Source organism: Oncorhynchus tshawytscha, linkage group LG11 (assembly GCF_018296145.1).
Source record: "Oncorhynchus tshawytscha isolate Ot180627B linkage group LG11, Otsh_v2.0, whole genome shotgun sequence".
Taxonomy (NCBI): Eukaryota; Metazoa; Chordata; class Actinopteri; order Salmoniformes; family Salmonidae; genus Oncorhynchus; species Oncorhynchus tshawytscha.
Genome location: NC_056439.1, coordinates 44,224,708 through 44,296,032, shown reverse-complemented (window position 1 = coordinate 44,296,032; position 71,325 = coordinate 44,224,708). Strand labels below are relative to the sequence as shown.

General features: G+C 41.9%; 5 protein-coding genes and 1 pseudogene across 7 annotated transcripts; 2 read left to right on the top strand and 4 right to left on the bottom strand.

Annotated features, from left to right (window-relative positions):
• Positions 1-11,306: 11,306 nt before the first annotated feature.
• LOC112262339 (cannabinoid receptor type 1A-like) lies at positions 11,307-14,335 on the top strand. Its single transcript, XM_024438012.1, has 2 exons — positions 11,307-11,521; positions 12,664-14,335. Exon 2 carries the CDS (start codon positions 12,708-12,710, stop codon positions 14,103-14,105), a length of 1,398 nt encoding a protein of 465 aa, XP_024293780.1. The 5' UTR covers positions 11,307-11,521; positions 12,664-12,707; the 3' UTR covers positions 14,106-14,335.
• Positions 14,336-18,318: 3,983 nt separating this feature from the next.
• On the top strand, positions 18,319-21,030 carry LOC112262043 (akirin-2). 3 transcript variants are annotated; one of them, XM_024437716.2, is made up of 6 exons: positions 18,319-18,473; positions 18,792-18,990; positions 19,495-19,629; positions 19,922-20,071; positions 20,172-20,243; positions 20,409-21,030. In XM_024437716.2, the coding sequence occupies exons 2-6, from the start codon at positions 18,816-18,818 to the stop codon at positions 20,417-20,419; spliced, it is 543 nt and encodes a 180-aa protein (XP_024293484.1). In that variant the 5' UTR covers positions 18,319-18,473; positions 18,792-18,815; the 3' UTR covers positions 20,420-21,030. The 3 variants fall into 3 exon arrangements, with proteins under 3 accessions (XP_024293484.1, XP_024293483.1, XP_024293482.1); XM_024437715.2 differs by having other exon boundaries at positions 18,330-18,549; XM_024437714.2 differs by having other exon boundaries at positions 18,330-18,671.
• Positions 21,031-28,225: 7,195 nt separating this feature from the next.
• Positions 28,226-37,185, bottom strand: orc3 (origin recognition complex, subunit 3). The gene is made up of 20 exons (XM_024437713.2): positions 37,028-37,185; positions 36,764-36,818; positions 36,540-36,637; positions 36,126-36,270; positions 35,776-35,880; positions 35,500-35,660; positions 35,206-35,345; positions 34,698-34,857; positions 34,324-34,437; positions 33,988-34,121; positions 33,806-33,869; positions 33,584-33,700; positions 33,390-33,469; positions 33,099-33,232; positions 32,921-33,006; positions 32,674-32,771; positions 32,386-32,527; positions 32,026-32,142; positions 29,794-29,873; positions 28,226-28,371 (listed from the first exon to the last, which is right to left on the bottom strand). Exons 1-20 carry the CDS (start codon positions 37,046-37,048, stop codon positions 28,266-28,268), a joined length of 2,157 nt encoding a protein of 718 aa, XP_024293481.1. The 5' UTR covers positions 37,049-37,185; the 3' UTR covers positions 28,226-28,265.
• A 694-nt stretch (positions 37,186-37,879) lies between these two features.
• Positions 37,880-50,227, bottom strand: LOC112262041 (zinc finger protein 292-like). Its single transcript, XM_024437712.2, has 8 exons — positions 49,928-50,227; positions 46,675-46,829; positions 46,280-46,358; positions 45,885-46,020; positions 45,551-45,753; positions 45,027-45,163; positions 44,537-44,678; positions 37,880-44,436 (listed from the first exon to the last, which is right to left on the bottom strand). Exons 1-8 carry the CDS (start codon positions 50,075-50,077, stop codon positions 38,332-38,334), a joined length of 7,107 nt encoding a protein of 2,368 aa, XP_024293480.1. The 5' UTR covers positions 50,078-50,227; the 3' UTR covers positions 37,880-38,331.
• Positions 50,228-56,688: 6,461 nt separating this feature from the next.
• LOC112262040 (glycoprotein hormones alpha chain 1) lies at positions 56,689-58,198 on the bottom strand. Its single transcript, XM_024437711.2, has 4 exons — positions 58,089-58,198; positions 57,847-57,959; positions 57,421-57,608; positions 56,689-57,218 (listed from the first exon to the last, which is right to left on the bottom strand). Exons 2-4 carry the CDS (start codon positions 57,938-57,940, stop codon positions 57,144-57,146), a joined length of 357 nt encoding a protein of 118 aa, XP_024293479.1. The 5' UTR covers positions 57,941-57,959; positions 58,089-58,198; the 3' UTR covers positions 56,689-57,143.
• Positions 58,199-60,384: 2,186 nt separating this feature from the next.
• LOC112262215 lies at positions 60,385-61,488 on the bottom strand (annotated as a pseudogene).
• Positions 61,489-71,325: the final 9,837 nt, after the last annotated feature.

The following is a 71,325-nucleotide window of genomic DNA, read 5'->3' as shown; positions in this document are numbered from 1 at the left end:
GACCTCGCCTTCTGGATGACAGCGGGGTGAACAGGCAGTGGCTCGGGTGGTTGATGTCCTTGATGATCTTTATGGCCTTCCTGTAGCATCGGGTGGTGTAGGTGTCCTGGAGGGCAGGTAGTTTGCCCCCGGTGATGCGTTGTGCAGACCTCACTGCCTCTGGAGAGCCTTACGGTTGAGGGCGGTGCAGTTGCCATACCAGGCGGTGATACAGCCCGCCAGGATGCTCTCGATTGTGCATCTGTAGAAGTTTGTGAGTGCTTTTGGTGACAAGCCGAATTTCTTCAGCCTCCTGAGGTTGAAGAGGCGCTGCTGCGCCTTCCTCACGATGCTGTCTGTGTGAGTGGACCAATTCAGTTTGTCTGTGATGTGTATGCCGAGGAACTTAAAACTTGCTACCCTCTCCACTACTGTTCCATCGATGTGGATGGGGGGTGTTCCCTCTGCTGTTTCCTGAAGTCCACAATCATCTCCTTAGTTTTGTTGACGTTGAGTGTGAGGTTATTTTCCTGACACCACACTCCGAGGGCCCTCACCTCCTCCCTGTAGGCCGTCTCGTCGTTGTTGGTAATCAAGCCTACCACTGTTGTGTCGTCCGCAAACTTGATGATTGAGTTGGAGGCGTGCATGGCCACGCAGTCGTGGGTGAACAGGGAGTACAGGGGGGGCTCAGAACGCACCCTTGTGGGGCCCCAGTGTTGAGGATCAGCGGGGAGGAGATGTTGTTGCCTACCCTCACCACCTGGGGGCAGGAAGTCCAGTACCCAGTTGCACAGGGTTCGAGACCCAGGGTCTCGAGCTTGATGACGAGCTTGGAGGGTACTATGGTGTTGAATGCCGAGCTGTAGTCGATGAACAGCATTCTCACATAGGTATTCCTCTTGTCCAGATGGGTTAGGGCAGTGTGCAGTGTGGTTGAGATTGCATCGTCTGTGGACCTACTGTGCAAATTGGAGTGGGTCAAGGGTGTCAGGTAGGGTGGAGGTGATATGGTCCTTGACTAGTCTCTCAAAGCACTTCATGATGACGGATGTGAGTGCTACGGGGGGTAGTCGTTTAGCTCAGTTACCTTAGCTTTCTTGGGAACAGGAACAATGGTGGCCCTCTTGAAGCATGTGGGAACAGCAGACTGGTATAGGGGTTGGTTGAATATGTCCGTAAACACACCGGCCAGCTGGTCTGCGCATGCTCTGAGGGCGCGGCTGGGGATGCCTTCTGGGCCTGCAGCCTTGCGAGGGTTAACACGTTTAAATGTCTTACTCACTTCGGCTGCAGTGAAGGAGAGACCGCATGATTCCGATCATTTATCACTCCAGTGTTATTAATCTGCAAAATTGTAATTATTCGCCTACCTCCTCATGCCTTTTGCACACAATGTATATAGACTCCCCTTTTTTTCTACTGTGTTATTGACTTGTTAATTGTTTACTCCATGTGTAACTCTGTGTTGTCTGTTCACACTGCTATGCTTTATCTTGGCCAGGTCGCAGTTGTAAATGAGAACTTGTTCTCAACTAGCCTACCTGGTTAAATAAAGGTAAAAGAAAAAAATAATTTAAAAAAAATGAATCAATAAGGCAAACATTTCTATGGACTGTTCCAGCCCCAGAGAATAAGAAACGTGTGGGGCTTTGTGGAGTCTTCAGCGGACTGTGGAGTGAAGAAATCTAAGTCAAGAATGTCTGGAGACCCGAGATGACTAAAATGTCTGCTGCTGACCAAACCCGTTTCCATCTCTTTAACCCTCACCTCACCCAAACCCATCCGATCCCACTCCACCAAGTTTCACATGAACTCTTTGTAATAAACATAATCTACTAGGTAGAGGGCAAATTCACAAGTTGTTAGTTCAGATTAATTGAATATGTGGTTTTACTCCAAATCAAAGCAAATCAAAAAGCAAATCAAATTGTATTTGTCACATGCGCTGAATACAACAGGTGAAATGCTTACCGTGAAATGCTTACTTTACAAGCCCTTAATCAACAATGCAGTTTTAAGAAAAATAATAGTTTAGAAAAATATTTACTAAATAAACTAAAGTAAAAAATAAAAGTAACAATAACGAGGCTATGTACAGGGGGTACCGGTACAGAGTCAATGTGTGGGGGTACAGGTTAGTCAAGGTAATTGAGGTCATATGTACATGTAGGTAGGTGTGCATAGATAATAAACAGCAAGTTTATTGTCATCCAGTGATGAAAGGAGCGTTCATATAGAATAAGGAGATATTGCAATTGTTAGCCATCAACAATGTCTACAGGAAGTTGAAAAAAAAGTCCAGTTCTTTTGCTTTTCATTTAAATGTATAAAAAATCGACGTCTATTTTCAGGTGTTTGTATTGGTGGTTTTCAGAGACATGCCTGTCCTCCTAATCTAGTCGAATCTCTGTGTGATTCACTGCATCAGGTTTCATTATACGATGTGTCATAGCTGGAGCAGTCGCCTTATTAAAGAGCTCAGCAGGTGGTTCAGTCCCAGCATATATCGATGGTGTGGCGTTGCGCCACACTCCATGTCATCTTCCCCACTTTTTGGCAAAGTATCAGCCTGCCCACTAGTTTTATATTGTATCACATCAAGGAACATGTTTTTACACCCTCAAGCCTCCTTTGTCTGAGCTCCCCATGATGAACTGTATCAAGTGGGATCAAACAGCACTGTTTTACAGAGTGATGGCAGTGAATGTATTGATCGTTATGTAAGTCTAAAACTGCAGGGAGCACTTCAGACAGAAATTACTCCCACAAAATGTTCATGTGTGCATGTGATCACACATTGTAAGTGGGAGCAGTTTAGTCAGATGAAGTCTTCACTCGCTTCGTGTTACTATGGCATTGTCACGTTGCATTCATTTGCTTGTTTTTGTATGAAGATGGAAAGAGTATATTTCTGTTACACACTTGTTACCAGGGTTGGAATGAACGGATTGAAATGGAATTGACCCCAACTCAGCTTGTTACACATACTACCCACACTGTACAGTTATAACCTGTCAAAATGTTGTGATTTGGGGACACCTCATCATGACACGAGGTGATTTACACAACGATGCACATAGTAGATATCTGATGTTCTTCAGGGTATGTGCGATAGCAGTAATGCTGTACAGTATGACACTAATAACAGAATCACTTTCTCACTGCTGACATGTAACAACCTTTGTGTAATTTCTACCTCTCTGAGGCAAATGTGGCTTCTCCATTACTGAGGGACAAGAGAAATACACTACTAACCTATGTAGGAAAGGCAATGATCCTTTGGCTAATTATCTTAAATAGCAATAGTACTCTTCTGCTGGTATAGGAAAAGGGGATAAGGAAAAGGATGTACTGTCATGTCGCAGGGGGTTTGTACGGCACCCTCTGGGAGGCTCAGATTAATCCTAGGAATGACACGACTCTTAAGCATATCGTGGTGACTATACTGTCACTTCAGCCAAACTGTAGGGACAAGGAATACCCCATACCTATATGTTATGTCGAGTGAAACAACTGACAGAGAACTCCCTGTGATTTCAACTTTGTAATGCATTTATAGCTACTGACAACATCAACCAGGAATATTTAACCTTTATTTAACTAGGCAAGTCAGTTAAGAACAAATTCTTATTTACAATTACGGCCTTTATAGAACTATAGTTTGCACAAAGTCATGACTATTATCATAATGGCATTCATTTGATCAGACAAAGCTGGCTCTGAATGCTGCTCTGAGTGAAAAGCCAGAGTTGGTTGTTCAGTCCAGGGCCCACAGAAGTAGGTCACGGCTGACAAACACCTCTAATTAGCCTAATGAAGCCAGTGGCTCAGGTTGAGTCACATAATTGGTCTCTGAAGTGGATGATGAGACTGGATGGTCGATCATGCGTAGGTTTTAGGGCAGAAAAAATATATGAGTGCTAGCTGGATTCTTGAAATGAGCTCATTCAACCCATTGCTCATAATTATTGCATGATAGTTGTATTACCTCATAATCTAAAAAGCATGTTTTTCTTTAGGTCAAGGTCACAGAAAAAAAAACATTATTCCTCCTCTCCCTCCTTCCTCCCTCTTCCTCCTCCTCTCCTTCCTCTCCCCCTCAATCAATCAAATGTATTAATAAAGACCTTTTTACATCAGCCGATGTCACAAAGTGCTATGCCGAAACGCAGCCTAAAACCCCAAACAGAAAGCAATGCAGATATAGAAGCACGCTGGCTAGGAAAAACTCCATAGAAAGGCAGGAATCACTTTTTCAACCTAGGAAGAAACCTAGAGAGGAGCCAGGCTCTGGGGGGTGGCCAGTACTCTTCTGGCTGTGCCGGGTGGAGATTATAACAGTACATGGCCAAGATGTTCAAACATTCATAGATGACCAGCAGGGCCAAATAATAATAATCACAGTGGTTGTAGAGGGTGCAACAGGTCAGTTGGCTTTTCATAGCCGATCGTTCAGAGTGAGAGACAGCAGGTGCGTTAGAGAGAGACAGAGTTGAAAACAGCAGGTCCGGGACAAGGTAGCACGTCCGGTGAACAGGTCAGGGTTCCATAGCCGCAGGCAGAACAGTTCAAACTGGAGCAGCAGCACGACCAGGTGGACTGAGGCATGGTCCTAGGGCTCAGGTCCTCCGAGAAAAAGAGAGAGTTAAAGGGAGCATACTTAAATTCACACAGGACACTGGATAAGTCAGGAGAAATACTCCAGATATAACAGACTGACCCTAGCCCCCCAAAAACATAAACTATTGCAGCATAAATACTGGAGGCTGAGACAGGAGGGGTCGGGAGACACTGTGGCCCCGTCCGACGATACCCCCGGAGAGGGCCAACCAGGCAGGATATTACCCCACCCTCTTGAAGGATATCTTCAACCTCCAACTTACTACCCTAAGACAAGGCCGAGTATAGCCCACGAAGATCTCCTCCACGGCACGAACTCGAGGGGGATGCCTCCCTCCTTCCGCCATCTTCCTCCTCCTTTCCTTCCTCCATCTTCCTCCTCTCCTTCCTCTCCCTCCCCCCTTCCTCCCTCTCCCTCCTTACTCCCTCAGCCTCCCTCTTCCTCCTTACTTCCTCTTCCTCCATCTGAAAACGAGGTTAATGATGTTATTTAAGACACAGTGCTGATTAGTTGTTTTCCAATATGATAAGTATACCCCCATCGTTTCAACAAATTCTTTGCCCAACTTGTTTACCCAAATTGTTAACCCATTTGCATTCATTTGGCCAACATTTCTCAAAGATAACAATTATCTGGTGAAACATAACTCATGATGTGCACGCTGCTTAGGACCGAACATCACCATCCACAGACTGTCTGTCTCTCCCACCTCTTTCTGTCAGCCCAGGGAGATAATGTCTGTTTGGTGTGCACAGAGAGATTAATTGTAATGTGAGACCACAAAATTAATAATAAATGTTTTGCTGTGGGCTTTTTAAAATATTGTGCATAGAAGCTCCTAGTCCCCTGTCAATATTCTCACCGTACAGATATGTAGTGGTAAGATTATTTTCCTCCCCTTGTCCCTTGGTCTTCCACAAGCAACCTGCAACTGGAACCATTAGCCTACTAGCTAAAGACAACCGTTTTCATGGCAATAATCATCAATCATCTTTTGTTCTGTGCTGCCTGTTTCCAATTATCATACAAAGGCAGTGAGCCCAATACAAATAGGATAGCTAATGATATACATAGAATGGGTGTCAGAGGCAACATTGATGACTTTTATATCCTCCATTGAGTCCATTGAAACATCCATATTTGGACTATGAAGACAATGAAGTGTTATTTTATGTTTACGTCAACATTTTCTCATAACTAATAATAAATGGAAACATTTCCAGCTCTATCACCCTATAATCCATTTGAGACAGAAAATATCTGCAGGTACATTGAGCTGGACCAAGAAAATTATGCAGGTTAACATTTTTCCTCGTAAATCTTGTTCTGGAGCCAGCTCTACAGAGTGGTCACTAGATGGCACAGAAACAAAGTCCTGAAATCTGATTTTAAACCTAACCCTAACCTTAACCACATTGCTAACCCTAATGCCTAACCCTAATCTTAAATTAAGACTAAAAAGCTATTTTACAATTTTCAACTGGCCCATCTAACTGAAATCTTGCAGTTCTGCCTCCAGGACAAGACTCATCCCCAGGGCCGGTTCCAGGCATAACCAACATAAGCGGTTGCTTAGGGCCCCCTGGCTGCTGCAGATCCCCTGGCAACTAGAGGTGTAACCAGGTGCAATTTCCAAACTTGGCTGTGCATCAGCAGTTTTTCTCTTGTTATGTCAGTCATTCAATAAACTGTGTCAGCTAACAATTTTTAGATTGGTAGTTAGCTGGCTAGACTATCTAATCTTGCAGTAATCATGGCCGAATACCTACCAGGCGCTTGTCCAGGGGCCCTGACCTCCAGGGGGACTCATACATTTTGTTAGTAAGCTATCATGTTAACATGGCATAAGTCAGCACAAAATGTGTAGAATTGCAGGAAATGTCTCTTTACCCCATGTAGAAATTGGTAGAATTAGCTGTAAAACTTCAGTTTTTTTTCTCTCCGCCCCATGGCAAAAAGAGTAGAATTGCTGAAAAATTGCTTTAAACTGCATTATTTTCTCTACCCTTCTCCATGGCAAAATGTGTAGAACTGCAGGAAATTAAATTTTAAAAATGACATTTTTCTCTCAACTGTCAAGAGGGGGGCCACTGAAATGTTTTGGCGTGAGGTGGGGGGCCCCCCCAACCAAATATTGCTTAGGGCCCCCAAAGGTTAGAGCCGGCCCTGCTCATCCCAATAAACGTATACCTGACAAATGTACTCTGCTCATCCCAATAATCTTCAACCTGCCAAATTTACAGGCAGCCACAAAATACCAGAGAAGGGAAAGAGTGTTGTGCCCCTGCAAATATACAGTATCACTCACTAACACTGGAAAACAATGGAAAATGAATACCTCACAGATCACTCAGCACTTGCACACATCAAAAACAGCAAAAGTCTCACATCTAACCATATCTACAATGGAGGCTATTTGTGTGGTATGATAGCTTTTCTATTGAAGAAATGGCACTTGTTGTCATGACAGCCATCTGTATGAGCCCTTTGTAATTTGGGAGCATCACAGAAAGCACTCTGTTTGTTTGAAGTCCCTCTGCATTTTGGTGCTTTTTCTTTGTTGATGACACCTCAAATGATGGCCATAACTGAGCTAGATGGAACAGATTGGCATATTGTGTCTCATATTGTTTCATATGACGGGAGAGACAGCACGTTTCATCAACACTGTTCCTCCACTGCTTCTCTATGTCTAACAGGCTTATACATGAAGCAAAAAAAGACAAGCAGAAACTATAAATGAATGCATTCCTACATTCATAACACCTGACCTTTTACAGTCTAAAAATACAGTGACATGGAACAGAGTATACTTAATGGACCTGATAAAGTGTTTTGATTACATTATCATTGGCATCTGAATACAGTGTTGCCTTTGGACACATTTTATGTGCCAGTCCAAGAGTAAGTGCTGAATTCCACCTTTGCTGTGTTGGAGAGGTCACAAACTAGCATGTTATTATCCCTAAAATATGTTTGTAATTTGGTGCTGGGGGTATTTGGGTTGCATGGAGGTGGAAGTAATTTTGCAGCTGTGCAACACATAGAGGAACTACTCCAGTCTTCACACATTATTTCATTATTTTTATGGGTGAAATGTGAGGAAAAGGCACACAAAACACACAAATAATACTCGCAAAAATAGCCACCATAACAAAATACATAAAACCCTGTGTAAACAAAGACTGGTCCAGCATGGTAGAGCCAGAGTCACTCTAATATCCTTAATTTCCTTCTTTATAGCAAAGTTCTCCTCAGACTGAATCTACATGGGGCCTGATTCCGACCCGAGTTAAGCATGCATAAATGGAACATTATTCCTTTTTCATGCACTTTTCTCTCTATGCATATTCTGACCTTGAACTTAAGCAGGAGAATAGCATGCTATTCATTTTGGGTGGAGATGGAATAAATGAAGCAGAGGCGGAGGTCTGTCTACAGATATACCATATTCTGACCTTGACTTAATTCCCTCATAATTCCACCATCATTACACATGAGGAAACCATGAATACAGCGGAACAAACATCTACTTTGGTGTTATATCTGAAAAAACATTCTGCACGCACTGCAATTTACCACGTGATAAGAGCTATGGATGAGAGCTAGGTAAATGAGCAATCCTTTTGGATAAGGGAATTGTAATTATAAATTACACTTGTTTAGATATACAGTGGGGCAAAAAAGTATTTAGTCAGCCACCAATTGTGCAAGTTCTCCCACTTAAAAATATGAGAGAGGCCTGTAATTTTCATCATAGGTACACTTCAACTATGACAATGAGAAAAAAAATCCAGAAAATCACATTGTAGGATTTTTAATGAATTTATTTGCAAATTATGGTGGAAAATAAGTATTTGGTCAATAACAAAAGTTGATCTCAATACTTTGTTATATACCCTTTGTTGGCAATGACAGAGGTCAAACATTTTCTGTAGGTCTTCACAAGGTTTTCACACACTGTTGCTGGTATTTTGGCCCATTCCTCCATGCAGATCTCCTCTAGAGCAGTGATGTTTTGGGGCTGTTGCTGGGCAACACGGACTTTCAACTCCCTCCAAAGATTTTCTATGGGGTTGAGATCTGGAGACTGGCTAGGCCACTCCAGGACCTTGAAAGCCACTCTTCGTTGCCCGGGCGGTGTGTTTGGGATCATTGTCATGCTGAAAGACCCAGCCACATTTCATCTTCAATGCCCTTGCTGATGGAAGGAGGTTTTCACAAAAAATCTCACAATACATGGCCCCATTCATTCTTTCCTTTACACAGATCAGTCGTCCTGGTCCCTTTGCAGAAAAACAGCCCCAAAGCATGATGTTTCCACCCCCATGCTTCACAGTAGGTATGGTGTTTTTTGGATGCAACTCAGCATTATTTGTCCTCCAAACACGATGAGTTGAGTTTTTACCAAAAAGTTATATTTTGGTTTCATCTGACCATATGACATTCTTACAATCTTCTTCTGGATCATCCAAATGCTCTCTAGCAAACTTCAGACGGGCCTGGACATGTACTGGCTTAAGCAGGGGGACACGTCTAGCACTGCAGGATTTGAGTCTCTGCGGCGTAGTGTGTTACTGATGGTAGGCTTTGTTACTTTGGTCCCAGCTCTCTGCAGGTCATTCACTAGGTCCCCCCGTGTGGTTCTGGGATTTTTGCTCACCGTTCTTGTGATCATTTTGACCCCACGGGGTGAGATCTTGCGTGGAGCCCCAGATCAAGGGAGATTATCAGTGGTCTTGTATGTCTTCCATTTCCTAATAATTGCTCCCACAGTTGATTTCTTCAAACCAAGCTGCTTACCTATTGCAGATTCAGTCTTCCCAGCCTGGTGCAGGTCTACAATTTTGTTTCTGGTGTCCTTTGACAGCTCTTTAATCTTGGCCATAGTGGAGTTTGGAGTGTGACTGTTTGAGGTTGTGGACAGGTATCTTTTATACTAATAACAAGTTCAAACAGGTGACATTAATACAGGTAACGAGTGGAGGACAGAGGAGCCTCTTAAAGAAGAAGATACAGGTCTGTGAGAGCCAGAAATCTTGCTTGTTTGTAGGTGACCAAATACTTATTTTCCACCATAATTTGCAAATGAATGAATTAAAAATCCTACAATGTGATTTTCTGGATTTTTTTCTCTCATTTTTGTCTGTCATAGTTGAAGTGTACCTATGATGAAAATTACAGGCCTCTCTCATCTTTTTAAGTGGGAGAACTTGCACAATTGGTGGCTGACTAAATACTTTTTTGCCCCATTGTAATTTACCTTATAATCACTGGAGACAACTGTGAAACCATCCATATAGCAGCATAACTGAAGCATATCAACACAGTAAGGTTTATGGAATGACATATGCAGAATTTAAATTGTATGGCCTTTTAACTAGCAGGGATAGGCACTCTGGATTGTCTTAATTATAAACTACCCTGACTGTCTCTGCTGTTTCTTATTTCTATCATGATTAATTTTAGCCACTCTCAGCATTGACCATCAGTAAGGCCTAATGGGGGGTTAAATAACTGAATGTGACAAGTGAATTTAAGTGAATCAAACCACCGTAAAGGCTTTCCAAACCAGTTTTTATGATTCATAAATACTTTCCTAACCCTAAATAATTTACAAGATTACAGAGTATTTTAAAACCTACAAATTGGTGCTGAAAAGAAGACATATAGACATATGTCTTCTTTTCAGCACCTTTCTTTCATTGATCCCTAACTAATGAACCTGAACCTATTTTATTGATATATTCTATTCCGTCTGTCTTCAAAATTCAAACTAAAAAGTACACCATGTTAAAAGGGATGGCTAAAGATAAATGTACTAAAAACCCTATTGAAGGATAAATCTGTTGGCCAGCATGTGGGAGGGTTTTCAGCAGCTGAATTAAATTGATTCAGAGTGCCAAGGGAACCACGCCTGCAAAGCCCTTTATGCACCTTCATAGGCTACTGTAAGTCTGAATACCAACTACTGAGAAGTCTGTAGGAAAGGCGTGAATAAGGAAAGGCATCATTTCCTAAATTGGAATTGGGCACATGATGATAGGCAGCTGACTCAAATAACCCACTTACCAGAGACATAGCCTATTCTCTGCTATTGTCCCACTACACACCTCACCCACCTTCATTCGACACCTCTGCAGCTCCTGCTATTTCTATACACTGGCAAGATATACAAGGCATTTCATCCTATGCTACATGTGGTTAAATATATAAAACATTGGCTGGATATTGCTTAGCCCTTAATCGTTACCTTTCCTTCCAGGCTATTAGACATCATGCAGTTCTGCCAGTCAAAATAAATGGTATACTTTCACATCAGTGACATTTGCATGCATACAATAACATACGTACATCATACATACACACACAGCCTAACCCTGAGAAGCTGGGAGGAGGTCATAATTGCTTATAGGTTGAAGTGAGAGTTTAAACTACAATAGTAATGAAAATACCTCTACGAAATAAGTTATATTGTTTTAACATTAAATAGAATAATAGTTTCGTTTTCCTGAATCACGCTGGTCGATGATGATGGAGTGTCTCGTTACTGAGTGAGCGTGAATGTAGGATGCGACGCGAGCGCACTACTCTGGTCCAAGGCGCTGTGGCACCTCGGAGCACGTGACACAGAAGCGCACAAAGCGAATCCTTATAAAAAATAATTGCGTAGCTCAGACAGACAGACAGACAGACACATCGCTGTTACTATACAGGGATGCGAGGCTCATTATGACACATTCACTCTGCTAAAAATCAATTTAAACGATTTGATACACTTTGATAAAAGCAACTGTTGACATCAATATAATACAATTCCTGAGATTGGATTAGTGGACACACTTCCTCTTGTCTTTATGTCATAAATTAAATCTGGCATATGGAACAACGCAAATTCATTGTGCAAAGAATATGAAGGTAAGAACTATTTTTTGTTTACTCAAATGGAATACAAATGTGCCATTAATGCATAATCTATTTATTTGTTGATTTTGCTGTACCCTTAGTGAGAGTTTATCGAGTCTAATTACTTGCTTGCAGCCTCTCCATAACCTTCCTTGTTGTTGGTCTGTTTTATTAATTCATAAATGGGACAAGGGGCATCGCCACATTGTTGTATAGCCTACATCACTACCAGAATGTATTTTGCCTATCTATAAACATCCGCACGACAATGTTTTATCAAATATTCTCATTAGTCTACTTGTTTTTATGAATGAAAAACATATGTAGGTTATTGTAATTTTTCTTAACAAAATGTACAGATCTAGTCCTATTCATAATCAAATGGCAGGGTTATGTGCCGCTTGTCTATGTGTTTTACGTTTCGTTAGTCGTATGGACGGGATACGTATGGTATACATCGTCCAACGAAATGCTTACTTGCAGGTTCCTTTTCGACAATGCAAAAACAATAAGAAATAATAAAAGATAAGAATACAAACAAAAAGTAAATAGCTCAGTAGAATAGGATAAACATTTTAGCATACGTATAATAGACTACAGGAAGGTTATAGTTATAGTCCAATATTTACTCTTGTATTGGGGATGGGGGCAGTGTATAAACTGAGCCATATAATAAGAGTCTGAGAGAAAAAAGTCCTCCTGTAAAAATCTATAGATTGATTCTACAAAATCAATTCACTCTTCTCTTGAGAGAATATAACTACCTCCTTTGATGCATCATTCATTGAATCATTTTTTAAACTAATCCTGTATTACCCCTTAATTAATAGGAAAGATTGACCTACATTGGCATCTTAATGCAATGTTTTTGTTCTGGGGGCAGCACAGAAGGTTAGATATGGGTCTCAATCATTTGTCATTGACTGTTAATTCTCTCACTATTGTCTGAGACACATCTGCTGTAGAGTCAGCTGGCTGGTACAGGGATACCAATAATGTCACCCAGCAACATTCCTATATCACCCACAGTTAAAATCCCCCACAGTTAAATACATACACATTTGCCTACCCCCACATTTGTCACACTTAAACTGACCAAATAATAGAAAGTATTAATGATTTCAAAATGTTCTTGAACTCTCTTTTCTGTCTAGACACGCATCTAATGCTACATAATTTACCAGTCAGCTGAGTAGCCATGAAGTCTGCTCTGGATGGAATAGCTGACACCACTTTCCGAACAATGACTACTGGTTTGCAGTATCTTGGCTCCAACGATGTGAGCTATGATGACCCGTCCATTGATTCAGTCTTCGCCAAGACTGGATTCCACTTACAGAAGACTCACTCTGCCCCACTTAGTAACTCCTTCCCTGTACAAGTACCTGGGGACAAGGAGCTCATCTATAATGGCAACTCCATTTACCCGACCAACTTCTCTGAAATGCTTGGCAATGGGACCCGATGGGAGGTCGGGGGTTCTCTCCAATGCGGGGAGAACATTGTGGACATGGAGTGCTTCATGATTCTGACCCCCAGCCAGCAGTTAGTAGTAGCGGTCATGGCACTCACCCTGGGAACCTTCACAGTGCTGGAGAACCTTATCGTATTGTGTGTGATCCTCCACTCCCACATCCTGCGCTGTCGGCCCTCATACCACTTCATAGGAAGCCTGGCTGTAGCCGACCTTCTGGGCAGTGTCATATTTGTGTACAGTTTCTTGGACTTCCATGTGCTGCACCGGAAGGACAGTCCCAATGTGTTTCTATTTAAACTCAGTGGAGTCATCGCCTCTTTCACTGCCTCTGTGGGCAGTCTCTTTCTCACGGCCATCGACCGCTATATCTCTATCCACAGGCCGATGGCTTACAAGCGGATCGTCACCAAGAACAAGGCTGTCATTGCCTTCTGCATGATGTGGACTATCTCCATCGTCATTGCGATTCTCCCCCTACTGGGCTGGAACTGTAAGCAACTGAACTCGGTGTGCTCAGACATTTTCCCGCTCATCGACGAGAAGTACCTGATGTTCTGGATAGGGATGACCAGTGTGCTGCTTCTGTTCATCATCTACGCCTACATGTTCATCCTGTGGAAGGCCCACCACCACACTGTGCGTATGATGAGCCGCAGCTCCCAGAAGAGCATCATTGTCTACACGGCAGATGGAACCAAGGCTCAGACCATGCGACCCGAGCAGACTCGCATGGACATCCGCCTGGCCAAGACCTTGGTGCTGATCCTGGTGGTCCTCATCATCTGCTGGGGCCCTGTGCTAGCCATCATGGTCTACGACCTCTTCTGGAAGATGAACAACGTTATCAAGACAGTCTTTGCCTTCTGCAGCATGCTCTGCCTGCTCAACTCCACCGTCAACCCCGTCATCTATGCACTGAGGAGTAAGGACCTGCGCCGGGCCTTCCTTAACATCTGCCGGACGTGCAGGGGATCTTCTCAACCACTGGACAACAGTGCTGAGTCTGATTGCCATAGCAGGAGCATCAAAGGCACAGCCTACAAATCCACAGCTTGCTATGCAAACACCACTGTAAAAGTGGCCAAAGTCACCCTGTCGGTCTCCGCAGAGATGGTCTGAGAACCTTTCTGCCATCATGTGACTGTGAAGGTATCGACTGTGAAGAATTAATCTAGAATAGACACTACCCCAATTAGCGCTGCCCAGAAAGTTTGCCAACCATGAACTTTAAATTGAGCTTTGAAGTCTTTGTAGCTGTAGCATAAAATAATGTAGATTATTATACTGAACAAAAATATAAATGCAACATGTAAAGTGTTGGCCCCATGTTTTATGAGCTGAAATAAAAAATCCCAGACATTTTCCATACACACAAAAACCTTATTTCTCTCAAATTTAGTGCACAAATTTGTTTACATCCCTGTTAGTAAGCATTTCTCCATTGCCAAGATAATCCATCCACTTGACAGGTGTGGCATATCAAGAAGCTGATTAAACAGCATGATCATTACACAGGTGCACCTTGTACTGGCGACAATAAAAGGCCACTCTAAAATGTGCAGTTTTGTCATACAACACAATGCCACAGATGCCTCAATTTTTGAGGAAGCGTGCAATTGGCATTCTGACTGTAGGAATGTCCACCAGAGCTGTTGCCAGTAAGCTGCCTCCAACGTTGTTTTAGAGAATTTGTTAGTACTTCCAACAGCCTCACAACCGCAGACCACGTGTAACCACGCAAGTCCAGGACCTCCACATCCGGCTTCTTTGATGGCCACTGGCACGCTGGAGAAGTGTGCTCTTCGCGGATGAATCCCGGTTTCAACTTTACCAGGCAGATGGCGTTGCGTGGGAGAGCGGTTTGCTGATGTCAACGTTGTGAACAGAGTGCCCCATGGTGGCAGTTGGGTTATGGTATGGGCAGGCATACGCTACGGACAACAAACACAATGGCATTTTATCGAAGGGAATTTCAATGCACAGAGACACTGTGACGAGATCCTGAGGCCCATTGTCGTGCCAGTCATCATTACCTCATGTTTCAGCATGATAATGCACGGCCCCATGTCGCAAGGATCTGTACACATTTCCTGGAAGCTGAAAATGTCCCAGTTCTTCCATGGCCTGCATACTCACCAAACATGTCACCCATTGAGCATGTTTTGGACGATCTGGATCGACATCGTGTTCCAGTTCCTGCCAATATCTAGCAACTTCGCACAGCCATTGAAGAGGAGTGAGACAACATTCCACAGGACACAATCAACAGCCTGATAAACTCTATGCGAAGGAGATGTGTCGCTCTACATGAGGCAAATGGTGGTCACAGCAGATACTGACTGGTTTTCTGATCCAGACCACTACCTTTTTTTTTTAAAGCATCTGTGACAAACAGATGCATATCTGTATTCCCAGTCATGTGAAATCCATAGATTAGGGCCTAATTTATTTATTTCAATTGACTGATTTACTTATATGACCTGTAACTTAGTAAAATCTTTGAAATTGTTGTATGTTGTATTTATATTTTTGTTCAGCGTAATTCAATGTTTTCAGAACCACTTCATTAATTTATTTTCATAGGGAAATAGTGACAATAAGCATTGTTTAACTGTACAGTTGTGTATTTAGTGTCATGCTGATCTGCCCTGACTGTATGGGTTGAGCCGTTAAAATGCTTCTAGGTGAAATTGGCTGCTCTTTCCACTGTAAATTATACTGTAAATTATTACATTGTGATGGTCTGTAGTTCTTGTCATAAAGTATGTTTTGTGAAACTGTTTTGATTGCCTTATTTTATTATAATTGAGGGTCATGTTATTCCATACAAGAGTAGATAATGTACATCTTTTCAATGAGTCACATTATTTCAACTAACTGGGAGACAGATTTCCCCAAAGAAGAACCACAACCATAAAGACATGTAATGTATTAAATACGTCCCCCCCCCCACCTCCATCTCTTCATATATGTTAAGTATTTTTCTGTGAATGAACATCTTAATTTCTGTTTTGATTCAATAAAAATATTCAGGAAAGCACCTTGTGAACTTATCTCATGACACTCCAGAGAGAGAAAATACATGTTGTATTTGTGTAGTTACTCATCTTATTTAAGACCAGACTCATTTAGTAATAAGCAATGTATGTATATCATGTACACAAATGCTTTCATCTGAACACATCAATAGAAAAACAATAGCCATTGTCTTCTATTGCAGCTGTACTTATAGCAAAAATGTCATCATCTACACTACATTACCAAAAGTATGTGGACAACTCCTCGTCGAACATCTCATTCCAAATTCATGGGTATTAATATTTAGTTGGTCCCCCACTCTGCTGCTATAACAGCCTCCACTAGATGTTGGAACATTCCTGAGGGGACTTGCTTCCATTCAGCCATAAGAGCATTAGTGAGGTCGGCACTGATGTTGGGCGATTAGGCCTGGCTTGCAGTCGGCGTTACAATTTATCCCAAAGGTGTTCGATGGGGTTGAGGTCAGGGCTCTGTGCAGGCCAGTCAAGCTCTTCCACACCGATCTCAACAAACCATTTCTGTATGGACCTAGATTTGTGCATGGGGGCATTGCCATGCTGAAAGCACAGAATCATCTAGAATTGTATTGCAGTATAAAGATTTCCCATCACTGGAACTAAGGGACCTAGCCAGAACCATGAAAAACAGCCCGAGAACATTATTCCTCTTCCACCAAAATGTACAGCTGGCACTATGCATTCGGGCAGGTAGCATTCTACTGGCATCCGCCAAACCCAGATACATCCTTTGAACTGTCAGATGGTGAAGCATGATTCATCACTCCAGAGAACGAGAATGGGTTTCCACTGCTCCAGAGTCCAATGGCGGTGAGCGTTACACCACTCCAGCCAACTCTTTTCACATGGTGATCTTAGGCTTGTGTGCGGCTACTCGGCCATGGAAACCCATTTCATGAAACTCCTGACAAACAGTTATTGTGCTGATGTTGCTTCTGATCCAACCGAGGACAGACAATTTACAGAGGACAGATGATTTTTACGCGCTACACGCTTCCTGTTCTGTGAGCTTGTGTGGCCTACCACTTCTCGTTGTTTCTCCTAGACTTGACCAGGGCAGCTCTAGCAGGGCAGAAATTTGACAAACTGACTTGTTGGAAAGGTGGCATCCTATGATGGTGCCATGTTGAAAGTCACTGAGCTCTTTGATTGTATACATCTGTCAGTAACTAGTGTGGCTGAAATAGCAGAATCCGCTAATTTGAAGGGGTGTCCACATACTTTTGTATATATAGTGTTTCACCAACCAAGAACTGTCAAATCAACAGAAGATCTTTAAGTAAGTATAAAACCAGAGGAATTTGAATTTTTCAGTTGTCTCTGCTAAGATAAAAAAAAAGAGCAAATATTGCATGTATAATTTATATTCAAAAGTATTGTGGTTTCCCCATTCAAACACCTGTGTATGGTTTGGTTTCCAAGCTTCTGAATAAAGTCAAATTTACACAATACTCATAAGGCATGTACGATATCTCTGAGCTGACAAGGTAAAAATCTGTCGTTCTGCCCATGAGCAAGGCAGTTAACCCACCCGGGCACCGAAGACGTGGATGTTGATTAAGACAACTCCCGCACCTCTCTGATTCAGAGGTTTTGGGTTAAATGAATGAGGAAGACACATTTCACAACTGAAGGCATTCAGTTGTACAACTGACTAGGACCCCCCTTTCCCTTATATCAGATATGGGCTTTGGTGGTATGTTTTTAAGTCTCTGGAGGAGGAGAAAGAGTTGGCAGTGGCACATGGGACGATGTGCCGTGTGTTGTGTGAGGTACTGTACTGCCCTCTTGTGGAATCAGAGTATAGTATGATGGGGATGGTTAGAAAGTTAAACCACAACGTTTTTACCCCAAGTGAAAAAAATGTAACAGAAAAGGCAAAAAAACGTATAAGTGTAACAATCCATTTTACATTATGGGCCCATGGATTTGCAGAACAAAATAAAGTGGCAAAGGCTAACAAAATACATTAATTTCCAATAATGTAACAATAATGTGAATGAAGAATCAAATCAAATCAAATGTATTTATATAGCCCTTCGTACATCAGCTGATATCTCAAAGTGCTGTACAGAAACCCAGCCTAAAACCCCAAACAGCAAGCAATGCAGGTGTAGAAGCACAGGCCTACTGCTAATGTGTATAGATATAGCAGCGCAAAATCATGGCAGCACCAAAAAATTATAGCAGCGAAAATGATTAAATGTGATTTCGAACCACACAAACCACCACCTCTGTCTTGACTGCACTACAAATCCCACCATCATCAGCGCATGCCCACCGGCATGCGCTCCAATTTTTTGACGTCTTCAACCCTAGAACCAGACGGCTCTGAGATCAAAAACAAGAAGCTAGCTGGCTTTCAAGCTGGTAGGCAGGTTGTTATAGCTTCGTCTGAATTTATAACGTAGCTAAGGACATTCAAATAGAGGTAAGATATAAGTGAAACAAACGTCAAAGATACACGAGCGTCGGATAGGAACGGAGGGCAACTTTTCCCCGGAAAGGTGGGAATTTGTTTTCATTTGATTTTGTTGGCTAACGCTAGCCTAACCTAATAACGTTACTGTACGTTAGCCAACAACAGTCGCAAGACTCCTTCCTGGACTTGTCGAAGTTGCAAAGCTAGGTAACTAGCCAGCTAGCTGAAAATACATAATCGGGATAATAAGCTCCTTCCTATCTCGAAAGCCATTTTCTTTTGTTTCGCATTAGCTACTATACACTGTTCCTCGTTCGTTCTTTGTAGCTGGACCCTCCTTAAATCAAAATCATGGCGTGTGGAGCGACCCTGAAAAGAACCATGGAGTTTGATCCATTGATGAGTCCAACGTCGCCTAAAAGGAGAAGGTGTATCCCGGTTTCCCCATCATCCTCCTCATCCCCACGGAAATACCTTCGCATGGAGCCGTCACCATTTGGAGAGGTGTCGTCAAGACTATCAGCTGGTAATTAACGTTTAGTTAACTAATTTACCGGAAAAACCCAATTTGGTACCATACATCTAACGTTAGCTACCCAGGCCAGTGTGCTAGCTTTCTGCATTGCCAGCTAACCCTTAACTTAGCATACTATTTTCCAAGACCATATTAGATGTTAGCCAATAGTTAGGTAGATATGCTGCAATAACATGAGTAACTATCTTGAAAAGATAACATGATGTCGATATAGCATGTTGACATTGGGAAGATCTCAATTGCATACTTCTTGCAACCTCTGAAACCGCAGACTTTCTCATCCAATGGGTTTTGAGAAGGAGACGAGAGAGGACGCGAGGTGTATGCAATTGAGATCTTCCCATGGTGTCATCTTGACCCTTTTTGTGTTACACAGCATAATAGGAGCTATAAGGATTGCACTATAACGTGAGGCCTCCATTAGATGTGACAAGTTGTTTGACTAACTTCCTCCCTGAATGATTTTGACTCATGCTGTGTACTATCTCATTCAAGAGAAAATTCTGAACAACATCAAGCAGGAGTACAAGCGCATTCAGAAGAGAAAACACATCGATGGAGTTTACCAACAGACAGAGGGTTGCTACTCCCCAGAGGCTCCACCCCCTCTAGGTGGATCCAGTATGCCAGGTTTGTTGTAGTGTACTGTTAGCCTAGCCAGGTTCAATGTTGGTCCTTGAGGGCCAAAAACACTTCTTGTTTTCATCTTCTGCTTCTGAGAACCTAATTCAGACCTGGGACACCAGGTGAGTGCAATGAACTATCAGGTAGAAACAAAAAACAGGTGTTTCGGCCCTCCAGGACCGGAATTGAACAGCTCAAATCCTAAACCTAGGTGAGGAGGGGAGATCCAGAGTGCAGGATGAACTAGACCCCCCTCAACATGCAAATGACCTCATTTCTCTCCTTGTGTCATCTGCAGGCACATCGGCTGGAGGTTCTTCTCCATCAAGGAAAGAACAGCCCTTATTTACTCTTAGACAAGTTGGAATGATTTGTGAACGTCTACTGAAGGAGCGTGAAGATAAAGTTCGGGAGGAATATGAGGAGACCATGACTTCCAAGTTGGCAGGTGTGGACTGTCAAAATACAGGATTCAGAAAGTGCAACATAAGGTGGTATGTGATTTTTCCAGTTAAACTTATTAAACCCCTCCCACATTTCTATTACAGAACAATATGACACTTTTGTGAAGTTTACACATGACCAGTTGATGAGAAGATTTGGAGAGCAACCTGCAAGCTGTGAGTTTTATTTTCCTCTCCTTTTTATATAAGATTCTCAGTGCATGTACCATCCCATTGTGGAATGCAAGAAGGCTACCGTTACACCTGAATGGAAAACCTCTAAAGGTTATGGTAACATGGTTGGTTTTCTGTTTTTATCTATTCTTATCCCTTCTTCACCAGATGTTTCCTGAAAGCGTCCCAGTCTGCCAGGTGACCTGTTGCTGCAAGCTATCAAGTTTAAATCTTGGGAAATCACCGCAAGAGATTTGGTTTATTTAAACTTTTCTTACTGTGCCATATTTTTCCTTTGGGCAAAGGTTTATAAGCCGTTATCACTCTCTCGCAAGCAGCTAGGTGCTTCCTAATGTAAATGTATAGGCCCTCTCTACCAGTGGCCTACGTTTCTCCTGCTGTACTTGTATCGATAAGGCCTCACTCTTACAAGGAATTCCGAACTTTATTCATTGTTTTATTTCTTTGTTACATGTGTATATATATAGCAAACCACCTAGGTTTATGATATATATATATATAGAGATAAAGCAATGTAGAAATCCATGTAAGGTTTGCTGGTCAATCTATGAGCAAGTGGAAGATGCAAGTTAGTACAGTTTGGAGAAGAGAATATGCGGATGCACCAGTTACTTTTTTTTGTATGGAACTTTACAAAGTGTAAGTTAGATATTATTATTTTTTCCCCTTTCAAAATGGTTATTTTATTTTGTCATTTTTGTTTTCCTGGTATTACTTTCAAACCTATGTACTTAGTGGAAAACCAAACAATAAAATGTTTTAAGGCTTATGATTTAAAAGTTTCATGCTGTCACAACAGGGTAATGCTCTAAGTCAAGTACTACCAGTGTTTCCCCTATACGGCACAACGCCGCTGCTAAATTGTGACGCCACTGCAAATTAAAGTGCAACTCTCTTTAAAACCATGAATGCCTTTGAAAACAGCCAACGTGGCCTCGAAATAAATCAGAAACCGTTATTCTAGATCCAAAGACTACATGTAAATAGGATCGTTTGGTCATAAGGTCTCGTCTAAAACGTGAGTTTGGTAAATGGAGTTAGGTAAATGAAGGTTGGGTTTTGATTTGACGATGTCTATTTGCCCACTAACATGGGGTGAACAGTTGCGTTATAATGGCTCTCTATCCAATAGCATAGACCGTATGAAAGACCTGCACAGCAGCTCCAACTGTTTACATAAGACAACACGTTGCACACTTTTGTTACTTGAGAAATACTGCATCAAACACCCTAGTTAATGTAAAATTGTGCTACTAAAATGTCAATTAATTACAGATTTTGAGTTCTCTTAAATTCATTCTGGGGGTCAGACACTGACGTTTTGCTTCCTTCGCCCGCTTTGAGGATAACACGGTGCCACTGACGCAGCCTGCTCCCAAGGACTGTGGGTTCTCATTCTCCGTGGCCGACCTAAGACATTTTAAGCGTGTTAACCCCCGCCAGGCAGACGGCATCCCTTGCAGCGTCCTCAGAGCATGCGCAGACCATCTGGCTGGAGTGTTTACAGATATATTCAATCTCCCTATCCCAGTCTGCTGTCCCCACTTGCTTCAAGATGTCCACCATTGTTCCTGTACCCAAGAAAGCAAAGGTAACAACTAAATGACTATTGCTCCGTAGCACTCACTTCTGTCACCATGAAGTGCTTTAAGAGGCTAGTAAGGATCATATCACCTCTACGTTACCTGACACCCTAAACCCACTGCAATTTGCTTACTGCCCCAATAGATCCACAGACGATGCAATCACACTGCCCTAACCCATCTGGACAAGAGGAATACCTACGTAAGAATGCAGTTAATTTAATATAGCTCAGTCTTCAACACCATAGTACCCACCAAGCTAGAGGGCAATGGGTCTGAACCCTGCCCTGAGCAACTGGGTCCTGGACTACCTGATGGGCTGCCCCCAGCTGGTGAAGGTAAAAAAACAACAACACCCACTTCGCTGATCCTCAACACAGGAACCCCACAAGTGTACTCCCTGTTCACCCAAGACTCCTTGGCCACGCACGCCTCCAACTCAATCATCAAGTTTGCAGACGACACAATAGTAGTAGGCCGGATTACCAACAATGACGAGTTCGCCTACAGGGAGGAGGTGAGGGCCCTGGTGGAGTGGTACCAGGAAAATAACCTCTCACTCAATGTCAACAAAATGAAGGCGCTGATCGTTGACTTAATGAAACAGCAGAGGGAGCACGCCCCTATCCACATCGACGGGACTGCAGTGGAGAAAGTGGAAAGCTTCAAGTTCCTCAACGTACACATCACTGACCATCTGAAATGGTCCACCCACACAGACAGTGTGGTGAAGAAGGCGCAACAGCGGCTCTTCAATCACAGGAGGGTGAAGAAATTTGTCTTGGCCCCTAAGACCCTCACAAACTATTACAGATGCACAATTGAAAGCATCATGTCAGGCTGTATCACAGACTGGTAGGGCAACTGCACTTCCCGCAACTGCAGGGCTCTTCAGAGGGTGATGCGGTCTGCCCAACGCATCACCGATGGCACACTGTCCCCCCAGGACACCTACAGAACCCAATGTCTCAGGAAAGCCAAAAAGATCATCAAGGACATCCCTCACCTGAGCCACAGCCTGTTCACCCTGCCATTATCCAGAAGGCAAAGTCAGTACAGGTGCATCAAAGCTGGGACCGAGACTGAAAAACAACTTTTATCTCAAGGTCATCAGACACTTAAATAGCCAACACTAGCCAGCTACCACCTGGTCACTCAACCCTGCACCTTAGAGGCTGCTCTATATACATAGACATGGAATCACTGGACACTTTAATAATGTAACACTAGTCACTTTAATAATGTTTACATACTACTTTACTCATCTCATATGTATATACTGTATTCTATTCTACTGTATTTTAGTCAATGCCACTGACATTGCTTGTCCTAATATATACAGTATCGGTCAAAAGTTTGGACATACCTACTCATTCAAGGGTTTTTCTTTATTTGTACCATTTTCTACATTGTAGAATAATATTGAAGACTTCAAAACTATGAAATAACACATATGGAATCATGTAGTAAACCAAAATGTGTTAAACAAATCAAAATATATTTGAGATTATTCAATGTAGCCACCCTTTGCCTTGATGTCAGCTTTGCACACTCTTGGCATTCTCTCAACCAGCTTCATGAGGTAGTCACCTGGAATTCATTCCAATTAACAGGTGTGCCTTGTTAATAGTTAATTTGTGGAATTTCTTTCCTTAATGTGTTTGAGCCAATCAGTTGTGTTGTGACATGGCAGGGGTGGTATACAGAAGATAGCCCTATTTGGTAAAAGACCAAGTCCATATTATGGCAAGAACAGCTCAAATAAGCAAAGAGAAACGACGGTCCATCATTACTTTGAGACATGAAGGTCAGTCAATCCGGAAAATGTCAAGAACTTCAAGTGCAGTCGCAAAAACCATCAAGCGCTATGATGAAACTGGCTCTCATGAAGACCGCCACAGGAAAGGAAGACCCAGAGTTACCTATGCTGCAGAGGATAAGTTCGTAAGTTACCAGCCTCAGAAATCAGCAATTAACTGTACCTCAGATTGCAGCCCAAATAAACGCTTCACAGAGTTCAAGTAACAGACACATCTCAACATCAACTGTTCAGAGACTGCGTGAATCAGGCCTTTGTGGTCGAATTTCTGCAAAGAAACCACTACTAAAGAACACCAATAAGAAACACGAGCAATGGACATTAGACCGGTGGAAATCTGTCCTTTTGTCTGAGGAGTCAAAATGTAAGATTTCTGGTTCAACGGCTGTGTCTTTTAGAGACGCAGAGTAGGTGAACAGATGATCTCTGCATATGTGGCTCCCACCGTGAAGCATGGAGGTGTGATGGTGCTTTGCTGGTGACACTCAGTGATTTATTTAGAATTCAAGGCACACTTAAACAGCATGGCGACCACAGCATTCTGCAGCGATACACCATCCCATCTGGTTTGCACTTAGTGGGACTATCATTTGTTTTTCAACAGGACATTGACCCCAAAACACACCTTCGGGCTGTGTAAGGGCTATTTGACCAAGAAGGAGAGTGATGGAGCGCTGCATCAGATGACCTGGCATCCACAATCACCAAACCTCAACCCAATTGAGACGGTTCGGGATGAGTTGGACGGCAGAGCGAAGGAAAAGCGGCCAACAAGTGCTCAGCATATGTGGAACTCGAAGACGGTTGGAAAAGCATTCCAGGTGACTACCTCATGAGACTGGTTGAGAGAATGCCAAGAGTGTGCAAAGCTGTCATCAAGGAAAAGGGTGGCTACTTTTAAGAATATCAAATATTTTGAATTGTTAAACCTTTTTTTTTTAACAATATGATTCTATGTGTTATTTCATAGTGTTGTCGTCTTCTACAATGTTGAAAATAGTCCAAATTAAGAAACTGTTGAATGAGTAGGTGTGTCCAAATTTTTGACTGGTACCGTATTATTTCTTAGTTCCATTATTTTACTTTTAGATGTGTGTATTGTTGTGAATTGTTAGATACTACTGCACTGTTAGAGCTAGGAACACAAGTATTTCACTACACCCGCAATAACATCTGCTAAAAATGTATGTGACCAATAACATTTGAGTTGAAACCTCATTAACCAAACATGGAATCGGTCAGGAAACACACCTTCAAGACTGACATCTCGTTTTTTTCTAATGAGCACAGAAAAACACCATGTGCAGTGGTTCTTTAAAGAAAAGAGGACAAACCAATGCAACATTTAATTATAGAAAACATTTTGGGGATGGTAAAATGTTTTCAGTGTAAACTTAAACGACTAAAACCAGATAAAATATGTAGAACAGATAATGGAGCAATTATTCATAAATGGAACAACATTTTTGAGAACTGAAAGTCACAAAAAAATGGCATGGGGTCCCCATTGATTGTTATGTTTGAGTCACTAATATAGCATAAGAACAAGGCAAAATGTGTATAATTGCAGGAAATTTTTATTTAAAACGGCATATTTTCTCTCTGCTCCATGGCAAAATGTGTAGAATTGCAGGAAATGAGATTTGAAACTGCAATTAACTTTGCCACCTAGGGGAAACACTGGCTAACTAATTTGTTACATGTCACAAAAAATCCTAGACCACCTTTACTCCAGATGCATACAAAGCTATCCCCCGCCCTCCATTTGGCAAATCTGACCACAATTATATCCTCCTGATTCCTGCTTACAAGCAAAAACTAAAGCAGGAAGTACCAGTGACTAGCTCAATATGGAAGTGGTCAGAAGACGCGGATGCTACACTACAGGACTGTTTTGCTAGCACAGACTGGAATATGTTCTAGGATTCATCCAATGACATTGAGGAATACACCATCGGCTTCTTCAATAAGTGCTTTGATGACGTCGTCCCCACAGTGACTGTACGTACATATCCCAACCAGAAGCCATGGATTACAGGCAACGCATCGAGCTAAAGGCTAGAGCTGCCGCTTTCAAGGAGCGGGAGACTAATGCAGACTTTTATAAGAAATCCCACTATGCCCTCAGATGAACCATCAAACGAACCATCAAACAAGCAACGCGTCAATACAGGATTAAGATTGAATCCTACTACACCGGCTCTGACGCTCGTCGGACATTGCAGGGCTTGAAAACTACAAAGGGAAACGCAGACACGAGCTGCCCAGTGACGCGAGCCTACCAGACAAGCTAAGTGCCTTTTATGCTTGCTTCGAGGCAAGCAACACTGAAGCATGCACGAGAGCACTAGCTGTCCTGATGACTGTGTGATAACGCTCTCTGTAGCCGATGTGAACAAAACCTTTAAAACGGTCAACATTCACAAAGCCGCTGGGCCAGACAGATTACCAGGACGTGTACACAAAGCATGGCGGACCAACTGTTAAAACTTCTTAGGGATAGGGTCTAGTTTCCTGAATTTCCGCCTGACTGACGTGCCCATAATAAACTGCCTGTTACTCAGGATATGCATATAATTGGTAGCATTGGATAGAAAACAAGTTGAAGTTTCTAAAACTGTTAAAATAATGTCTGAGACTATAACAGAATTGATATGGCAGGCGAAGATCTGAAGAAGAACCAAACGGAATTATAAAAAAACAAATTGAGGTCCCAGGCTCTTATAATGGAAACCTATTGTTACTATGTAAATCCGTCTAGATGTCAACAGTCTTTATTCAAGGTTTCAGGCTTGTTTTTTGAAAAACAAGCAAGAATTTGGAGTTTTGGTGAGAAGGGCTGGTCATGGCTCACATCAACAGCATCCTCCCGGACACCCTAGACCCACTCCAAATCACATACCGCCCCAACAGGTCCACAGATGACGCAATCTCAATCGCACTCCACACCGCCCATTCTCACCTGGACAAAAGGAACACCTATGTGAGAATGCTGTTCATCGACAACAGCTCAGCGTTCAACACCATAGTGCCCACGAAGCTCAGGACTCTGGGACTAAACACTTCCCTCTGCAACTGGATCCTGGACTTCCTGACAGGCCGCCCCCAGGAGATAAGAGTAGGCAACAACATGTCTGCCACGCTGATCCTTAACACTGGGGCCCCTCGGGGGGGTGTACTTAGTCCCCTCCTGTATTCCTTGTTCACCCACGACTCCAACACCATCATTAAGTTTGCTGACAACACAACAGTGGTAGGCCTGTTCACCGACAATGATGAGACAGCCTATAGTGAGAAGGTCAGAGAACTGGCAGTGTGGTGCCAGGACAACAACCTCTCCCTCAATGTGAGCAAGACAAAGGAGCTGATGTTGGACTACAGGGAAAAGCGGGCAGAACAGGCCCCCATTAACATCGACGGGGCTGCAGTGGAGCGGGTCGAGAGTTAAGTTCCTTGGTGTCCACATCAACAAACTATCATGGTCCAAACGTACCAAGACAGTCGTGAAGAGGGTACGACAAAACCTTTTCCCCCTCAGGAGACTGAAAAGATTTGGCATGGGCCCCCAGATCCTCAAAAGGTTCTACTGCTATGCCATCCTGATCGGTTGCATCACCGCCTGATATGGCAACTGCTCGGCATCTGACCGCAAGGCGCTACAGAAGGTAGTGCGAACTGCCCAGTACATTACTGGGGCGAAGCTTCCTGCCATCCAGGACCTATATAATAGGTAGTGTCAGAGGAAAGCCCATAAAATTGTCAGAGATTCCAGTCACCCAAGTTATACTGTTTTCTCTGCTACCGCACGGCAAGCAGTACCGGAGCGCCAAGTCTAGGACCAAAAGGCTCCTCTACCCCCAAGCCATAAGACTGCTGAACAATTCATTTAAAAAATCACCACCGGACAATTTACATTAACCCCCCCCTCTTGTACACTGCTGCTACTCGCTGTTTGTTACCTATGCACAATCACTTCGCCCCCACCTACATGTACAGATTACCTCAACTAGCCTGTACCCCTGACTCTGTACCGGTGCCCCCTGTATGTTGTTATTCTTGTTACTTTTTATTTTTTTATTTTAGCCTACTTGGTAAATATTTTCTTCTTGAACTGCACTGTTGGTTATGGTCTTGTAAGCATTTTACAGTAGTCTACACTGGTATTCAGCACATGTGGCAAATAAAGTTTAATTTAATGTTTAAAAGCTAATGAGTAATCAAGTAGATAAAATACCTACGATATCAAGATGTCAACTCAGTCATTTCTGGCATTGCATCACAACTTGGCTCCCTGCCAGCACTATGGAGTTACCAAGTCCCAGTTAACACTTCATCTTTGATTCAGCCCTGAAGTGGTTGAATGATCACCTCGCAGCAGTCGTCACCCATGAGGACCCATCTGTTCCCACAGCATCTTTACAAATGAATGTACCCCTGGCTACTTGATAAGACTGGTGGTGTTTCATATAATATTGTATACACTTCTTTCAGAGTGTTTGTTACTGGAGTTAACCACGTGCATTTTCCACACCTTTTAAGAGCACAATGAGCAAATCATGGTACTCAATTGAAATCACATTTTATTCAAAAACAGACGGTGAATCAGCAGCCTCCCCAGGTCAGTCGTGACACATGGTCCGTCTTCTGCTTGGTGGATTTGATGAATCCCAGGAACTCCAGCTCAGATACCGCCTGGATAAAACGAGCACTTGTAGGAGTTGAGGAACAACTGTGAAAAAGCTTGGTTTAATAATTTATCAAAACATGCATACACATATTTCTATTCCTTTCGAGCACAGAGGGGCTGTCAACAGTTTAATACAATTTGTGAAAACATGTTACTATTGATGTTCCCAGACATATTTCACTTGGTTTCCAAAACAAATCATTGGGTAGCTGCAGGAACAGGGTTGGAGAGCCCATGGCATACAGAATATCACCTGTCGCACAGCAAGAGGCTGGCTGCTGCTCAAACAGTGGTTAATGCATGGAGTGAAATAAGGGTTCTTATAGGCCCAGACATTTCTACATGCAACTTGCCACTAAAAAGGATCCCAGGTGCTACTATATTCATTTCTCAGCTGCTACTAAAATAATCTGCCCCTTTTTTCAATTTTCACCTAAAATGACGTACCCAAATCTAACTGCCTGTAGCTCAGGCCCTGAAGCAAGGATATGCATATTCTTGATACCATTTGAAATGAGAGTTTGTGGAAATGTGAAAGGAATGTAAGAAACTAACACAGATCTGGTAAAAGATAATACCAAGAAAGAAAAAAAAATAAGTGTTTTTGTATCCTTGAAATGCAAGAGAAAAAGGCAGTAATGTAATATTCCAGCCCATGTGCAATTTAGATTCTGGCCACTAGATGACAGCAGTGTATGAGCAAAAATGTAGACTGATCCAATGAACCATTGCATTTCTGTTAAGAATTTTATTAATAACTTTTCAAATTCAGAACTGTGTACTCAATAGATTGGCATTATTTCACTGTAATAGCTACTGTAAATTGGACAGTGCAGTTAGATTAAGAAGAATTTAAGCTCTCTGCCAATATAAGATGTCTATGTCCTGGGAAATGTTCTTGTTACTTACAACCTCATGCTAATCACATTAGCTCAACTGTCCTGTGAATTAAGCACATTGCTCCACTGTAAAACCGTAGTAGCATACCTGGCATGATTGAAAAAGGAACCGGGAAGGCACAGCCTCCATTCACTATTCAAGTGCATATGGACAACATGTGTTTTTCCCCCTGCCACTGTTCCTGCCCATTTGATAATGGGACATTCTAAATAAATTAATGTCTTTACTAATATAAGATTAAATTGAGAATAGTCTGATGTGTTAAATTGCACTGTAAAAAACATTAACATCTTCCTAATATTAAGTTGCATACCAGTTAAATTGAATGTGCTTATGATAGGATACTTGTCTATTCAGAGTATTTTACATTAGCCATTTAGCAGATGCTCTTATCCAATTAGGGTTAATTGCCTTGCTCAAGGGAAAAATCCCCCCCCAAAAAATCTGCCGCCCCCATGCAGTACTTGTTTATTAAACATCTTCCCAAATATTCAAAAGTAGTCACCATGAAGCATTTTAAGACATCCAACAATTAAAGGATACTGTTTGAGTTCATCCACTTTGCCAAAGTCCACCGAGTCAGGATCCTTACCCTCTGCAGCAGAGACCACAGTAGCATAAGCCTGCAGATACATGAAAATGAACACACTCGTTTCTCATTCAATATACCAGCATCAAGGCATGTGTTTCTACAGAGGTATAAACCCAAAGAGACACAGTTGAAGTCAGAAGTTTACATACACTTAGGTTTGAGTCATTAACTTGTTTTTCCAATCGCTCCACAAATTTCTTGTAAACAAACTATAGTTTTGGCAAGTCGGTTAGGACATCTACTTTGTGCATGACACAAGTACATTTTCCAACAACTGTTTACAGACAGATTATTTCACTGTATCACAATTCCAGTGGGTCAGAAATGTACATACACTAAGTTGACTGTGCCTTTAAACAGCTTGGAAAATTCCAGAAAATGTCATGGCTTTAGAAGCTTCTGATAGGCTAATTGACATAATTTGAGTCAATTGGAGGTGTACCTGTGGATGTATTTCAAGGCTTACATTCAAACTCAGTGCCTCTTTGCTTGGCATCATGTGAAAATCAAAAGAAATAAGCCAAGAACTCAGAAAGAAATTGTAGACCTTCACAAGTCTGGTTCATCCTTGTGAGCAATTTCCAAACACCTGAAGGTACCACGTTCATCTGTACAAACAATAGTACGCAAGAATAAACACCAAGGGACCACGCAGCCATCATACCGCTCAGGAAGGAGACACGTTCTGTCTCCTAGACATGAACGTACTTGTGCGAAAAGTGCAAATCAATCCCAGAACCGCACCAAAGGACCTTGTGAAGATGCTGGAGGAAACAGGTACAAAAGTATCTATATCCACAGTAAAACAAGTCCTATATCGATATAACCTGAAAGGCCACTCAGGAAGGAAGAAGCCACAGCTCCAAAACCTCCATTAAAAAGCCAGACTATGGTTTGCAACTGCACATGGGGACAAAGATTGTACTTTTTTGCGAAATGTCCTGTGGTCTGATTAAACAAAAAAAGAATTGTTTGGCCATAATGACCATTGTTCTATTTGAAGTAAAAAGGAAGAGCCTTGCAAGCCGAAGAACACCATCCCAACCATGACGCACAGGGGTGGCAGCATCATGTTTTGCTGCAGGAGGGACTAGTGCACTTCACAAAATAGATGGCATCATGAGGTAGGAAAATGTGGATATATTGAAGCAACATCTCAAGACATCAGTCAAGAAGTTAAAGCTTGGTCGCAAATGGGTCTTCCAAATGGACAACGACCCCAAGCATACTTCCAAAGTTGTGGCAAAATGGCTTAAGAACAACAAAGTCAAGGTATTGGAGTGGCCATCACAAAGCCCTGATCTCAATCCTATAGAACATTTGTGGGCAGAACTGAAAAAGCGTGTGCGAGCTAGGAGGCCAACAAACCTGACAGTTACACCAGGAGGAATGGGCCAATATTCACCCAACTTATTGTGGGAAGCTTGTGGAAGGCTACCCAAAACATTTGACCCAAGTTTAAACTATTTAAAAAGGCAATGCTACCAAATACTAATTGAGTGTACATAAACTGATCCACTGGGAATGATGAAAGAAAAGTTGAAATAAATCAGGGCATGGACTCTACAAGGTGTCTAAAGCATTCCACGGGGATGCTGGCCCATGTTGACTCTACAAGGTGTCGAAAGCATTCCACGGGGATGCTGGCCCATGTTGACTCTACAAGGTGTCGAAAGCATTCCACAGGGATGCTGGCCCATGTTGACTCTACAAGGTGTCGAAAGCATTCCACAGGGATGCTGGCCCATGTTGACTCTACAAGGTGTCGAAAGCATTCCACAGGGATGCTGGCCCATGTTGACTCCAGTGCTTCCCACAGTTGTGTCAAGTTGACTGGATGTCCTTTGGGTGGTGGACCATTCTTGATACACACAAGAAACTGTTGAGCATGAAATACCCAGCAGGCACACCGTACCCCGTTCAAAGACAAATCTTTTGTCTTGCCCATTTACCCTCAATGGCACACATGCACAATCCATGTCACAAGGCTTAAAAAATATGATTTAACCTGTCTTTTCCCCTTCATCTACACTGATTGAAGAGGATTTAATAAGTGACATCAATACAGGATCATAGCTTTCACCTGGTCAGTCTCATGGAAGGGGCAGGTGTGTTTGTAATGTTTTGTACACGCAGTGAATATGATACCAATAGTATTTCACTTAATTATTTATTAAACCTACCTCCAGCCAGTCATACAGGTTGATGAGTCTCCCACACTCCAGATGCAGCTTGTACACAATGCAGATGTCAGGAGCAGCATTGGAGACTGTCCCGTCCTCGGCCCGCAGATCTTCATTCTGAAGCACAGATTAGCATCAGTATGAGCTACTGTTTAACACTATAAACTTTGGCTGAGTTGTCTAAAGACAGGGAATGCGGTCAGTCTCTTTCGTCAGCACTGATCTGAAACAATTGTGAACAGGTAGAAGGCCAATAATGGCAGCCCACCCATCAAATGTTCCAGATTGGTGCAGATTAGGATACGAAGAACAGCGTTCACTAGACACTTTTGAGACAGCCTCTCAGTGGTAGCAATTTACTTTCAGGTAGTGGTAGGGGTTGCTGAGCGCGGTCTGGATGGAGGTGCGTGGCGTGGCGTTGAGGTGGCGTCTCAGGACAGCAGAGGAGCTGTAGTAGCATACCTCGTACAGTGGTTGGGATTCGGGTGGGGCCAGGTGGGACCTGAAAACACACAAAGGTGAGCAGCACCATCAAATACTGTGCCATCCATTTACACCGAGCTCATCTAAAAGAACGAACGTAATCTATCCAGCCACTGTTGAGTTAGTCAATTGATTGGGTTGTATCATTAATGTATACTACTTCACCTCACAAGGCTGTCAATGAACTCCAGGGCTTGGTCTCGGAGTATCTCGAACTGACTCATTTTCTTGGTTCTTCGAGATTTCTTCATCTCCAGTAGAGTCTAAACAGAGAGGACAGTAAATGCTGATGCCCTTCATATCACAAGCACTACATACAATATTTTTTTTAGAGGCGTAGATCCATTATACATCAGAAGTGTATGAAACCGTTTGAGCAAAATAACTATCCGTTATAGCAGAAAGTTGTTACCTTTTGCAGTTGGAACAAGTCTGTTTTCTTCTGGAGGCCTTCCCCTGGAGAAGTGAGGTCCTCCCCTGCTGCATTCTCAACAAGATCTGATTGGGCAGAAGCAAGAGAAGCACATTTCAATGGGTCAGAAAAGCATTTGGTGAAATGGTAAACTGTTACAGCCATCATCACTACTTACCGCCTGGCTGGTCAAATTTGGAGAGTAAATTGTCCAGTTGAAGCAGTGCAGCCCTCATTTTCTTTGTCTTGCCAGATTTCAGGATCTCAGCACACTTTTGCAGGGCTGAGGTGAGCTCGTCTTTAGCCATCATCCTGGAGTGAAAAGTTGAGTGTTGACAAAAGGAGTCAAACAAACTTACTCTTTTACCTGCTAAGTTATGACAGCTTGAATATAACTGTTTTGCTAAGCAATGTTTATCCTTTATATCAATGATTTTGTAATTAATAAATGTATAATCTCCTTTATCACCTCAGAAGCTGCATGGCACACGCATACTCATCATTCTCCCACACATTCTTCTCCAGACAGGATATGTGCAGCTCTCTTATCTAAAAATAGAGGCATATGTGGAACAGGTGAGACAGTCCGTGCCATGCTCTACAATTCCATTCCTAATGTATGTATTATTTCAATGGCAACCTTGACAAACAAAATGTTCCAACCTGTTTTCCCAGAGGGTATTTGGGCAGAGAAGCCGTCAGAATGTGGAGACACCTCAGAGTGGTGTAGTAGTTCTTGTGGTATTTGCAAAGATCTTTCAGTAGTTTCTGACACACTTCCTAAAATAATGGGAAGGACACGCAATCACTCAAGACCATTTTTGGTAAGCTCATAATTCATGTCAATATACTGTTCAGAACCTCTCGACAGCACTCAATATTTACCTTCACATGGTCAACACTAGTCAACAGCTCCACTTGCTCCTGGGGACCCTGTTCCTCTACGTACCTGGGTGAAAGGGGAGGTAAACACCGAACATCAACAAGCTTTTAAACAGACAAATCACACAACATTCTGATAACGTTCTCCACCATCCTATGGGTAGAAGAGTGTGAGTGACAGTCACCTCATGAAGGAGGGCAGCTGTTGGAGCCGCTCTACATCCCTGTGGCTGAGCTCAGTGGCGTGGACCAGGGCCGCCTCCTTCTTACAGCACAGCACGCTCAGAGGCTGGCTGTGGAAGTGCTCCAGCAGAGCCAACTGAGGGGGGGCCATCAAGATCAACACACAAATTCACAGGAATACACAGTCCAACATAATACATCCAGCAAGCGTATCTCAAAGTTAGTCTTTGAAAGCAGGTACAGAGCACAACCAACATTGTGGGTTAAACATCAGTTAAAGGATAATGCCCTTTCAACACATTTGACAGTCACCCCAACAATCAGAGGGCAGTCCTCACCTGCAGGCCTTTGATGAAGTTGCGTACAGAGAAGTCATGGTAGAGGAAGATGCTGACCAGCACTTGCAGCACCTTGCCATTGGGCTTGAAGGGAAACTGGGAAGTTAGGATCACCTGGAGAAAGAGGGGGAAAACAATACTCAAACTAAAGTCTGAATCCTAACTTGAAATAAACATGAGTAACTCAAAACATATCATCATCAATGGGGATCTTGAGTGAAAATGTCCATTGACATTTGCAAACTGCAACTTGAGAACCCTGTTGGGTTTTAGGAAAAGGGCACAGGCAAGCTCACTATGTGTCCAATACAACTACATTCACAAAGTGAATGGATGGATCCATGATGGCTACAGACTTGTTTTTAAGTACCTACCTTGTCTATGACAGAAGCCAGGTGCTGGGTGCAGGACAGTGACTGGAAGAGCTCGATGCCCAGCAGAGAGGACACAGAGTGGGGCAGCATGTGTTGAATGGTGCTGGGAGACGTGGCAATGCCAAAAACGAACATCAGCGGAAGCTGTTCAACGTACCGACTGTTGAAGAGAACGGGGAGATTATGCAGCATGGAATGGATAAACACTTCATGTGAGGTGCCATCACACAGCTACGGGTGTACTTTCAGATTATCTATATATAATCAATATTATTATTATTTTATTTTTTAAATTTAACTAGGCAAGTCAGTTAAGAACAAATTCTTGTTTACAATGACAGCCTACCAAGGGGAACAGTGGATCAACTGCCTTTTTCAGGGTCAGAAAGACAGATTTTGACCTTGTCAGCTTGGGGATTCAATCCAGCAACCTTTCAGTTACTGGCCCAACGCTCGAACTACTAAGCTACCTGCCGCCCCTAATAGAGATGGAGGTTAGAACTCTTACCTGCAGATGAGGATGAAATCTTGCAGCACTTTAGGGTTGAAAGCCTCTAGGTCTTTGAAGATCACTACAATAGGAGGATGCTGTTGCATGTCTTTGCCAACAGAAGTACGCTTTTTTCTTGCGGTGCTGGAGGCAGCTTTCTGAGAGGAGCAAATTATTTACACAGGATGCATGATTTGTAATGACAAAAGCTCGTAACTTTGATGCAGAAATTGTAAGGTCAACATCTATACATTTGACAGTTGTACATAAAAGCATCATAATAGTCCTTACTTCTTTGCAGTAGCTACATACCTTTGTCACAGTCTTGTACCAGTTACAGAGTGTGATGAGGGAGCAGTGCACCCTCTTCTGGTTTACATTGGTACTGCACTGCTCAGGCTCTTCCTCATTATCCACAGACACACTAGTACCCATCAGTCTCTCTAGAACCCTCTGCAGCATGTGATTCAGGGCTGAGGACAGAACAAATTAAAATATTATTATTTGAGTTAGGTATCCACGTGTCATAATACAAAAAGGCTAATAGCAATAGGGACATTTCTCGAGTACCACACACACAGGACTGACCTGCACACTCTGTGGCTTGTACAGAGACCACAAAGGGAGTCACCGACTGCTGCAACTGGTCAGAGAGGCACTGGAAGGTCATATCATGATCTGGTACATTCACTCCTACACGGGTAGAGTTACTTAGTTAAGGCCTTCATTGTAAATAAGAGTTTGTTCTTAACTGACTTGCCTCGTTAAGAGAAAGTTACAAATATGCCTTACATACTTTCTTTCCTCCAGCCAAAACGCTCTATACTAGTGCAATCTCTGTCTGTACTGTGGCATTTATCAAAATACACTCCTTTAGGCCTATATCATGGGCTCAGGTCATACCAAAATATTTCTGCATTGTCTTTTGAGCCACATACCAAGCACTAGGGCTGCTGTCGGAATCTCGTGGGCTCTCATACGCGACACCCAGTCATCCGTGCCACGCTGAAAAGTGGAGACACTCTTTCTGATAAACGCCAAGAGGCTGTCTAAGATTTTCCTGTTCAGCTCATCCTGCAGAAGCTGTAGAAAGCAAACAATGTAAATTGTCATGTCTGACAAAAGCTCGTAACTTTGATCTGGGGTGTATTCGGTGAAGTGAAATGTTCACAACGTTAGAGAGAAATGTTGCAAGTAAATCTAGCACAATCACCTATTCTGCATGACAGACAGAATTATATTACACCGATATGGTGGTCTGTCTGAACATTCCGTAGCATCCTGGCATGAGCACAATGATGGCAATGCCCAAAGTTGGGAGAATGATGAACAAGGTGCAGATGGACACTCACCTCGGTGTCTGCATTCATTTTCTCCCATAATGTCTGACAGTTTCTGAAACGTAGTTTGCTGTTCTCCGTGTCCTCACAGCCACGAGTGAAATAATCCTCTGGAGAACACACGATACTGATAGTCAATGCTACCCGATACTTTATTTTTTGAAACTGAATATTCAAAGTATAGATATGATTAAATATGACCAGCGACCCAGCTAGTTATCTATTTAATCACTCACCCACTGTTGGAGTCTTCCTTCTCTTTTTGGCACTGGGCTTGAACACAAAGCAACCCTAAACGGGGAATATACAGGTTATGATGACGCAATCACTGGAACAATTAAATGAACATGCCAGCAAATACTTAAATGATGTTATTTGCTATTAGGGATCCTTGGATCGCCCCTCCAATTGACTTCCATCGTGGTAAAATTACAAATGCAGCACTCACTCCAAATACGCTAAGGAAATCGCATTTCAACAATTTACAGTCGTTAGCCTACCTTTGACACCGATGAAGTCATTTCCAGCAGAACTGTGACAATCCCATATATACTTTCTTCATTAAAATCAATTTCTTCTTTTACCAAACGATTGACAGAAACAAACAAAAACTTTGTTAGCCGGATGTAACCATTCCACACTTCCTCTATTTTCCCGCCGTTGTGACGTCTATGAATTTGTGTATAGACCGTGAGTTCATTCAATTATAATTGTATTCTTGGCTGAGTGTTTCAAGATTCATGTGAACGGACATTGGTAAAACAAGCCAACAAACAAGGGTGAACTGTCTAAGAGTTATTTTGTTTTAAAAACCAAACAAATGAACTGCGTAAATTGTGAGCAACATATCCCAATCGGCCGGCAGATGACGCTGTTATTCATTTTACATCGTTTGCCATTGATGACAAGACGTAAAATGAATAATAACGCCATCTGCCGGCCGGTTGGGATATGTTGCTTGCAATTTTCCAACAGTGAGTTGCAATATATTGCGGAACTTTAACAGGTTGCAAGGAGACCAATAGGGGGAGAGGATCGCCCAATTTGGCCCACAACTTATAACAATAACACGCTGAAAACCATGTAGAGGCTGCTAGTTTATGAGACAAGAGGGGATAGTAAAATAAAAAAATTACACCAAAATGCGTCAGGGTTCAAACTAATACAGGTGTGACTGAATAAATACATCCATGACAAATTAAACGTCAGCTCTTATGGATTCAGTAAGGGTTATGACTGTCTTGAACTTGATGCTTCTTAAAACCAGCTGCTACACTTGACACCAAATAGGCTCTCCACAGAGTTCCTTTATAATAATGACTGAATGTAAATAAATAACTTGCAAAACAAAGTTCTGTACATCAACTTTTATAAAAGCAAACAGTTACATTTTATTGAACACTTTGTGGAAGACATGTAAATATTACAGATAGTGTTTAAAAATAAAATAAATACAAACAAAAAATAAAATCCCATAGGGATATATAAAAACTTTTGTTTTTCCTTAAAATTATCAATTTAGCAAAAAACAATTTTAGTACTAGAAGCCTAATAAATACAAACATGTTCTAAAGTCTATGTTCCCTACAGATTACCTGGTTCTTATATGAGTAACATACATTATCCAAACTTAAAATCAACAATAACATGTCATAAGTAGAAAATACTCCATCTTCAATTGTCTAATGGTCAAAACTGTTTACCATTGGATATCTGATACAATATTAACAGATCTGTTTGCAGCATGTTACTTTTCTAATCCTGAGTTAGTCGAAAATAAAAGCATCAGGCTGTGAGCAATCCATCAACTATAAAGCCACTTTTGTATTATAACCATGGGTCGCATATCTTGAAGTTGCTTTAGCAAAAGATCAGCACCGTCGGAAAAGGTTTTGTCCATTACAATCTTCACATTGTTCACGGATTGAAGATTTTGAGGATTTCTGAAGTCTACAAGGTTTTGACAGGCTCCAATAACTTCATCAGGTGTTGCGGACATAATATTAGCGGTCTTCTGCTTAAGGGTACGCTGCCGTTTTAATGGCAACTCACTCCTTGAACTTCCACTAATTTTTCTTTTGGGAGTGTGGGTCGATGGTGAAGTATCCAGGAACTTTGGGAAACTGTCCAGTGCAACACCGCCCTTGCTTTCTTCCTCTTGAGAAGCAGTGGAGCCCTGGTCCGAAGCCTCTGTCAACTGGTGAACTTTATCTGCTGGCCGATTTCTCAGAGTCAACCTTCTGTCCGGACAAGCTAATGCTCTCCGCTCTGATTTTCGGGGGCAACCCCTCTTTTTGACATCTGAAGTAAAATACTGGGATTCAGAAATCTCATCAGTTGAAAGTTTAGCCTCTGCTTGAATATCACCATCCAACACTTCTTGCCTCTGACAGTTGGTCTCTGAAGTCTCAGGCTCATCCTCGTCAGGGTCTGTCTCCTCAGAGGAGTCTGTTGACATACTCTCGGATTTGTTTGCATCTTTGACTCTTGAGCGTGGGTACTTTTTACAGAACATAAACTGGCTTCTCTGATCCTCTATATATTTCTCGGTGAGGCCATGTGTGGTGTAATGTTTGAATAGATTCCGTTCAGTCCGTTCAACTGTGTCGCAGCCTTTTATCATGCATGGATATTGCAAAGATAATTTTTGGGTGCAGATGGCAGATGCCTCATCCATAGATTTCAGAGAGGGTTTTCCAAAGTTAGTCCAGTGGTCGAGCGATCCGTCATCTTTCTTAGTGTTTTTCTTGTTCAATTTGACTGCGTTTTCAATGTTTTCTTTGCCATTGTTGGGCTTGACACATGTTGTTCTCTGTTGCTGTGTTCTGGGAATATAAATTAAATCATGCTTTTTCATCTCATGACGAAGAAGGTTTGACTTTGTAGTGTAGACCCGGTCACAGCCATCATACCCACACTTAAAAGTCTGGTCCACACTGCCTCTCTCAGAGATGTTTATTTCCTTGTGAAAGTTTTTGATGTGGTCAATGTATTTCTCCACAGAGGTGAAGGAGAGTGTACATTCTGACCGGTCACACTGGAATGTCCCTATATTGAGGCTTGACATCATAGCAGTGGTTTTATCTCGAGTGAATTTATGAAGCAATAGGTAATGCTGCACCAAGGTTGTAATCCCTGGAAATATCCTTGAACAGTCTTTCACTTGACATCGGATTTCATTATTCTCAACTTCAGCAGCTTGTTCACCAGTGACAGCCTTTACAGTATCAAGGTCTCCTGAAGACAGGGGAAGGGATGACTGATGCATAGCCCTAGAGTGAAGGATCAGATTTTGCTGGATGGTAAAGGCTGCAGCGCATCCTTCATGAACACAACGGTAGGGCCTATATGGACTGAAAGAATTGTCAGCGTCACACAGTTGAAGCCCCAACCTTTTCTGAACCTTTTCTTTCCTTTGGACATTAACCTCATCTTTGGATATTGTGTTTTTTGAACAACTTGCTTTTTCTGGTGAGGGTTTCACAGCCTGGCTGGATGCCACCTCTGTTGCATGGCTAAAAGATCTAGCATCGGAACGTGCAGCTGGCCTCTCCGCAGTGTCACCTTGACCTAATTTTTGCTTCAACACTGGAGTGTGGTTAATTTGTGAGGCTGTCATTAATGTCTCATTCTTGGTATATCTGGTCTTTGATGGTGATTCTAATTCGTAAAATGACTTGTCCAAGTCATCCAAGGTATCTTGTGGTGATTGCACTCTCTCAACTGTTAATTGATGCATGGAATCCTCTTGAACTGCATCTCCAGCTGTAATGATCTCAGAGGATTGTGCATGACCGTCTTGATTTGTGCTTTGAATTGAACAGCCAGTGTCAATATCAAGTGGTTCTTGTTTGATGAAAGTTGACACAACTGAAGATCCAGTTCCATGACTACTCTCTACCTCTGTTTCAATATTGGGGTTGCTTGACCTTTTTTTGCGATTTCCGACCTTTAACTTGTTCATCTCTGCCTGCGTCAGGTGGTGGACTTTTTCATAGTGAATTCTTAGGCCTGTGGTTCTGGTAAATGTTTTTGGGCAAATGTAACAAGGATATGGAGAGAATTTGACTGGGGTTTTCTTGAGTTCCTCAATCATCTCAATGGTGTAATCATGAACTCTACCAAGGTGTCTGAATAATGCCTCTTTTGTCATGAACCCATATTCACAATAATCCATTTCACACTTGAACGGCTTGGGGCCATTGTCACGATTCTGGTCTTCCTTCTTGACAATCGTTTTTGTTGTCGTGTTTTGAACATTATCTTTTTGCATGACATTATAGCTTGAGATGGCATTGCTTTGGCTACCACTGTACTTTGAGGAACAAGTTTCCTGCAAACTTTTCTCATGTGCAGCTTCAACTAAATCCAACATTTGTAGGGCATTTTGAATTTCTATAACCTTGTCATCTTGACATGCCGCAAAGGAAGTTGCATTTGACCTTTTTTCAGCAAGACTGCCTTTTGACTCCCCATCCTGCTGACTGCCAGCATAATTCTTTGACTCTTTCAATTCTATCCACACTGTTTTATTTGGGCTGAGTTTGGATTGTCTACCGGCTGAAACTGAAGGAAAAGTGTTTGATGATTGAGAATCCAGTGGTTTTTGGGATTCCTTTTGTGACAAATTAGAAGGATTTGGCATGGAGGGATTACCAACACCTTCCTGTGGGAATTCACCATTTAGTATGTTGTATATTGATCCAGTTTCAGGAACGTTTGGGTCATTGAGAAAGTCGAGAAATGACATAGGCAAATCAGCCGCTAAGTCCATTTCAACTAATGGCTTGCACTGGGAGCGTTTTGAAAGATGACCTCCGAGAGACTTTGTGCTTGAGAATTCTCTAAAGCATCTTCGGCAGATGACTTTGCCATCCTTTATGATAGCAGGCCATTTGGTTCTCTTGCTGAGTCTGCAGCGTTTTACTTTCTGTGTCTCATGATCAGCAATCTTCTCATCTGCAGGGATAGCTTCAGATTCTGCATGAGTGTCCTCATTGTACGATACATCTTTTTGGATAGAAGCATGCGGACTAAGAAGCATTTCATCTACAGAGCTGCTCATCTGATTCTCATAATTGGGTGATGTAAGATGAGTTACGTCCTCCATGTTGGTCATCTCCACTGTGTTTCTTGGTGCTACTTGGCCATCATGGCTCACTGCATTGCTTGGAATGTCTATTGATGCCCTTGAATTAAGGACATATTCATTTGGGACATATGAAGCATGGGAACCTCCAGCTGACAAATTGTTACTTTCTTGGCCAGACATACTGGAATAGTTTTTTCCCATTAGGGAAACATCAACATTATCCCCAGAATTAGTTATCCCATAGTGTTGTCCTCCATTATCCAGCATAAGAGAGCTTGACACATATTCTGACATCTGATTCATCAGACTTGACTCTGATTTAATGGGTTGGATGGCACCATCATGCATATTTGCTGGTGTATGTTCTCTGCCCCTTTCTAACAGTTGATACGGTTCTGATTGCCAAGGAGTTATGCTCTTATTGGGGTATTCATTCAGATGGAAGACCTCTGCATAGCAATCGTTCAATGTAGATGTCCATGAGTCACCCATCTCGGACTGCATTAGACCAGTCTGGTTTGGGGGGGTTTCCCAAACGGGGCAAATTGCAGGTAAATTTGAACATGCCACCGGATATTCAAACTGCTGTAATCCACTATTGCTGCATAGTGGTGCTTGATGAAGTAATGTTTTGTTCTCTGGGTCCTGTGAAGTCTTGTTCACTGATGGAACCTTTCTCGAAGTTATTTTGACAACTTTCTTGTACTTCTTTGCCAGTTTCCAGTCTTCAAAAATGTCTGGATGGTTTTTCTTTACATGTCGGGAGAGACTTTTGGAGGTACTGTATTTGCGGTCACATGCTTCAAGTGGACAACTATACTCATCCTCATCTCTACCAGTTATTGCAGGAGTGTTTTGATATGGATGTAGAATAAATGGGGGTTCACTCTTAATTTCTCGTGGAGGAAAGGCCTGTGGCAACACTTTCTGAACAGCTTCAGTTGGTCTGTTATTCTGCTCCTCTTTTGGGCACCCTTTCAAAGGATTTGTTCCACAGTGATATTGGGGATCCACATGATTTGCTATCATTTCTTGGCGTGGGACGACAGGAGATAGTTTTGCATTCTCCAATCCCAGTTTAGTTTTGATCAGTGGAACATAACACTTCCGAAACTCCTTTCTGGGATTGACAACAGAACTGCTCAACATACTCTCAACTGAATGTTTTATTTTCATTGGGCATTTTGGGTTCTCAGGAACTGTTGACGAACCCGATTTAACCACTTCTTCCGTCACATAATCCTGTGCTGTCTTCTGATCTAGATTGACAGAGGCAGAGCAAGTTTCCTCTTGCCTAGCAGAGCACTGGGTGGAAGGTTCTATTTCAGGTATAGGATTGTTCTCACTTGCGACGGGCATTTCATTAGTGTCATGGTTCTGCTGATGCAAATTTAGCTGGGACTGTGAATAGAAAATATTCCCACAATTAGCTATTTTGCAAGTGAATGTAAGGTAATGTTGTGCCTCATGATCATACAACAGGTAGGCCTCGTTGAAAATCCTTCCACAATTAGGAAACATACACTGTGACTTAAAGTCAGTGTGTTGTTTTTTGTGCATGAGAAGTTCCGAATTGCAGTGAAAGCTGGCTGTGCAATTCAGCTGTATGCAATAGTATGGCTTAGCGCCACAGTGCATTTGCAAATGATCATTGAGATGTCTGGAATTCACAAACTGCCGACGGCAATACTGACACACAACTTTCTGTCGTTGTATCTCCAGAAAACGTGTTGCTTCCTCGTCATTTTTGTGGGCTTTTACATGCGTTACAAGACTCCGAAAAAACTTGAATACCTTCTGACAGTATGTAACAGGGCAGACACAATCCTCAGTAAATTCTGCTTCATATCTAGTTGGTACAGGCTTTTGAGGACTGACTTTGACCATTTCAGCACTGTTGCAATTTCCATCCAGAGAATGAGCATCATTTGGACTGACAATGGTCTCTGCCTCAAGCTTCACCACAGCTCCGTCTTTAAAATTATTACAATGACTACTGGTAGATTGCGTTGGCTTGGGCAATTTCCTTGTTGCTTTCATAGCAGCAAGTCGCTCTTTGCAAGACTGCTTCACGTGGGATGCTACATGTGGCTCAAGAATCTCCTTAGTGTCAAAGCTGTCAGCACAAATTGGACAGGTGTAGACTCCATCTTTAAAATGCTTCTGTGCATGGCGAACTATCCTGTGGCCAAGGAACTCTTTATCACATAGAACACAATACTGCATATAGGCTCGCCAATTCCTAAATCTTGCAGATACAAACCCTTTCTCCCTTAATTTCTTAGCTTCCCTATTTTTCTCTTTTTCATCTGCAATTTCATTCAATTCATTTGTAGTATTCAAAATAAAGTCCTCAAGGTCTTTGAATTCTGGACCTTTTTCTGCTGCATCATCCTCAAGTCCCTCATCTGCGTCATTGAGAGTGTCGATAGATGACACAATGGATCCCTCCTCACCCATCAATGCCAAACAATTGCGCTTCAAGGTTCTCCAGTCCCAGAACTCTGGATCAAAAGGCCACTGTGTCTTCAAGGCCAACAGTAACTCACAGCGTAGTGAGTTGGGTACTGGAAGATTCTCGTCCTCAAGCTTTTCATCAGGTTCATTATAGAGTGCTTCAACAGCATAATATGAGTCCACAGTTGGCTGAAAGAGGAACTCTGTTAGTTGGCATGCCCGTTTCACCTCAAAATCAGTGGGCAAAAGGCAGGAAATAGTTTTGCAGATGGTGGTCCTGCTGTCCGTGTTGTCACTGGATGCCATTTGTAGAGCTTGAATGCACATTTCAATGCACACCGGCAGTCCCACTTCTCCAACCTGAGAAAAAATAAAGCAAAAGTCAGTCATGAGAATATAAATCGTTACATGGTATATCCAAGCAGTAACCTATACAATTTTACACATTCAAGAATTTCACCTCCGATTGGATAACCTTGATGAGGAAGAGGATATGACAGACGCTCCTGGAAAGCAGAACCAACTTTCTGCATTGACCAAGAAATGCATCAGCTGAAGACTCTGACCGCATTAAAAGCTTGCTCCAGAATAGTGTGAGCTCCCTGTAAAAAGAAAAGTGTATCATCATTGGTCTGTCACACATGAAGGGCTTTACAAGAGATAAGTTTGTCGTCGACATACGACATCCATTAGGAGGTTGGCTCACTTATTTTTGTCTCCTTTACATACTAAATGTATTATTACTTTTCTAACTCTGTAATATGATCATAATGATCCATACTTAGTATTTATGTACCTTTCATATAATTTCAAGAAAAACATTTAGAGAAATGTATATTGTACCTGTTACACCCCACCCCACGGAAAAAAATAACTAAATAAATACAAATTACGTCACATTCACATTAAACAAAGCAAGTGGAAAATGGAAATTAGAGGGCAATACTCACCAGGCACAATACACATCTCCCTGGAGAAGCTGCCGCTCAAGGAATGCAGAGCACAAACAAAGGGCTCCTTTTTCATCCCCATCCGACTCCAGGTTACAAATCATCTCCAATCCATCCTTACAGTCTACCTGCATGATCTGACCCAGAGATAACATGTCATAATTATGGTATTCTACAGTCACCCACAGTTGATGATTTTCCATCAGGGTTATTTTCATTCATTATTATCCAACTGGAGTTTGTCATTTCATTCCTTCATCAAAACTCCATCAGTTTGGCTCAGTTGGTAGAGCATGGGGCTCGCAACACCAGGGCTACGGGTTCGATTCCCACTGGGGACCAGCACAAAAATGTATGCACTCACTACTGTAAGTCACTCTGGATAAGAGCATCTGCTAAATGACTCAAATGTTTATAAAAAATAATAATAATTAAATTTTAAAAAGACAAGCCCTTGTTCAACCTCCTTTTTTGAATGCACTAGTCTGTTAAACGACTTGATGTAAAAAATGCTATCCACTCACCTCTTGCATGAGTTGTTCTTGTGTTTTTGTCATACACAGGCAAACAAGGTACGTCTGCTTGAAATTCCCCTTTCCTTCATACTCTGGATACTCTGAGCACATCTTCGCTAAGACAGCTGCTTTCTCTGCTCGATTCTGTTTGATAAGGTGCTTTATTCGCATACTAAGGAGTGTGGGACCTTCCATTTGCAGGAACTCATGAACTGGGGAGTAGAAAAAGGGAACACGATTACAAATAACACTACTGAGCAGTCACCACAACATTTAAAAATCAGTCATCTCATGTGTTCAAAGTTCTTGCAACAAAAAACTACACAGGTAGGCTAAAACTAACCTCTGTCAATTTCAGGCATCTCATTAGACAGAATGCTGCTCAGAGTGGTGTTGGTCCACACGCCAGGCTCCTGTGCCATAGCTGATAGCATGTGAAGCTGTGTGTTCCCATGTTTTTGCAGAAGGCTGTGTGCCGACTGTAAAGGAGAGAATATAACTTAATACTTTAGAGCTATGCAAAACAAAAAAACTAAACTTTTCAAAACGTAGGCCTAGATGAACTAATTATGTCAAACAGGGTGATATGTGCATGTTTCAATGCATGTACATATCATATATTTTTTACTTTGATTGGGTCACCTAGTCATTTTCCAAAAGATAATTGGCATAATAGGCTCATTACAAACATTGCTGTTCTAAGAGCAAAAGAAAAATAGAGCAGCACTGGAGACTAACCTTGACACAGGACTGGAACTCCTCCCATAAGGCACCAGGGACACTCTCAGGCAATGAGAGCAGGAGCTCCACACAGCTCCTGCAAGTAAAACAGGGTCATTCAATGAGTTTGTTTTGGTTCATGCTAATGATGCTACAGTTGTGTGCAGATTACTAAAGTTAAAGAAGCACTACCCCCTTCTGCCGCAGCTCATATACGCAAAGCCTCATTTATTTATCTTGTCAAATTAGTGGGGCAATGTACAGTTGTATTGGTCACTAGTGCTAATAAAACTGGAATGTTCACTGTCATTTAATAACATAGGCCTACTACCATCTGAAAAACTGCACAGCTGGTTCCATGAAGCATTCATGCATGTAAATCAGATTTTGACGTTTTATCTTTGAGTACTCACAGTCCTAGGTTTTCAAGTACGAGTGGCACATTTTCACATTCGGAGGAGAGACAGGTGATGGCCTTTGCATAACTGAGTATGGCCACTGTGTACACCTCCAGTAAAGGCAGTGGCTCCTCCTCAGCCTTCCATCGACCTGCATGTTCGACAAGGATCTGCAAACAAAAGCATAGCAAGCTGATTAGTGCCTGCTATTAAATTAATGGATTTCTTCAACTAGCTAACTCCTTAACAATTACCATACAAAGTGTAATTGCACAATTGCATTAATTATTAGTCCTTCTAGGTAAATTACGCTACATTCCATTAAAATATAAAATTGAGAACAGCTAATAATACGATTCCTAGTGCAGTCTCCTGGTAGGAATATTTATGTCAATCACCAATGTAATGAAGACTGTTGGACTGCTAACAACCTCTTTATATCTGTGATTAAATTTTTTTTTAAAGTAAGATGAACCAACATAGCTAGACGACAATGGTGTAAAGTACGTAAGTAAAAAACACTTTAAAGTACTACTTAAGTTATTTTTGGGGGTATCTGTAGTTGACTATTTATATTGGACTACTTTTACTACATTCATTAAGAAAATATTGTACTTTTTACTCCATACATTTTGCTTGACACCCAAAAGTACTCGTAAAATTTTGAATGCTTAGCAGGACAGGAAAATGGTCCAATTTACGCACTTAGCAACAGAACATCCCTGGTCATCCCTAGTGCCTCTGATCTGGCGGACTCACTAAACACACATGCTTTGTTTGTAAATTATGTCTGAATGCTGGAGTGTGCCCCTGGCTATCCATAAATTTCAAAAAAAGAGAAAATGGTGCAGTCTGGTTTGGTTAATAGAAGGAATATGAAATGATTATAATTTTACAGTTGATACTTAAGTATATTTAAAACCAAATACTTTTACTCAAGTACAATTTTACTGGGTGACCTTTACTTGAGTCATTTTCTTTAAAAGGTTTCTTTACATTTACTCAAGTATGACAATTGGGTACTTTTTCCACCACTACTAGACGAGCAGTATACGGGATGCTGCTTTAAATTCTATAAGTCGGGCTGCTGTATCAAGGCTATAGTGAGGGCCAATTGGAAGCCATGCAGCAGCCTATAATAGGCTAAACCACACCGAGTAGTGAGTAGGCTAACCATGTAGGATGCAGGCCTAATATTCACAGTTGAGTGAGACAAGCTTGAATACTACAAGTACTGACAATCTTCTCCTTGTCCGTCATCCCTTCTCCCATTCAAGGGGAAGCCTAATCTCTGTGCAAATGAGTGTGGCTCTTCTATAGTTAGACTTTGAAAAGGTGGCGATATGTGAACGCTTCCATACAGTTGTTAGGTAGATAGTGTAAAGCATAGCACAGAGAATTTGACCAACCTTTGCGCAGAAAAAATACTTTCTAACTTCCTGACTTGGAAGACAACACGTCTGCTAAACGTCCATGTCTAGTTGCAGTGGGTTAATTTGAATTTAGAAGAGGCTCCGTTATTAAATTAAATTAATTTTTTGCTCCATGAAGTAATCCAACAATGTGTACGCCGCCATATTGTCTATTTAAAATCTTCTCATTGATCGAGAGAGACGAATGTAATCATGACATGAAGCACTTCGGGGTGGACACCCACCTGTCTCAATCAATGTGAGAAGATTTGAAATAGACACGATGGCGGCGTACACATTGCTGTTGGATTACTTCATGGAGCAAAAAAAAAATTGATTTAATTTAATAATTTTCTCAATTTAAAACAAAACCCCTGCAACTAAATATATAACTTTAGAATATGTATTGTCTTCCATGTCGGGAATTGAGAAAGTATCACCAAGGTTGGTCCAAAATTCTCTGTACTATGCTTTACATCAGGGTTTCACCAACTCGGTCCTGCACGTTTTAGTTTTCACCCTAGCACTATGCAACTGATTCAAATAATCAAAGCTTGACAATGAGTTGGTTATTTGAATCAGCTGTGTAGTGATGGGGTAAAAAAACATGCACCCAGGTGAGAACCCTGGACCGAGTTTGGGAAACCCTGCTTATTAACACTACCTATAAGCTGTATGGAAGCATTCACATATAACCACCCTTTCAAATTGTAGCTAGGCCATCAAAGTGTGGCTATTGCTAAATGTAGGCTAAATGTAACATGGTATTTCAATGCATTGCACAACACATGTAAAAAAAAACAACACAAAAACACTTGACAACACACAATCTTGAAGTGACTAAGTATTTTTTCTGCAACTGTCTAAATACCATTTCGTAGTAAGAAAACATATGGTACAAGGCTATCTTGTGTGTATATTGTTACTAATCTGTGTCAGATGATTAATCACCATTGCAGTTTTATCTCCAAATTTGACCTGATAGTTTGAGATTGTGCTTCATGCATCATCACTAACAATCATCCCCAGCTTCCAATTGGCTCATTCATCCCCCCGTAACTATTCCCCATGTCGTTGCTGTAAATAAGAACGAGTTCTCAGTCAATTTACCTGGTAAAATAAATCAATAAATTCATCACTTCGCACTGGAGGGGTTTCAAACAAGGCCCATCAGGTTTGTCATACAATACACAGAACCGAATAAACCTACCAACTGACGAGTTAATATTGTTTTTCTAACAATTAAAACCTTACACACGTAGTTAACCTATGAGTTGCATGAAAATAAATACTACCTAGGTATTTGGTAGGCCAGGCCTATACATTAGACTTTTACAGGCACACTCAATATTGATCCACTAACACAATGGACGAATGGAAAAACGTTAATTTGCCTTAATTTCTATTTTAAATATGCACATTTACATGGATGAAATTAGTTTCGTGTCGTGCAAACCTAAAACACCGGTGCAATTGAATGCAAATCCGCACAAAAACCAAGCTAGCTCTTCTCAGCATGAAGGAGTCTGATCAACTAGCTAACTAGCCAACATTCATCTAGCAGCTAGCTAACGTCAACTAGCAGGGGAAAAATGAGTGATGATAAGATATCATGCCAAAGTAATAGATTAAACTACATATCGGAAAAAACTAATGTATATATTTTACTAACTACAATAATCAAACGGTAAAACAGGGAGTAATGGTGTGTGTTTATATATCTGTTCTGATGTGGCTAGCGCGAGCTAGCTAGCTAGCTACATTGTTGTAGCTAACGTACACGCGCATCATCAGCCAGGAAGCTGGATGGAAGGCTGCAAACTAGCTAGGATGGGTAGTTGGAAAAACATGCGGACCTGGCAGAATTCCTGGCAGAAACGCAAAGAGGCGTCCGACGGCGATTCCGGGCTTTCTTTAAGTGTTGTAGTCAATTCCTGGAACCGTTCTCGGAGCCGCTCGATAGCTTTTCTTGTGGCATATTCCTTCTCTGTCTCTCCCTCCGCCATCTTCACAACACAATCACGACCGCGTACGCACAGATGTTACGCTGCCAGAATCGCACACGCACACGCAAAGGGGGGGAAGGGAGAGGCGAGGGTCTGCCTAAAAACACGCCACTTCGAAGTGACTTTTCGCCAACCCTAAGAGATGGATCGAAATTTACCGAATGGTTACCGTTAGGAAATGGGGGAGGGTCATGCTTTTTCCTTTTCAGTCAAGGGGAGGGTTTAGTATTATTATTTTTTAAATCTAGTCCAAGGGAGGGTCATGTAATTTGTAATTGATGAAATGTCGATTTTTCTCAGCGTTTACAATGAGTTGCTTTTAGGCTATCTATGGATGTGTGCCTGGTGCTGCCCCTCTGATTCTGTACTGGGCCGCAATATCAATTGTGCCTATAGGCTATTGATTGGTGTGGTCTCAATCAAGTGATTCGTAGCTTAAAGCTACGAAGTGCCTGCTTGGAGAAGCACAGTGCAAAGTTATATTTCCAAGATAGAGGCTGGTAAATACAACTAGGCTGCATTACACACTGCAATGGATGTTCCAACCCTGAGCCCCTGCCTGCTCTGCTCTTGCTGATCAATAACGTTGTCGTATTCTGCCTAACCATTGACTGTGTAGTCTACGGTGGCAGTTCAAATGCTTCTTCAGAATTGTTTGTTGTTGATTAGGCCTAATCCCTAAAATAGCCTATATTCTGTTCAATTTGAGAAGGAGAGCATGAAGCTATTTTTTATTTAACCCTTATTTTACCAGGTAAATTGACTGAGAACACATTCTCATTTACAGCAACAACCTGGGGAATAGTTACAGGAGGATGAATGAGCTACTTGTAAACTGGGGATGGCTAGGTGGCCATGAAGGCCAGACTGGGAATTTAGCCAGGACACTGGGGTTAACTCTTACGATAAATGTCATGGGATCTTTAGTGACCACAGAGAGTCAGGACACCCGTTTATCATCCCATCCAAAAGACAGCTGCCTTACACAGGGCCATGTCCACAATCACTCCCCTAGGGTATTGGGATATTTTTTTAGTCTAGATGAAAGAGTGCTTCTTACCATCCCTACAACACCACTTCCATCAGACTCCCATCCAGGGACTGACCAGGACCAACTCTGCTTAGCTTGAGAAGCAAGCTAGCAGTGGGATGCAGGGTGGTATGCTGCTGAAGACTGGATGTCAACTTTGATAGCTTGCTACTACTATAATTTATTGTATTAAAAACAATATGTTTATTGCCTATGATGTATTTATCAGAGTTATTGACCTCACAATAAGACAGATTCAAGTAACTGTCATTATGGTGGTCAGTGGCATTTTTAGCATGGATATCTTGGTGAGGCAAAACAAATAATATGTTAGATGCATGCCAGCAAAGCCACTACACACAACACAACACTAAACAATACATTAATTGCACTATAAAGGTGACAAACGGTGCCCACAAACTGTTAGGGCCCAACAGCAGTCCCAACACTTTACCACTGCTACACCTGGCTATCAGCAGAGCCTTGTCTGGCAGCGAAACAGTTCATTCAGGCACATTTACTAAAAAAAACATAGCTGAGATGGCTGACTTGCTTAAACAAATGTGGTTTCTACTGACAATTGAGATGTACAAACTATGGCATAAGGCAGGCCTGGGCAAAGGCCTGCCCGGGGCAATATACGGCCTGCGACTTGATTCAATGTGGCCTGTGGAATTATGCTCAGATCACATAAAGAATTTGAGATTGAAAAGTTTTGAAAAAATGTATTTGTTATTCAAATTAAAAGCCCAATGAATACTCGCCTTTATGCAATGATTTAACTCCCACCGCCTGGGGGACATTTATTTTGAAGGCACGTATAAATAACAACTGCACGAGGACAGATAGTGACTGACAGGCTGACACAGTCACGGTTATAAATAGTAGCTAGCTCGAAATTGCGCAAAAAAATGTTTTTCAAAGATTTTAAAGAAAAGGAAAGTAGACAATGAATGTAGGGTGTTCCTCCAGCAAGAGTGGACATCGAACTATTTATTTATTAAGTTATCAGGGAAAGCTGTGTACTTAGTGTGCAAAGAGAGCATCGCTGTCTTGAAAGACTACAACTTGTCCAGCCATTTCCAGACGAAGCATGCAGAGAAATATAGGAATAATTCTTCTGAGCAGAGGGCAAGTGCATCGAAAGAGTTGCTTTCTCAGTTGCAAAAGCAGCAAGGACATTTCACAAAACTGCATTCAGCAAACAACGGAATTGTGAGAGCTAGCTATGTACTGTCCCACAACATTTCTAAACATAACAAGCCATTCGCCGAGGGAGAATTCATTAAAGAATGTTTAATTGACTCTGCAGCAATACTTTGCCCCGACAAGAAAGAGCTGTTTGAAAATGTTTCCCTGTCAAGACGAACAGTGACACGGCATGTTGGAGACATCGCAGAGAATATGGAACAGCAATTGAGAGACAAGGTAAAGGATTTAACCTATTTCTCCTTGGCCCTGGATGAGAGCAGTGATGCCCACGAAACGGCACAGTTGTTGATATTCTGACGAGACATAACCCCAGACTTTGAAATTACAGAGGAGCTTCAGTGCAGTCAATGAAGAGCACAACCACAGGGACAGATTTATTGGAGGAGGTTAATAAGTGTGTGGTAAAGATGGTACTGAGTTTTGAAAAGTTATCCAGTGTGACCACTGATGGGTGCCCAAACTTCACAGGAAAAAACGTTGGCCTTTTGAAAAGGTTACAAGATCAAGTAGCTGAGCTGAAGCCAGATCAGAAAATTATTTTCCTGCATTGCATTATACATCAGGAGGTGTTCTGAAAATGAGCCATATTGTGGATACAGTCACTAAAGTGGTAAACTTCATAAGAGCAAAATCTTAAAACCACAGGCAGTTTGTCTCACTGTTGGATGAGACCGAGTCATGCAGATCTCCCCTACCACACAAACGTGGTGAGATGGCTGAGTTTGGGGAAGGTACTTAAAAGGGTGTGGGACCTGAAGTCGGATATTGCTGAGTTTTTGCAAATGAAAGGAAAATATTTGGATTTCCCTCAACTGCAAGATAAAGAATGATTGACTGATTTTGCCTTCACCGTGGACATCATGGCCCTCATGAATGAACTGAATTCCAAACTACAAGGGAAGGGCCTTTTTGCACATCGGATGTACATCCTTGTCAAAGCCTTCAAGGGAAAATTACTCCTCCTGACCCGCCAAGTAGAAGCCAAGAATCTCACCCACCTTCCGACACTACTAGTCTGTTCCCTAACAGAAGACCAGCGGGAGAAGTATACATCGCTGCTGCGTGCTTTGAACGGTGAGTTTTCTCATCATTTTGAGCATTTCAATGTGTTGGAAAATGACATGCTGTTGGTGTCCTCTCCTTTCACCATCAATGTAGATAATGCTCCCAATGACCTGCAAATTGAGCTTATTGATCTTCAGTCTGATGCAGTGATTGGAGAACTATTCAAAACAATGGCACTGATGAGGTTCTATGCATCTCTCGATGAACAAAACTTTCCAAAGATTAGGAGTCATGCTCAGAAGATATTTGTACTGTTTGGGTCAACCTATGTATGTGAACAGATATTTTCAGTGATGAAAAAATAACAAGTCAAGGCACAGATCATCTCTTACTGACTCTCACCTCTCAGAAATCCTGTGCATAGTGATGTCAGAAACTATACCTGACTTCACTGCTCTAGTCAATGCCCATCAGAGAATTCACTCCTCACACTGATGGCGTAGATTAAATGTGATGTTGAGCTCTCTCGCTTTCTTGTGTTTTTGTGCATACCCGTTAACAAGAGTTCTGTCCGTGGTTCTGAATGCACAGTGTACTTTTCCCTCTGTGTAGTTCATTGAATGTTTAATAATGAAAATACCTACCAAAAGGAGAACATGGATGTGGTTCATTTCTTGCCATGTTAAAAAAGTAAAATAAGTAGTATATCTGGATGTGATTTACAGTAGATATTTCTGTCAACACAGTCATACACATGATGTATAATCCTGTAATATGATTCTGGCCCGCGAAGGCAAATATATATTCTAACGTGGCCCTCCATGGAAAATAATTGCCCAGTCCTGGCATAAGGGGACGACAAGCGGATAAGAGGCCATCTGTAATTTCTATTAAGACATTAATGAGCGAGATAAAGGGGGAATATAAGCAGACAATGAAAGGTCTTACAAAATTCAATGATTACTTTTCTCAAAAGCGGGTTATAGGCTACATGTGCACCACCAAGTTTGGGGCAGCAGGTAGCCTAGTGGTTAGAGTGTTGGGCCAGTAAACGAAAGGTTGCTGGATTGAATCCCTAAACTGTTGAGGTAAAACATATGTTGTTCTGCCCCTGAACAAGGCAGTTAGCCTACCAGGGAACAGTAGGTTGTCATTGTAAATAATAATTTGTTCTTAACTGACTTGCCTAGTTAAATAAAAAAGTCAGAACAGTAGGTGAAATTAAGAGGTGAAAATAGACCCAATTATTAGGGTGAGACACATAATATTACTTTCTTAGCTACAGTATGCATATTACGTCATTTATGCAGCAGCATTGTTGTGAACAGGAAGGTGGCGTGGCGGTCCTTCGTGGGCAAATTTTGTTATCAAAGTCTGTCATTCCAGTCTGTCTGGATTTATGGTGCTTTCAAGACAACTGGGAACTCAGGGGGAAAAAAGGTTGGATCATGATGACGTGAGTGATCTTCAGGTCGTAGCTCAAGAAAGAGGCCCTAGTTCCCGATTTACAATTCCGAGTTGGATGAAAGTTCAAAACCTATTTTTCCAGTCGTAGCTCGTTTTTCCTAAGTTTCCAGATGTCTTGAACTCACTAAAGTCAGATTTTGCAGTTCTGAATTAACAGTTGTTTTGAGCACAGCACAAATCATGCTTCAGTGACAGCATGGCCAATGTTGAAAACAGATCCTTAATCTAAGATTTGGGACCTCACAGCCACTCCACTGAATAGCAGGCTAATGATTGCTTTGCAATGCTTGCAGTTAGCCACTGATTCCTTCCAAACCACTCATTATTGAATTTGAGATTTCCAACTTGTGTAATATTTATGTCCAATTGTTGATGAGCATACGTTTTATCTATAATTTCTCTTCATTATTTCTCTTCATTATTTCTCTTCATATGACAAGGATTAAAAGGGATTTGCCAGTAGATTGTCGCCTTGATTCATGATGATGACTGCTAGCCAAGATTTTGAACGCTACTGAATATATAACGTGATTTGACGTAATTATATCTGTGGCCAATGAACTGATATATTGCACTTATTCATGTCAAAATAACATGCCAAACAGGCAAGTTTCAGCACCATGAACTGTCCATCTCTGATGTATTTTGCTGCGGCTCCTGCTTCAAGATTGACCACCACCAGTGGCAGGCTGTCATTCAGGGACGGTGGGCCAGAGCCCCCCCTCCCCCCCATTTTATTTATTTATTTTAAATTTTGTAATAACAATTGCTAAAAATGTGGGGCTCACAACAGGTGGGGCTCTGCCCCACCGTCACTGAATGACATTCTGCCACTGGTGGTGGTCAATCTTGAAGCAGGAGCCGCAATAAAATCAATCAGAAATGGGCAGTTCATGGTGCTGAAACTTGTCAAATTCCATTTGGCATTATTCATTTCAACCATCTCCATTTTAATTAGTTTTTACTAACAACAAGAGGTCTTTGTGTTGGAGCCATTCTCTTCCTATTTAAGAAAGAAGAGGTAGGCCTACCTGTTTGACAGACAAAATTAGGCTATAGGCTGTGAAAATCATAGATTTGGCGGTCAATTCCTCCACCCACCATGCATTCTTTAAATAGCCTACCTCTGTGTCAAGGCTGTTAAATTAAAACTCGAATTGAGAGATGGTATGCCATTGGCCTACAGTTTATTAAAGAAAATGGCAGAAAACACAGACTTACCCCTTGTTAGCTTAATATTTTGAAGAAAATTAAACAGATCTGATTATATAAAGGGACCTATAACAGTGCTTTGATCCACTATGCTTTATGCTAGAAACAAGGATATCATTGTTTAGTTTCTTTGACACTCAGAAGCTGAGCTATAACCTTTCATAGCTGAGGAGACAAAAAATTGACTTTGCTTGCAAAGTAATCTAATTCTGTCACTATCAATTGATTAAGCTATTTACTTTCTGTACAATAGAAGGTGTTTAAACCCAGACAGCTTTTAGGGAAACACTTGTGACCTTCTCTTGTTGGGGTAATCCACGGAAGAAGAATAGACAGCAGTTAAAGTCAAATTCTGTTATTTTTTCCCCCCACTAATTTTGTCTTTTGACCAATCACATCAGATCGTTTCACATCATATCTTTTTCAGGGCTGATCTGATTGGTCAAAAAACTAATTAATAATACAAAATAATATCAGAATTGGGCTGCCTGTGTAACAGCCTTCTACGCCTACCTGAGGCAGATGTGTGAAGATAAAATCCTGAGTTTTGATCCATAGGCTATTGAGTGTGGTGTGGCTTGGGAGAGAAACTTTTTTAGTTTTTTTTGTTTTCATAAACCCATAAACATTGGTTTTACTTCAAGGCATCAGTTGCTCAAAAAAAGAAGTAGAGGACACAACGTGGTAAAATACTGAAAAACATTTTAATCAGTATTCAATTCATATAGTAAAGTCTACATTTGATCAACACAGTAGGCTACAGGAATACAACTTCATAATTGTGACAGTAATATATTAAGAGCACTATAAATATTCTCAGCAGACTATCACCTTTTGTGGATGACGTTGGCTAGGTTTATGCAGGCAGCCCAATTCTGATATTTGTTTTACTAATTGGTATTTTGATTAATCAGATCAACCCTGGAAAAATATCTGATGTGAGAAGAGTTGAGGTGTTTGGTCAAAAGACCAATTACTGGAAAAAATAACAGAATTGGGCTGCTTGTTTAAATGCAGCCAATGATCTCTTAATATGTGATTTCTCTTAAAACACTTCAGGAATAAGTTGTGCAAAACGCCTAGTATCTGTTGCCAAGCTTTTACTTCTGCGATAAGGATATTTCTGGCCTCACAGACAGTTTATGACTTATGGTGATAACAGGTGTTGCACCAACACTCTGTGTGGTTCGTCAGCTTGATGTTGTCCACCACCACCTGAGAGAGGAGGAGAAGGAGAAGAAGAATCAAGAGAAAGAGAGATGGTTTGAAAAACCACATTCTGGTTCATTCTAGTTCTTGTTAAATGTTACATTTACACGTTATGTGCATGACACTAGGAATGTCGTCATGTCAGATGATCAAACTGAGGATATCAATCCCAACTCCTACACTTAATTAGCTAAATATATTGTCTTACCCTTTCCCCTTCTTTTGCAACGCAGCATGTGGCTTCAGAGGTGATGTTCTTTGGGACCAACATGGCTTTCTTAGACTGCAGTGGGGTTGGATAAGCTCTGGAAAAGCAGCAGCCTGTACACTGGTAGACAGGGGCGCCCGGGTTAGAGAATACTTTGTTCTCCTTCAGTGTGCATTCCTCACAGCCCACTGTGAAGAAAGTGAAGACATAAATTAATTGAAAATCGAATGAAAAATCTGATCTGTAAACTTTATTCACCTTGTACCGCAAATGTGTGTCTCTCATCCTTGTAAACACACACTGGCAATAAGGAGGTTATGTACCGATTTATATTCTCTAATGACAACAGTAGGCCATCTCCAAGAACAACTCACTGGTCATTTGGACAAAAACAGTACTTTCACGGTAATGTAACGTAAAGTTTACCGTTTGTCATGTCACTGTTTGGATAAGAGTCTGCCATGTACAGAAGTATGGACAGGATGAGGGATACACCAATTGATTTCAAAAAGCACATCATAGTGGCGGGTGGCAATAATCTGACAAGAAAAATTAACAAATCATTCAAAACCAACATATTAACATATCAGAAGTTGATAACTGATAAACACAAAAAGACTGTAAAATATATATTGGAGAAACAACATACGGAATGGAAAAAGCATTACCTGTTGTGTGTTTCTCTTGGTGGAAGCCTGTTCAGTGCTCAGTGAAGAGCATACTGCTCCCACCGTGAACTTTTATACTGCTGCCCCTCTGCCCATGTGCTCAACCAGGATTAGGTAAACCCCTCCAACCTTATCAGTGATCTCTTTGTGCGAGTCATTGGCCACTTAGCCACATGCCTCATAATCCTTGAAATGAAAAAAGGAACTGCACTGCAGTCGAAAGACAAAACAAACTTCCATCCTGACTATGGATGGGAGCTTCTAATCCCTTAAACAGATGGGATGTTACTAGGTAACTGTTGTTATGCAACTGGGGGCGAGGCGGGATCATTGGTTCATTAGTTTACCTTATGTTCATGGTCTTTTGCTTTGTAAATCATTACAAAGGCCTAGTGGTTAGAGCGTTGGACTAGTAACCGGAAGGTTGCAAGTTCAAATCCCCGAGCTGACAAGGTACAAATCTGTCGTTCTTCCCCTGAACAGGCAGTTAACCCACTGTTCCTAGGCCGTCATTGAAAATAAGAATTTGTTCTTAACTGACTTGCCTAGTTAAATAAAGGTAAAAATTAAAAAACATCTAAGGTCATTTTTAATACTTTGAATATCTGATTAATCTTTCGATGGTGGATTATAACCCCAAAAATGAGTAAATATGTACACACAAAAGTGAAAGATTTCTCATTAAATAAACAGGGTTTCTAAAATAAACCATGAGGGCTAGACCCTGGCCCTGATCTAGAATCCTCTGCGGCAGTGCTAACATGTGTGCAAGCAATAAATACTGTATGTGAAATAATGTTACCCTCACAGAGAGCCAAATCCTCAATTGACTCAAATTATGTAAATTAGCCTATCAGAAGCTTCTAAAGCCATGAATTCATTTTCTGGAATTTTCCAAGCTGTTGAAAGGCACAGTCAATTTAGTGTATGTAAACTTCTGACCCACTGGAATTGTGATACAGTGAATTATAAGTGAAATAATCTGTCTGGAAACAATTGTTGGAAAAATGACTTGTGTCATGCACAAAGTAGATATACTAACCGACTGGCCGAAACTATAGTTTGTTAACAAGAAATTTGTGGAGTGGTTGAAAAACGAGTTTTAATGCCTCCAACCTAAGTGTATGTAAACTTCCGACTTCAACTGTAATTACAATAGGTAATGACAATTCATGAATGCTTGAAGAATAATCAGGAATATATCCATCTATCCACCTCTGAAAGTTGGAAATGTAAAGGATGTGTATCAAAGGGAAAATAATTGTGGACATTTAAATGAATTATATATACCCATTGATTCTTGGAAGATTTTAACTTATACATGCCTCATGAGCTTAGCTCAACTGTCGTACCCCCTCAGAACCCCAAATATAAGCTTGTTGTACTCCATTGTTATACTCCATGGAATTGTAAACAAACACTTTATGGCCTAAAAACATAGATAAAACTATAATGTTGATCATGTATCTATTGCATCTATTGTTGTTTATGAATTTGAGTGGTTACATTTCTCCAGTACCATCTTTTAGCTGTGCCGAAACAGTGGTGGGGTGGGCTTTGTTATTGTTTAAATTGCAGATCGCCCCTTTAAGTTGCGGAAGTATCTCTTCATCTTTCCGTTTACCTGTGTTTTTAAGTCTCCCGGCCTTGGTTGCGTTGGACACTAGGCCCTGGCAGATGTAACTCAATAAGCATGGAGGATGGCACATGAAATCTCTGAGCATTAAAGGCTCTTCTTAGCTCAGCAACAATGTCATGAGTCATAACTTTACTCCACTCAGTAATTGTATTATTGGATTCAAAATGTTAATTCTATAAGCTACTGTAAAGCATTAAGACTAATTGCTTTTAGTATTTTATTACTTTTGTTTTTATTAACATATCATCAACTAAATGCACTGTATTTACTTATTGTAAATTATCTGTTTAGAACTCTTCTGGATAAAGGAGCAATACAATTGTTTCAGTTAGAATGAAACCAGCTTTTATTCCAAAATAAAATGTATTCTTCATGTATAAAAACATATGGCTTCTTTTAATATATTGTTTACAGCCAATCAACAATCAGCCCAGGGGGCCTCCCAGGTGGCGCAATGGTGCACAGTCTTTCCTCCGACACATTGGTGCGGCTGGCTTCCGGGTTGGATGTGCGCTGTGTTAAGAAGCAGTGCGGCTTGGTTGGGTTGTGTTTCGGAGGGCGCATGACTTTCGACCTTCGTCTCTCCCGAGCCCGTACGGGAGTTGTAGCGAGACAAGATAGTAACTACTAATAATTGGAAACTACAAAATTGGGGAGAAAAAGGGGGTAAATAAAACAATCAGCCCAGACATATCCAAGAAAGCAGTCATATTTGCACTCGTTACATCGGAGCAGTTTCCTAAAGGCCTGCTTGAAGTCCTCATTGAAGCTGGTGTAGAGCAGGGGGTTGATGAGTGAGTTAACGTATCCCAGCCACGTGAGAAAGTCTGACACCTGTGCTGAGGCATGAAACCCCCGGAGGCCCACCAGTAACTCCTTAACAAAGAAAGGCAGCCAGCATACGATAAAAGCCCCCAGGTTGAGGCCCAGTGTGCGGGCAGCCTTTCTCTCTCTGGATGCACAGATCTGGGTCCTCTCATCACAGGTCCCCCCCGGTCATATTTGAGTATATTTAGTATATTTAGCTCAGTGTTCAGCATGGGTTCCGAGACAGACTGCTCAGACGCACAGAGAGACGTTGGTGCGACACAGCAGCTACTGAGGCAGTTGTGGCTGCTGGCTCTCCACTTACACTGGGCTCCCGAGGAGCTCCGTTTGTGGTACAAGGTCCGGGCTGCGATGAAGATCTGGTAGTAGAGGATGAGGATGATGGCCATTGGGATGTAGAAGGCCCCGAAGGTGGAATAGATGGTGTAGCCGATGTGGTCATGCTTGATGAGACACTTGGTGTAATTGCCGAAGTTGTCATCCCCGCTGTGCCTCCATAACAGAGGCACTAAAATGAGGACAGAGATGGTCCACGTGATGGTAACCATGATGGCGACGTGGCGCGGGGTTCTCTTGCAGGCGTACTCCAGGGCGTTGGTGGCAGTTGGTGGCCCAGTGGCAGTCCAGTGCGATGGCACACAGATGCAGGATTGAGCAGGTGCAGCAGGTCATGTCCACGCTCAGCCATGCCTCACAGACGACACATCCCAGCAGCCACTTCTTTGTGGCGATGTAGAGGACGCTAAGGGGCATCACCAAGATGGCCACCAGGAAGTCAGTGACAGCCAGAGAGCAGATCAGGTAGTTTGCGGGCAGGTGGAGTTTTTTTGTGTTAATGATCGTCAATATGACTGCACTGTTCATTAAGGCAGTGATCTGGGTCACAATGCTGAGAAAGATCACTACCAACACCATATCAGTCTTTGGTTCCATTTTGAAGGAGCCTTCTGGTCCTGACATGCAGTTTATTTAAACTCTTAGGCTCCAGAACTATCTACCATACTCCTCGTTCTCCATTACTATGTCTGTGTCCCTAATACAGATCCTTTTCTCTCTCTTACTACCATGCTTTCCCTACCATACTCGCCCTACTGTGCCTTCCCTTATATTTGGAGCCACTACGAAGGGGGGAAAAAAACTATTTTTGGTTTATTATTTTAGTGTGACAAAACATTGATTAGAGTATATTATAGCATGATACAGGTTATTTGTATTCAAAATGACAAATTTTCTCGATGAGTAGATCACTTCTCCACACGGTGGCAGAAATGATCAGGGAATCAGTGATTCACGGTCATATTGGAGGCTGTTATGCTCAGCATAGTATTCTAACGGTGTCATTGCAGCCCCATGACATCAATGTCAAGTCAATACTCAGCATGAAGCTCTAAATGTAATCATTTCGCCCCTAAATTCAATTTAGGAGCATAGGGAACACTCAAGACTTTATTACTGCCTACTAGGGAGTAGCTGGATGTTTTGCATACGGAGGCAAATTGGTTTTTCATGAAGGCCATGTTAAAAAGGACCAATTTCAGTCAGTGACACTTCCAAACAGCTGTTGGTACAAAAAAAATTATGAAAAGAAAATTTAATTGACAAACATATCTAGAATCTGGCTTATTTAAATGGCTGCAGATCACATTACTTATGCAAATGGTATTATGGCTTTGTCATGCTTGAACAACGGACATACAATGTATGTGGGATGAAATACAAAAAGCATTCTTTTCATTACTTCCATGGGCATCCCTGCTCAAACCACAACACGGGGATGGGTCTGTCACAGTTTTTAATTGGAAAGGCAATTATAAGCATTTCTAAATGTAAATATCTTGAATGTAAATGTCTAGCCTGATGTATGTGCATCCATTGAGAGAAGGAAGCCTAATATGAACAGAATTCAAATAGTTTCATGTTCAGCAATTTCCTTTTCAAATTAAGTATTTATATCCGTCACTTGCAATCAGTGGTTCTTCAAATAATTTAATGTTGTCTTTCTATAACTTTGTCATTTCAACTAGTGGCTCTTCAGGTTTAGCCACCCAGCTGACTAGAAATAGCATACCTGTGCTGTTATCACATCCTGTGGCTTAAACTTTTGCTTTGTCAAGGTAGTGGCTGAGCTGAGTTATACACCAATTATTTCAGTTTAGAAATCAATCAAAACCTGTCTGTGGGATAACAATAATGGTAATACTGTGCCACATACTCTGTGAAGCATTGTGTCCATAAGTGAGTGGCATGTGACTCAGCCATTCCTGTGCTAAAGGGATCAGTCATACAAGTCCATCACCCTTCATCCTGTTGTCCGTTATGCCATTGCTCACTCACTCCCATTGATAAATATGAAATCTTTGTGCTGGGTGTTATTTGACCTTTCCTCAACTATTTTTCATTTGCACATATTGAACATACAGTTATTTTGACTTGTTATAGTCTTAAAGTTTACGTTTGGGGCATGCACCCCAAGTTTTTCAATTATAGACTTTTGCAACACCTGCAGCACCTGTACCTGGTGTCCTGATATCTCTCATTAAACTCAAGAAGCTAATTTTGTAGAGGTTATTAGTTACAATTTTCCTATTGCAATGCCATAATGCATTCAAAGATTAGATGAAGAAGCAAAACAAAAGCATTAAAATGGAAGCTGGTCCCTATTAATGACCAACATGTTATTTGATAATATGATAGCCTATCATAGCCTCGGTATGATAAAATGAAACTATCCTTAAAAAAAACACATAAAAATAGGTTATAGCCTATGGTATGCTACCAAAAATAATGAAAGGGCAACCAACATATATCAGGCTATAAATGTGGGCACATACCGTCTGAATGGTTCAATCATTGTTTATCCATCACAACACATTTTGTCTCATCCTTTGAAAGTATCCAAATAAATGTTTGTTTTTTTGTGATGGAACTCTCAAATGTGTCTGTAGTCAGCAATATCGTCTAAGGACAGGTCAGATGGACCTCCATCACTTCAGAGGAATGCACGAGTGCGCACGGCGGCGGGAGTTTGGCACTGTCCAATTGCTGCCCAATAAGGGAGGCAATTTATCGATTGGAGTGACAGTAGGCTTTCTCTCTCCTGGAGAATTAAAGGTGACATTCCTCCATGGCGTGGCAGGTTAGCAACATGGGCACGTTTGCGAATTGGGGACAGACGGAACTTTCCCGCCATGCCATACAAGTATATGCATAATACAGTAACCTATGTGTTCCTATGCGCAGTGCACGCACATGCATGGAATTACTATAAATTACCATACAAAGACTCCCCACAGGCTAATTCGGATGAAAACACACATTGGCTATTTCCCAGCAGTAGAAAAGAGATTCAGCCTCTTCAGTCAATAGTGTGCAACTGCATCCTACTGTATAAATGAATATGGCGACCACTAATGAGATATAAATTGTCGCTGGATGAGTAGCCTACTTGTGTGGGATTCTTTGCAATGTGGGTTTTCTGAGGATATTTGATGAATAGAGTTTCTCCATTTCTTCTAAAATAAGTTGAAATTTAAAAATAAAAAAATTGTGCACCACACCTTATTGGATTTTTCAAAAAATGTCTAAACAGAGTTTAAAATTTTAAGACAAATTGCATGGACGAAATTATTGGCACCCCAGAGCTAGTACTTGGTTGCACAGCCTTTAGCCAAGAGAACTGCAGACAAACAGCCACCAATGAGCTTGCTGCATCTTTCTACTAACAATTTGACCCACTTTTCAGCCACAAACTGCTCTTCAATATTTGAGGGGTTCCCTACCCCAAATGCTTTTTTCAGATCTCGCCATAGGTTATGGATGTGATTCAGACCTAGACTCTTCGACGGCCACTGCCGAACAGTCCAGCATCTCTTCTTAACCTGTTAAACTCTGAGTGGTTGTTTTGTGCCCTGTACAGAGCCCAGGGAAGGGTGTGTTTTCATAGTTTTATAATCCATGTCTGTTCACCGGGGCGGGCCACTGATTGAGCAGAGCCCTAACCTTGTGAAAACCCAAATCTCTCATTTGGAAGCTAAAATTACATTTAATCTTTTCACCAATAATTTTATATTCTAACATTTAAATTGAACAACAATTCCATGTGAATCCGATAACTATAATGTGTACACTTTCCACTGTAGAGTTTATGTCACCCTATCATTGATGAGAATGTCTCAGATGACAACCGAACTGACATCATATTCATTAAGTACCCACGCATATGTTCAACTGGTCGGATTACAAAAATATGGTTCATTTCACCCCACTTTCTGATGTTCCCAGAATCTCTATGTCAACCAAGGGATTTTCAAATGTCACATCAGTAGGGTAGAGAGAGGAAAAGGGGGGGGGGGTGTTTATGACTGTCATAAACCTACCCCCAGGCCAACGTCATGACAGCACTTTGTGACATCGGCTGATGTAAATGGGGCTTCATAAATACATTTGATTGAAATTTGATTGATTGGAGTAGAATAGGTGGAATGGTATAAAATACAACAAACACATGGTTTCCATGTGCTAATCCATTTGCTCTGTTCCAGCCATTATTGTGAGCTGTCCTCCCCTCATCAGCCTCCACTGATTGTGATGCATAATTCCTAAGGTTACTTGGAAGGTCCAGTCAGGTGGTTCCGGACCAGACAGGTAGAGGTAACCCCGGTTGCGCTGGTCGGGGCACTGGGGAGACTTCCTGTCTCTCCCAGCGGTCCATAGTCTGGACAACGCGATCCATCATGGCACCAAGATGATGTTACATAGCCGAATGTTCCTGGACTCGCTCATAGACTCCTCTAAACGGGGTCCTTGCTCCTGCTGACTCCATGGTTCGGTGTGTAATTCTGTCAGAGGTGTGTACGGGAGGCGAAGTCAGATGCAGGAGAGCAGAGTGTAATAAACAGGCAAACGTTAATTCTCTGAGTGGTTGTTTTGTGCCCTGTACAGAGCCCAGGGGGTTTAGGGGGTACCGCCACCCAAAAAAGTCATCATAAAATATAAAGTGACATACACTTCATGACCAAATGTATGTGGACACCTACTTGTCGAACATCTCATTCTAAAATCATGGGTATTAATATGGAGTTGGTCCCCCCTTTGCTGCTATAACAGCGTCCACTAGATGTTGGAACATTGGTGGGCGGACCTGCTTCCATTCAACCACGAGCATTAGTGAGGTCTGGCACTGATGTTGGGCGATTAGGCCTGGCTTGCAGTCTGCGTTTTTGACTGGCTCTGTGCAGGCCAGTCAAGTTCTTCCACACCAATCTTGACAAACCATTTCTGTATGGACCTCGCTTTGTGCACGGTAGCATTGCCATGTTAAAACAGGAAAGGGCCTTCACTAAAACGGTTGCCTCAAAGTTGGAAGCAAAGAATTGTCTAGAATGTCATTGCTCGATTTTATACACCTGTCAGCAACGGGTGTGGCTGAAATAGGCGAATCCACTCATTTGAAGGGGTGTCCACATACTTTTGTATATATAGTGTATCTATCTTTATCACTCCAGTATTCCTGAACACTGTAAATATGGTACTGAAACTGACTGACCCTGTATATAGTATGCCTACTTACTTTATCGTGTTCTTCTTATTTTTATATCTTGTGTGTTTTTGTTCTGCCTTGTTATCTTTAGTATTACATTGTTATTGAAAACAATGTTTTAACATTCTGTCATTGTTGGGGTTAGAGCTTGCAAGAAAGGCATTTCATTGTACTTGTGCATGTGACATTGAAACTCGAAACATGATTAGCACGAACAGCCAGAGGGCAAGTGAGATTAGTGATTCATCACTCTAACATGATAGGGTGCCATTTTTGTCTTGCATGCCCAATCATTCCTCTACATGTAGTTACTTTCCCTTTCCAGATGAATGCCAGTTTACTTCCACGGACAGGACCAGAGTTTTTATGAACACTGGGAGATTTGTGTGTGGTCAGGTCACAGAGAATGCAATAGTTAACATGTTGATAGGGTTGAAAATAAATACATTTTTGTGTTTCATAAATAAGCACTGGGTCTGAAACCCTTTACTTTGTTTTCGATCAGATGCTCTAGGATGATAAATAATTACATCCATCCCCTTACATGATGCAATCTATTGAACATCTTTTTCTCTTGTCTCATTGGTGGTTAGGAGGATACAGTAGTTAAATGTGGGGCCTTTTTGAACATTGTCCATTTTGATTGGACCATTAAGTGTCTGTCGCATTAATCAATCTTATTTATGGATCATTCCACGAAATGAGTGCCTTTAGTGTCCCTTTGATATTGTTTGTAGAAATTGTGCACAAATATTGAATTTTAAAAGCATGTTATATTAAATTAAGTTCCCTTTAATATAGACATGGAAAATTCAGTAAATCAGATTGTAATATGAATAAAGACTTTTAAAATGCCACAATTCAGCATTTTGACATTTCCTTCTGTGCATGATGTGTGTCTTCCAGGAAGATTTTAACCCACTTAACCCTAACATTTCTCCATGTTTTCACCATCATTGTAAAGTCCTAGTTATTTTGTTGCTTTGACAAAGTAATTTCTGAAGATTCGTATTTATTTAATGTTATTAGTGATTCATTTTAAGGTTGGTGGTAGATGGATGGCCGTGTTGCCCAACAGTCCTTTGAAGAGTGTCTCTGGAGGTGAATGGGAAACGTTGTAGTGTCGTCGTTGGGTGGTAGACGGGATAGTCTGTCTGTCCTTTCCTAGCCCACGTTTTTAGCTGTTGTTGCTAACTCAACGGCTAGCAGGTATCACTTCTGTAGTTAATAAGAGTTCAAAGTTCATACCATTCGCAACCAAAGCTCACGCTGAGGTTGGCTTCGTTCTGTAGTTATTATCTGAACCATTCTGACATCGGATCGTCATCCTAATGTACCCGGAACAGGAGGTTACATTTTCGTCAAGGCTTTAAATAGTGGAGGGAGAAGGGTGTGTTTTCATAGTTTTATAACCCATGTCTGTTCACAGGGGCGGGCCACTGATTGAGCAGAGCCCTAACCTTGTGAAAACCCAAATCTCTCATTTGGAAGCTAAAATTACATTTAATCTTTTCACCAATAATTTTATATTCAAACATTTAAATTGAACAACAATTCCATGTGAATCCGATAACTATAATGTGTACACTTTCCACTGTAGAGTTTATATCACCCTATCATTGATGAGAATGTCTCAGATGACAACCGAACTGACATCATATTCATTAAGTACCCACGCATATGTTCAACTGGTTGGATTACAAAAATATGGTTCATCGTCATGTATATATGGCCAACGTCATGACAGCACATTGTGACATCGGCTGATGTAAATGGGGCTTCATAAATACATTTGATTGAAATTTGATTGATTGGAGTAGAATAGGTGGAATGGTATAAAATACAACAAACACATGGTTTCCATGTGCTAATCCATTTGCTCTGTTCCAGCCATTATTGTGAGCTGTCCTCCCCTCATCAGCCTCCACTGATGATACTTGTGATGCATAATTCCTAAGGTTACTTGGAAGGTCCAGTCAATGAGCATTATGGGTGTAATGAACTCATTCTACAGATGTGTTTTACATCACTTACTTTGTGACAGCATGGTATCCCAGGGATACCGGACATTCCAAAAACAACAACAACAACAACAACAAATTATACAAAACGCAGTGGAATGTAAAGTTTCCAGTACCATGTGAGAGGACGACGAGCTTCTTTTGAACCTAAAATGAAGAAAATCGATCCTACCGCAGCTGAGAGGCTTACGTATTATGATCTAGATTTTTTACACTGGGCTACCAAAAAGGCACTCTATTTGTAGAATGACCCAGTTCTATAAACCTCTCAATGAAAATAAATAGTATCAACAAACAGACTAAATAGAGAACTTTCAAAGCTGTCTGCTTTCATGTCATAAACACATACTATGAGGCTAATTGTGATGATGAACATTACAAAACCCTGTCTCTCTGCAACATCATCTTGTGGTTACTCCTGCCCCTCCCAAAGATCTTCTCCCAAGGCCTCATTCATTGGCTTAATATGTTGGATCTTAATTTGAGAAAGATTTTGTGACAGTAGGATAATAATCCTGCAGCAACAGGAAGTTTGAATGATTATGTGGATTATAATTAACAAACATTTTTGTAGGGGTTGATACATTTTTAGTTAGGGCAATTCAAGTTCGGAATTTCATAGTGGAAATGACAAACTTTTTAGAAAATGTTTTAAAGCTCAAATACACTACTAGTCTCCATTTCCTGCACTACAGCGAAATTCTCAAACAAAATAGTAATCAAATGAAGATCCTACATCTGTAGGTCTGCAAGGCTTTGGCTGCATAGCGTGTCCATGTACTTGTCCATGCTGGATTGAGGCTGTCAGTGTAAGGGGAAATAGCTAACCTCTCTAATTTTACATCACCTCCAGCCAGAGAGTAGAGGACTCAAATGCGAAATCTCATACATCAAACTGTTTCAACAGCCTTTGCCTCAAATTCCATACACGTCCTTTCAGATGATAAGTAGAGTTGTGATTAATTCAATTAAGGGAAGCTTTTGTCCTCTACATCACAGCTTTCACTAAGCTCAATGATAGTGTCTACTTATGTTTCACCTCATTGGGTCTGAATGAAATTAGTAATTACATGTATGGATTATTGGTATTTTTGCCAAAGTCATGGAGAACAAATTCTCTATATCCTATAACTGTGAAGTGGACATTAGCACGACCACAAATCTTGTATCTTAAAAAGGCTTACATCTCCTAAACAAGGTATCCTTCAACTTTGTTGCTTGCTAATGTTGTGCTTGGAGAAGGTTACAAAGACAGCCCAACTCACAGGGACATCATCAGAGGTGTGAAAGTAATGCTAGATGAATGAATCTGGTTTGGCTTCATTCTGTTGAATACATGGTTCCCTACATCCCAAATGTTATCCAGTAAATCTGAGTACTGGTGGAGGAGACACAGTATAGAGTTATGAAGTGGCCTATCATTCTGCCAGCACATGGAGAGCCTCTTTAGATAAAGAAGAGAATATGCTTCCCTTGCCAGGAACAGCCTGTTCCTGATGAAATCTAGTGTGAGTTGTGTTCGTACCTGTAAAGCCAGGTGCCATTTAATAGTGGATGGCAGTTGGCCATTACATCGACATCAAAGTACCAGGAGCTTTCATTCGAAGGTCACCTGGAAGAAATTCTAAGGTCACCTGTGATTACACAAGTGCCCCCCACTGGGACTGGCCATTAGCAAGGGTAAACGTCTGGTCCTGACATGGAGACAACAGCACTGCCTCTGGCTCCCAGACTTCCAAAGACTTTCTTTGATCGGTGAGGTACAGTATGAAGCAGGACAGGCTCTGTCATCCCTTAATATGTCCAGCAGTAGGCATTTTGGAGTTGCTGGAACTAAACCCTGATGTCTTCGATCGCTGTTAGAGCTCTTCTTTTAAGAGGTGTTCTTTGCATCATTGACCATGGACCAGGGTGTCACGACTTCCACCGAAGTCGGCTCCTCTCCTTGTTCGGGCGGCGTTCGGCGATCAACGTCACCAGCTTTCTAGCCATCGCCGCTCCATTTCTCATATATCCATTTGTTTTGTCTTGTTCCATTACACACCTGGTTTTCATTCCATAATTTCTGCATGTATTTAGTCCTCTGTTCCCCACCATGTCTTTGTGTGTAATTGTTTATTGTTATGTGCATTTTGTCAGGCGCTATACTTTTGCTATGTTCTGTGTTTTTGGCACGTTATTGTTCTTATATGCTGTCATTTTTGGACCGGAATTAAAGTTTGCCTGTTTATTACACTCTGCTCTCCTGCATCTGACTTCGCCTCCCGTACACACCTCTGACAGAATTACAAACCGAACCATGGAGTCAGCAGGAGCAGGGACCCCGTTTAGAGGAGTCTATGAGCGAGTCCAGGAACATTCGGCTATGTAACATCATCTTGGTGCCATGATGGATCGCGTTGTCCAGACTATGGACCGCTGGGAGAGACAGGAAGTCTCCCCAGTGCCTCGACCAGCGCAACCGGGGTTACCTCTACCTGTCTGGTCCGGAACCAGTCCCAGTGGGATGCATCTCTCCCTTCCCAGGGAGTATGATGGGACGGCAGCACAGTGCCAGGGATTCCTGTTACAACTGGACCTTTACCTGGCCACTGTGCACCCAGCTCCCTCGGAGAGGGAGAGAGTGTCTGCCCTCATGTCATGGGGAGTTCACCCGTCGCTTCCGGGCCGTCGTTGACCATCCGCTCGAAGGTAGAGCGGCGGGGGAACGGCTCTTTCATTTGAGGCAGGGGACGAGGAGGGCCATGGAATTCGCCCTGGAATTCCGGACCTTGGCCACCGGAGCAGGCTGGAACGACAGGGCCCTCATCGACCACTGTCGGTGAAGCCTGCGTGAGGACGTCCGACGTGAGCTGGCCTGCAGGGATGCCACCATCTCCTTTCACTAACTGGTGGAATTGTCCATCCGGTTGGATAACCTGCTGGTCACCCGCGGACGTCCAGAGGGGGCTCTGTCGGTGCCATTTTCTAGCAACCCTGCTCCGCTGCCCATGGAGTTGGGAGGGGCTGCGCATAGGGAGACTGGAGGAGGAGCCATCACGTGCACCATCTGTGGCCGCAGAGGGCACACTGCTGGTCGGTGCTGTGACGGTTCCTCTGGGAGTAGAGGCAACAGGCAGGGCACTCTGGCGTCACCCCAGGTGTTTCTGCACCACACTCATCCAGAGTCCTCTGTTGACCACCTGTTTGTACCTGTTTGTTTCCCTGATT

Bases quoted from the DNA above. Each gene is read 5' to 3' on its own strand.
- orc3 (XM_024437713.2), bottom strand. From the start codon at position 37,048: ATGACTTCATCGGTGTCAAAG. The intron at 36,638-36,763 runs GTGAGTGATTAA...TGTGTTCTCCAG, and splicing joins AAGGAAGACTCCAACAGTGG to AGGATTATTTCACTCGTGGC. The intron at 33,233-33,389 runs GTGATAAAGGAG...TTTTCACTCCAG, and splicing joins TGTGCCATGCAGCTTCTGAG to GATGATGGCTAAAGACGAGC.
- LOC112262040 (XM_024437711.2), bottom strand. From the start codon at position 57,940: ATGATGTGCTTTTTGAAATCAATTGGTGTATCCCTCATCCTGTCCATA. The intron at 57,609-57,846 runs GTAAACTTTACG...CTTTCTTCACAG, and splicing joins AAACAGTGACATGACAAACG to TGGGCTGTGAGGAATGCACA. The intron at 57,219-57,420 runs GTAAGACAATAT...CTCCTCTCTCAG, and splicing joins TTGCAAAAGAAGGGGAAAGG to GTGGTGGTGGACAACATCAA.
- LOC112262043 (XM_024437716.2), top strand. From the start codon at position 18,816: ATGGCGTGTGGAGCGACCCTGAAAAGAACCATGGAGTTTGATCCATTG. The intron at 18,991-19,494 runs GTAATTAACGTT...ATCTCATTCAAG, and splicing joins GTCGTCAAGACTATCAGCTG to AGAAAATTCTGAACAACATC. The intron at 20,072-20,171 runs GTGTGGACTGTC...TTTCTATTACAG, and splicing joins CATGACTTCCAAGTTGGCAG to AACAATATGACACTTTTGTG.
- LOC112262041 (XM_024437712.2), bottom strand. From the start codon at position 50,077: ATGGCGGAGGGAGAGACAGAGAAGGAATATGCCACAAGAAAAGCTATC. The intron at 46,021-46,279 runs GTTAGTCTCCAG...TCTCCTTTACAG, and splicing joins AGTTCCAGTCCTGTGTCAAG to TCGGCACACAGCCTTCTGCA. The intron at 45,754-45,884 runs GTTAGTTTTAGC...TCTACTCCCCAG, and splicing joins GATGCCTGAAATTGACAGAG to TTCATGAGTTCCTGCAAATG.
- LOC112262339 (XM_024438012.1), top strand. From the start codon at position 12,708: ATGAAGTCTGCTCTGGATGGAATAGCTGACACCACTTTCCGAACAATG.